The sequence below is a fragment of the Lepidochelys kempii genome, chromosome 8, assembly GCF_965140285.1.
Source record: "Lepidochelys kempii isolate rLepKem1 chromosome 8, rLepKem1.hap1, whole genome shotgun sequence".
In the NCBI taxonomy this organism is placed as follows: Eukaryota; Metazoa; Chordata; order Testudines; family Cheloniidae; genus Lepidochelys; species Lepidochelys kempii.
The window spans coordinates 87,860,832-87,921,779 of record NC_136387.1 but is presented as its reverse complement, the minus strand read 5'-3'; the positions used below and the strand labels follow the sequence as shown (position 1 = coordinate 87,921,779).

The following is a 60,948-nucleotide window of genomic DNA, read 5'->3' as shown; positions in this document are numbered from 1 at the left end:
GCCATCCCACGTTGATGTTGGTGAAATGTCCCTTGTGATCCACCAGAGCTTGCAGCACTACTGAAAAGTACCCCTTGCAGTTTATGTACTCGCCGGCTTGGTGCTCCGGTGCCAAGATAGGGATATGGGTTCCGCCTATGGCCCCACCACAGTTAGGGAATCCCATTGCAGCAAAGCCATCCACTATGACCTGCACATTTCCCAGGGTCACTACCCTTGATATCAGCAGATCTTTGATTGCGTGGGCTACTTGCATCACAGCAGCCCCAACAGTAGATTTGCCCACTCCAAATTGATTCCCAACTGACCGGTAGCTGTCTAGCGTTGCAAGCTTCCACAGGGCTATCGCCACTCGCTTCTTGACTGTGAGGGCTGCTCTCATCTTGGTATTCATGCGCCTCAGGGCAGGGGAAAGCAAGTCACAAAGTTCCATGAAAGTGCCCTTACGCATGCGAAAGTTTCACAGCCACTGGGAATCGTCCCAGACCTGCAACACTATGCGGTCCCACCAGTCTGTGCTTGTTTCCCGAGCCCAGAATCGGCGTTCCACAGCATGAACCTGCCCCATTAGCACCATGATGCATGCATTGGCAGGGCCCATGCTTTCAGAGAAATCTGTGTCCATGTCCTGATCACTCATGTGACCGCGCTGACGTCGCCTCCTCGCCCGATATCGCTTTGCCAGGTTCTGGTGCTGCATATACTGCTGGATAATGCGTGTGGTGTTTAATGTGCTCCTAATTGCCAAAGTGAGCTGAGCGGCCTCCATGCTTGCCTTGGTATGGCGTCCGCACAGAAAAAAGGCGTGGAACGATTGTCTGCCGTTGCTCTGACAGAGGGAGGGGCGACTGACGACACGGCTTACAGGGTTGGCTTCAGGGAGCTAAAATCAACAAAGGGGGTGTCTTTACATCAAGGAGTATTTCAGGCAGGACTTCACGGAGGGTTCCAATAAGAAATGGTGCACCTAAGTTATTGTCCTTATTGGAACAAGGAGGTTAGCCTGGCCTCTGATTGATACATGGCTAGATTTACCTCGCTGCACCTTCTCTGTGAGTGACTGCAGTGTGACCTAGAGGAAGCAAATGAGTACAAAACAAATCTGGTCTATTTCTTGTTCTGACCCACTCCATCTATCTTTTACATCTTTGGCTGGCAGCAGACGGTGCAGAAAGACTGCATGCCATCCACATATCATGGCTGCTCAGCAGAAGATGGTACAGTACAACTGCTAGCCATCCTCATCTATTGCCTGCCCGGCAGAAGATGGTACAGTACGACTGCTAGCCATCCTCATCTCTTGCCTGCCCGGCAGAAGATGGTACAGTACGACTGCTAGCAATCCATATCGCCTGCCTGCTCACCATAAGACGGTTCAATAGGACTGACTGCAGGACTAAAGAGAATGACCTGGTCAAGTCACTCCAAATTTAGTCCCTGCGCCCATGTCTGCCCAGGCGCTCCCAGCCGACGTGGCCAGGAGCATCTCGGACATGACGATGACGGCTACCAGTCGTATTGTACCGTCTGCTGCCAATGGGTTGCTGCTACTGTGTAGCAATGCCATACCGCGTTTGCCAGCACCCAGGAGACACATGGTGACGGTTACCTGAGCGGGCTCCATGCTTGCCGTGGTATGGCGTCTGCACAGGTAACTCAGGAAAAAAGGCGCGAAACAATTGTCTGCCCTTGCTTTCACGGAGGGAGGGAGGGAACAGGGGCCTGACGATATGTACCCAGAACCACCTGTGACAATGTTTTAGCCCCATCAGACATTCGGATCTCAACCCAGAATTCCAATGGGCAGCGGAGACTACGGGAACTGTGGGATAGCTATCCACAGTGCAACGCTCCGGAAGTCGACTCTAGCCTCGGTACTGTGGAAGCACTCCGCCGAGTTAATGCACTTAGAGCATTTTCTGTGGGGACGCACACACTCGAATATATAAAACCGACTTCTAAAAAACCGACTTCTATAAATTCGACCTTATTCCGTAGTGTAGACATACCCCTAGAGCTTTTGGCTCAAAGCCTTTATAGAGCCAGCTGGGCCCTGATTGGGGTATGGCCCCCAGCTGCCGCCACTTCCCCCAATCAGCATTTAAAATTAGGAAACTAATTAACAATTCTATTAACAATGCATGAACCAGAATAGAATCCAGCTCCCTTTCTCATAGCTCTGCAGGGCTAACAGGGGTAAAAAGTTATAAAAACATGCTTTTGTCAGTGAGCAGATGTGACACTGGGTACACAGAGGCACCTAATATTCTGAGTCAGAAGGAGCCATTTTTACATGATTACTTTTTTCCCACAGCCAAATTAATTATCTATGCTTTTGTAAGCCCTTTGTGATGGGAGCAGATACCAGATCCAGCAGACGAGAAGTTGATCCCCTGCTCAAGGCTCTGGTGGCTCACAGCTATACCGGTGGAATGCAGGGCTCCTGACAGAACAGACTCTAGCCACGTGCTGAGCCACACAGGACTTTTTCAGGAGCCCCTTCTGTTCAGTACTCTCTTTCAAAACACACACACACACACACACACACACACACACAAAATGGCCTTTTGAGACATTTCAGAGTAACAGCCATGTTAGTCTGTATTCGCAAAAAGAAAAGGAATACTTGTGGCACCTTAGAGACTAACCAATTTATTTGAGCATAAGCTTTCATGAGCTACATCCGATGAAGTGAGCTGTAGCTCACGAAAGCTTATGCTCAAATAAATTGGTTAGTCTCTAAAGTGCCACAAGTACTCCTTTTCTTTTTGAGACATTGTTTCACCTCCCCATCAGGAAAGATGAACTACAAGATTCCAAACCCTCTCTCAGTTGCTTAACACCAGTTCCTGATATAGATCTAGCTGATATAAACATTCTGGCCTCTCATCCACCCACCTCCCTCAGTTTTGGCAAACTCTTTATATGTAAGAAATATTATTTTATTCTTCCCCGCATCTAGCAACTCACTTTTCCACACCACTGTGATGCTGGTAAACCAAGTGTAAGCTCTGGCCAAGGCTGTAGGCATTAGCTAAGAACTGACAAATTCATAGTTGGAAACCAAACCAGCTCACCTGTATGTTAGTTTTGTTCAAAAAAAGCTATTAGTCTTATAAGAATGTATTTAGTGTTTAGACTCTATGAAATGCTTGCTGCATGCACTGATCTCACTTGTAATGTCTGAATTCCATAGTATAAGGAAATATGTAAGTTTTTCTTTATAACCTGGAAAATGTTTGCTATGAACTTGTGAACCCAGGCACGGGAATCATCCTCCCCCTCCCCATCCAAGAGGACTATCAATAGTTAAGTGGGCCATTGTAAGACAAAAGCCTTTTTAATTGCCCCATCCACCCAGGGAGAAGTACCTGCAGAAGGTCTCCTCCCATTGGTCTGAATGCTGGAAGAGGGAAATAAATATATTGGGGTGGCCAAACTGGCTCAGGAGCTGCATGAGGCTCTTTTACAGTTAAAGTGCCACTCAAGGAGCTCTCCACAGCCATCCCTCCCACCTAACAGACAGGGGGGAGGGAGCTTGGTGCTTCTGCCCTGCTGGTGGGGTTTGGGGCTTCTGCCAGAGATGACTGGTGCCTGCTGAGCGTGTGTGTGGGGGGGCACAATTTAAAGGTTGCTCGCTAACAGCTTGAGTCACTCCCCCCCAGCATGCCCCCCACTTACACTCAGCAGCCCCTCCCTGCAGCTCCCAGGTGTTAGTTCCGCATAAAGAGGCAAAAGCAGGGGCTCTCCCTGCAGCTCCCAGCTGTTTGCTGCAGTCTCTCCCCACAGCCAGTCCCAGGTGGCTGGCTCCGGCAGCTGTTGTGCGGGGAGGGGCCCTATGGCACCATGTGACTGAGCAGGGCCAGCAAACCCTGGCAAAAATATGGGGAGGGGGCACGTGACCCCATGCGCTTCCCCACGCATCGCCTATGGCTTTTGCCTACTGTGGAGTTTCAGCCCCATGGGGCACACCTGTTGGGGCTCGGGGCTACAGCAGAAGCGGAGCTGAAGCCCAGAGACCCCTCTTCCCCACAGCCAGAGGGCTCCCACAGGGCTGAAGCCTCGAGACACCCCTCTCCACAGGGCTGAAGCCCCAAGCCTCAGCAGGTGTGTCCTGGCTCTCAAATTTCTCAAGACTGTCATATGTGGCTCGAAGGGCTGCAAGTTTGGCCACCCCTGAAATATATAGTGGACATGAAGATTTTTCATATCTTTGCTGTTTGAACTCACACAGAGGGCCAGAGACACTAAACTGAAGCCAGAGATCCCCTTCCCTGGGTTTGTCCTGAAATACACTTTGAATTAACAGGTGTCTTCAACTCTGTCACTCTTAAGATTTAGATTGCAACTCATTGTGTACATATATTAGCTTGCTTTAATCTGTAAATAACTTTCTTATTTATGTTTCCTAGTTAATAAATCTTTAGCTAGTTTGTTGCAATACTGGCTACAGGCGTTGACTTTGGTGTAAGATTTACAGTACCAATTGATCTGGGGTAAGTGACTGACACTGGAAGCAACCTGAATATTTTGTGATTTTTGGTGTAAATGATCTTTTATCACTAAGTCCAGCTTGGAGAGTCTAAGGGGACTGTCTGTGACTCCATGGTAAGACAGTTATAGTGATCCATGAGTTCACATTGGTCACTGGCTTGGTGAAATCTAATTATAGAATTTACCACTAGGTTGGGGTATCTGCCCTGGTTTTGAAAGTCTGCCCTGAGTTAGGCACTCAAGGTCATGAGCCACTCCAGACAGCGTGACAACCACATTCCAACAATGAAAGACAGTGTCTTTCTCATGATGAGACCAACTCTTCCTCTATGTTTCTGTGACAACTGAGATCATGTGAGGCACCTGAGCTAACAGTCCCCTCCTGATACAAGCAGGAGATGAGGGTTAGTGACAGGCACTCTCAGTGAGAGGCCCTTGGCTATCCAATTTGCTCCCTCTCCTGCCTAGAGCCCAGATCCACCTGTTTGCCCATGCTTTTTCTGGAGAGGGATGGGACGATTAGGTGCTGACTGAGGGGCAGTGGAGACCGGGTTGGGAGAAGTCAACTAGAGGTTGGAAGATATTGTAGTAGTTCTGTGGTTTTTCTCTTGTATGATTTACAGGCCGGGTTGAGTGCCCCATGTTAATATTTTATTGGAAATGTTTTATACAAATGTTGTAATGTGCCTAGAGCCCAGGATAGATGCAGTAAAAAAAATATGAATAAAAAATAAATCATGCACAGCCCATTCAAATATCACATCCTCCAATTCTTAGATGGTTTGTGGACATGGCCTGACAACTCACATCTTATTTCACAAAGGGCTCCACAAAATCTAGAGCCAGTCTGGGCTAAGGAACATGTGATATGGTACCAGATCCTCACATGGTATAAACCACGATAGCTCAATTGACTCCAATATCACATTACATCAAATTACACCAGCTAAGGATCTGGCTTTTAATTACTCTCATATCTTTTTAGGCGAATTCAGTGAACTCCCTATGTTCTCTCATATCTTTTGACATCTACAATAAGCTTTCTAGCATCTCTTATCAATTCCATTCACTTCGATGAGCTCCCCTGGCATGTCTCAAACCTTTAGCTTCCTTTGCTCTTCTCTCAGCATTTATGTGGTCAAAAGCAAATATTTTTGCCAAATTTGTCCGGAATTGGTTGAGCCTGATCTGGAATTACAGAAGCCCCCAAAAATGCTGTGGTTTTGGATCAGCCTTGTAGCTCTTTTAAGTAAACAAACAAAACCCCACTTTAATTTAGATACACAATTTCCAGGCCATTATTGTCAGAATGCAGATAAAAGGCTTTGGGGTATTAAAAAAAAATCTAAATAAGCAGCAGCAGAATTCAGTGGAATTAAGAGTGGGGCTCTGCCTGCCTTTGATATGACATTCCAATAGAGTATTCTGGTTTTTCCCAGCGTCCAGCGCACGTGAGCAGGTTTCTAAATAAAGTGGAGAAAAAATTCCACTCATCAGTCTGACTGTTCTTTAAATGGCAACGGGGGGAGGGGGTTTAAAGTCGATGAGCAAATTTGAAATCCATGTTAAAGTGCAATTGCATAAAACTCTTCCTCAGTGCCGGTACAGTTCATTGCGCATAGTTTCATATCACTAGGCCATCTGTTCTAAATTAAGAAAGTAAAGATAGAAAGTTTTCAAAATAAATGGCTTAGAGTAACAAATGCAAACTCTGTATCCTTCCAGAAAATCTGTTTATTCTTGCTTCCTTTCAGTATTCATTAAGGTAAGGATGCTCTACGCTAATTCAACAATAAATACAGAAAGTCTAGACTTCAGCTGAAGGAGTAAAATAAATCCACTTGAATCTACTTGCTCTTAATTAACATATTTGCCATCCACACCTCGTTGCCTTTTGGAACAGTAAATTAATAACTGATGTTTATCAAGAGAATACAAACATTCCTTTAAACACGTCCTCTTCGCCTTTGTTGTACTTTATCTTTCACAAGATAGTTATTTATCCTTTGGTTTGAACCCCTGTATTCAGTTTTCAGCAGAGTAATACCAGCCTAACATTAATGTAAGCATGTGGAAAAGTAATCTATATTAATGGACTATATTCTCATTGTGAATATGAACCCCATCTAGTGGTCAAAATATATTTATATAAAATAAGGCAGGCCAGTGCCCACGACAATACTAAAAAGAATACTCAAAAACTAAATCTCAGCAGCCTCTAAACTTAAACAGAACAATTCACCAGTGAAATCAAATGCCATGTTAGAATTTTACAGATAGCGTGTCTTTCAAAAAGGAAGCCTAAGGCTTAATTATGGAGGATGAAAAGTGATTTTTGTATGTGAATTATGATACAGTACTCAATACAGGCAAATGCAAAAATACATCAGGACAAATTAAAGTACTATAGATCTTATATTTATAGGAAAGGGATGTTGGCCAAGATTTCAAAAAAAGATTTCAAACCTAATATTTGGCTCCTAAATACATATTTAGGGCTTATCTACATTACCTGCTGGATCCACGGGCAGTGATTGATCCAGTGGGGGTCTATTTATCGCGTCTAGTCTAGACGCGATAAATCGACCGCCAAGTACTCTCCTGTCGACTCCAGTACTCCACCAGGGCGAGAGGCGCAGGTGGAGTCGATGGGAGAGCATCAGCTGTCAACTTACCACAGTGAAGACACCACGCGCAGTAAGTAGATCTAAGTACATTGACTTCAGCTACATTATTCACGTAGCTGAAGTTGCGTAACTTAGATCAACGCCGCCCCCCGCCCAGTGTAGACCAGGCCTTAGTCACCTAAATCAGTTGCCTGATTTTCAAAAGTGCTGAGCACCCAGGAACTCCCACTGACTTCAAGGCATTTTTGTGCTTTTAGTCTCCTCAAATACATTCTGCTCACTTAGAGTGAATTTCTGTCACTGCTCCTTCCCACCCTCCATCATCTGTGCAGTTCCCCTGTGCAGTGACCCAGGAAATGGAGAGGCCATACCAGGGGCTACAGAGCATGTTGTATACACCATGGAGCTGAGTGCCATAGCAGTCTACTCTATCCTAACACATGTGAAGGAGAAAGGGTTGTGGCTGGACCGGGGAGAAGTGAATAGCAGGTCTGCAAAATGCCCACAAATACTAACCACAAACCCTGGATGGAGGATGCAACCCCATGGGCTGGACTAGTGATCCTGCAGTGGCTATATGGATGTCCAATACCTTGCCACCAAATTGGGTAAGAGAATTTCATCCCACAGTTCATACAGTGGTAATATATAAACATCACTTGCATTGGTGTGGATGGCCTAATTCTTGGGACTCTGGGACAGTCCATGCCAGCGTGGGAATTCTGCTACCCTTTTGCAGAATGCAGTTTGCACTGCCCAGGACTTCTGGCTGGTGCAGAAAGTCCCCCACCCTTCTCCTGGCCCTCCAGCTCTGAGGAGTCACTACCCCTACAGTGCCAAACTCTCCTAGTCCTTTCACTCAGGATACATCTACACCGCAAATGAAAGTGTGATTGTAGGACAGGTAGGCATCCCTGGGCAAGCTTTAATCTAGCTGGCGTGGATAACAGTGGTAGTGAGGACATGGCAGCACAGGTCATCCAGTCCAATACAAGCCCACTGTGGACTCTGGTATGTACTCAGGTTGCTGGCCCTCAGCAGGATCTGTGATCCTATGTTGTCACTGCTACTGTTAGCTATGCTTACTAGGTTAAACTAGTATGACTATGTTAACGTGCGCTGCAATCACACCTCCAATTTGCAGAGTAGATGTACCCATGGGAAGCACAAATGTAACAACTACTCCTTCAGCTGTTGGTGGGAATAAAACCTCACACCTTCAGCATAGGTTTCTACATCTTGAGCTATTTGCTGGTGGTAGAAGCAGGATTTTATACTCTATGTGGGCCAGCCAGTAGAGGGAGATATAATCTCATATATTTAGATGAGGATTGTAGCAGGATCCTTCACATTGCCACTAGGATGATTTCAAAAGCTTCCACAAGCATTTCTCCTCTTAATAAATTAAAAAACAATAGCACAGACTATTGCATGCATTTCCAATGTAAAACAGAGTCTATAGAGCTATAATAATTTAAAATAATGAGTTTTCAAAATGATTGTTATTGCTAATAATTTTTTAATATTATATAAAAATTATTTTACTCTCAAACTGTTTCTTCCACCTATTCTGGGAAAGTTATATTCAGCAATGTATTAGTCATTGCTTAATTATCCTTAAGAAGTCTTATTAATATGTATGTATGAAGATCTATCTGGCAGGAAAGCATTTTAATGATGTCGCTGAAAGGCAACAAGCTATAATTTCGATAAGAGTGTTATGTCATGACTAAACAATAGCAAACTCATTAAAGCAGCCCAGAAATAGTGTGCTGGGTGGAAGTAAAAATTCAAATCCATTTTAATATTTTAATTACAATCTTAATTAGAAAATGTTTAGACATCTTGCCTGCATAGTTAGAGAATCAAATGATTTAGAAATATCCCTGCTGGTAAAAGTATTTAAAAATGTAGTCTACAGCTTCCAGTCGCATTATTGGCAGCCAGTGTAAAACCCAAATATGAAAGGAACAGTTGGAAACTAAACATTTTGTGGTCCGTTAATTAGTCTCAATCAAACTTAGAATTTTTAAGTAATTAAAACATGAGGCCTACAATCTCAGCAGAATATAACTAGAGGCTCCAGTGCATAGGCTGTAATGTTCCATGTCAGTAAATAACAGTCTACACTTTAAAATCAAGGACATGATTGATAAATAGTAGTGGTTTTCAACCTTTTTTCATTTACGAACCCCAAAAAATGTTGAATGGAGGTGCAAACTCTATGGAAATCTTAGACATAGTCTGTGGACCCCCAGAGGTCCACAGACCACAGGATGAAAACCACTTATATACATCATATGTAATGGCATATATTTTTTGTACCCAATATGGGTGCTTTACCTTTTATGTAGTATTTTGTGATGGATATCTGCTTCTTCTCCTTAAGGTAAATCATCAACACTTAACATAACCTTACCCAGTGCTTTCTGAATAACCCCACTAAACCTAAGGAGGCAACATGCCTAAATACAAACATAAAAGGGAAAGAAGAAAATAGAACAGCAAGAGAGCTAATGAAAGGAGAGAGGTCTGAGAGAGAATGAGAATGAAAGCAGGGAATGGAGAAAAGAGAGGCATACAAGACCAGGAGAGCAGAAAGCAAGAACCTGGGATTCACAGAGTGGGTACTTACCAAACTGTCAAGCTGAGACACTGTGAATAGTGGGGGGTATCACAGAAGCATGGATGAGAGTTCAAGCATGTCACTGAAACACATAGTGAAATCCTTCATGTAAGATTTAACTGCCTTGGACTGAATACAAAACTATGCAAAAAATAAGTGCAATTTGGCTGATCTGTACTTGAATTGGCAAGGGGTGAAATGGAAAAAGCTGACAGGGAAGGGCAGGGAGTAAAAATTAAAGAGGGAAAGGAGGGAAGAGGGAACTGATGGAGATGGCACAGTGAGAAATAATGTGACAAGGATTGGAAGTGGGATAATGGAAGAGAGGACAAAAGAAAATAAACACAGGAAGACAAAAGGAAATGAGAGGAGAACAGATAAAGAGTAAAAGCAGGTGGAGATGGAGGTAGAAACAAGAAAAAAAGAGAACGCATTTTAATAGCCCATGCAGAGACCTCTGCAGATCAGGCCAGGCAATAAGCAAAAGTGAAGGCTGGGTGGTTTCCTCTGTTGCCCGTGCTGAACATTTGGGAGAGACTGTCACACATCTGCCACCAGCTTTGCTGGGGTGAGGGGTCGGTTTGTGGCCCAGCAGGGGGAGATCAGAGGTAAAGGTTTGGGGGAGGGGGTTTTGCTCTCTGGGACTCTATGGATAGCATCGTGCTGCCTCTCCCAGCTGCGCTATCAGAGAGAGGCACAGCTCAGATCCTGCTGCTCGCGGCACAGGCCCCTGCAGGAGAATCTCCTCAGCTGGAAGGAGTACAGGGCCTACGCCCCACAGCTGACCAGATATGGCCCCACCCTCGGAGGACCCCGCGGGGGCGGGATCCTGGCAGTGACTGGCGTGGGCAGGCCCCGGAGCGGTGCTCAGCGGGCTGCTCGCCCAGCAGCTCTCCCCTGGCGCTGGCGGGGCGGGCAGCGCGGGCGAAGTCGCTCTCTGGGGCAGCAGTGTGGGGCTGCTGAGGTAGGAGGCCCAGGCGCGAGCCCCCGGCGGCGGCGGCGGCGGCGGGGGGAGGGGCCGCGCCCCAGGCCGGTGGGGGCCTCACTCCAGGCGTTCTGAGCGGGGGCGGGGCCTGGCGGGGGCGGGGCGGTAGGGCCCGCCCGGACCGGACTCTGTGACTTTCGCTGGGGGCGGGGTGAAGCGGCGCATGGTCGGGTCCTGCTGCCTCTCAGAGCCTGGCTCCGAGCTCGCTGCGCCGCTGGACCCAGGGTCCCGCGAGAGGGTCTGCGGGCTCCCCTCCCCCCCCGCCCGGTGCGTTCTCCGGCCGCCCCCTCACGGCGCCCCGCCCCGCCTCCCTTCCCCGGCGCGAAGGCTCTGCGCTGTTGGGGGAGAGCGGAGCAGGTGCCGCGGAGACGCGCCTGCTCCCGCGCCCTGAATTCAGGCCCGGCTTCTCCTGCGGCCGGTTCCCGGCGGCGCTGGGCCCCCGGCAGAGCCGCTGTGGGTGCGGGCGGGAGAAGGGGGCGGGTTGGTCGGTCCAGGCTGGTTCAATTCCCTGCATTGCTCAGATTTCCTGTGTGGTGGGGCAGCTCCCAGCTGTGCAGTGGGGCTAGGCCAGTGCCCTGGCAGGGTTGTGAAGGCCTCAGCTCTGTGGGGTGGGAGCCACCTAGGAGCGGCCGTAGGGGGTCAGACCAATGGTCCATCTAGCCCCCTGCCCTGTCTCTGGAAGGGGCTAGTGTCAGGTGCTCCACAGGGAAGGATCAGAACAGGCAATAAAGTATGTAGAAGACATCCGGAAAAGCAGGCCCCTAGTGCGGAGCGGGACTAGCTAGCACCCTGTGGTTACTGGTGTGTAAACAATGTAGCTTTCACACCTACCCACTTCTGAATAACTGAAGGCTGCTTCACACCTGGGGGTGAACGTTTGCAGTCGCTTGGGGGGGTGCCTGCTCTGCCACAGATCATTCGTGCCGTTCTTGGAGCCTGATTTTCAGAGGTGCCCAACACCTGCAGTTTCAACTGTAGTTTTTAGGAGCTAGGGATGCTCTGTAATTCTAAAAATAGTCTACTATTCAGTGAGCGTTTAGTTCACTGGTAAATGTTAAATAGATCAAAAATAACTTGAATTTAGACTTTCAAGACTCCGCATTTGACAATTGTGTCATGTAATGTGGTCTGCCTCTTAGTTTTTACCCTTTCAATCGAGAGATCTGTGAATTTGGATTCATTCTGGAAATAAAAAGCTATTTCTCCTTCTTTAATTCTTAGGGCCATGTGGAACAATATCACTGCATGCTCAGTCTGGAGACCCTCTCCTAGCTTCATGTCTTCAAGAATCCAAACCTTAACTCCTTTATTCATAAGAAATTATAAGGACTTCTGCAAAGACAGACAAACAATATGGACGCTACAAAATAGTCTCTGCCAGGTTATGAAAAAGACTGTCCCCACATTGAAATATAATATGTTTCCCCATTGTTTTGTAAGTAACAAAGCAAGATACGGACAGTATACAAAAACCTTCCCTGTTTTAGATGGACGTATCCCTTCTGTATGTGAACATGTGTTTGAAGAAAACTTAAGGAATAGTGAGGCTTGTATTCAAAGGTAATTGACCATTTTTGTAATCGTTTGGCAACATTAGTATGTATAGAAACTTGACTATCCATGTAGTAGCCTATAGATAGCTAATTAAAAAAAGAATCTAGACATTAAGATTTGTAGCAGGTTTTTTACTACCTGAAAATTGTAAATGGTTCTTTTGCTGGGGCTTATGGACACAACCTCTTTGCAAGGTGTTTGCTCAGCGTTTCCAAATGTCAACCCACTTATGTAGTTGCCTAAATATCAATTGAGGTGTCCAGTGTTAGGCACCCAAATTTAAAACATTTAGCCATGCTGTATTATTTTGCATATATTACTAAAAAGTAATTTTGTAGAACTTCATAAAATTTGCCATGTTTAGTTTTGAATGCAAAGGTGGTGGTGGTGACTCATATGTTTTCAAACCTCCAGTGAAATAGTAGGTTTCAGAGTAACAGCCGTGTTAGTCTGTATTCGCAAAAAGAAAAGGAGTACTTGTGGCACCTTAGAGACTAACCAATTTATTTGAGCATGAGCTTTCGTGAGCTACAGCATCCGATGAAGTGAGCTGTAGCTCACGAAAGCTCATGCTCAAATAAATTGGTTAGTCTCTAAGGTGCCACAAGTACTCCTTTTCTTTTAGTGAAATAGTAGATGACAGTTACCTCAATTAGTTGAGATTTACTCATAAAAGGAGGAAAGTGATTCATTTATTTTATGTATTTGTCCTTAAGGATCATATGGCAACAATTCAAAGGTCTTTACTCGGAAATATGCTCTGTAAGCAAAACTATGTAAAAGATATGGTGCCCCCTTGTGGTGGTATTTAAATAGTTACTTACAATTCTTCGGTTTTTCTCATGAGACGTTTTAACATACACAGCGGTACTTACCCTGCAGGAAACCACAGTAGAAATACTGAATGATATACAGAATAATTCGTATATTGTTTGGTTAAACAATGCTTTTGGTTAAAAGTGACACTTGCAGTTGAAAAATATATATTTTAAAAAGGTTTTACTTAACTTTTAAACAGATGATTTCAAAAAGCAAATTTACTGTTCACCATTTATTCTGTTTCTTATTTACACTGTTCTTCTCAGACAGAATTAGGCTAGTCAGATTTAGTTTTGTGAAAGTACAATGCTGAAATGTTCACTTGGTGTAAAACGTTCTTTCTGCAATGGAGTTGGACATTAGTTTTTTCCTATCTGTGCCAATGGATAAGCTGTTTTCAGCACTTGTTGAGGGGAGCCAGGGAAGAAGCCAATGAATGGTTCCTTTTTCTAGAGTAGCAGAACTCTAAAAGTAAGGCTTGACAAAAACTGAATTAAGGCTGGTAAACTGTGATAATCAATATTTGCTCTGCAGTGAAAATTCTAATCTGCAAGTGCTCGACATCTCTCAGGATCAGATGCTTCAGCTGTGACAATCAGTAACTGCTCAGTCACTTTTTAATTCTCCATAGATCGAGCTGTCTATACCGCTGATAATTTGATCCCATAAGTAGTTTAAAACATTTAACATTGCATGTATATGGCAATACCAAGGAAAAGACTATAGCTATTTTTAATTAAATTAAGCTTTGTTTTTGAAATCAGATATTCAGAGTTGCTTTGCAAGGTCAGTAAAGGAGGTGGAGAGAATGCAATCTTGCGCCATACTCAAAGGAACAAGAAGCTGCTTGTTCGTGAACGCCTAAGAATGCTCCTCGATGACGAAACTTTTCTTGAGCTGTCCCCTTTTGCAGGCGTTGATTTGCCATACGGTGATGTCCCTGCAGCTGGATGCCTCACTGGTAAGATTTGTGGCCTCTATAGTTGATGTAATGGGCTGCCTAAAACTTAAAATTTATCGTTATTGTATTAATCATATTTCTATAGCCTTTTTCATCTGGAGGGTTTAAAGTACTTTGCAAACAATAATAAGTTAAGAGGTAGTATTATCTCTATTTTATAGATGGGGAAACTGAGGAAAGAGAACTTAAATCTAAAGTGGCAGAGCTAGTCCCTTTGCACCATGGATGGGCAAGAGAGTGAAATGCCCCAAAGTGTAGGGTTTTCATTGGAGTAAGAGGCTCAGATTGGCCATAATCCATCACTGTAGACGATGAAAATTATTTCCCAGTAATAAATCATGATAATGATGCTAATATTCTTGGAGAACAGCTTAGTAAAATCTCACTTTTTTGCTGATTTTAATTTGTTTATCAAGCAAAAAAATTAATCTTAATATTTTAAGAGTTAAATTGAAGAGCATTATTATTTTGTATCACCCGTTAAGTTTTATAACTAATGCCAAATAAAAGTTGCTGACTTTTAACTAGAGGCTGCCCAGTCAAATTAAGGGAGCTTGAGCCACTGAGTGATTAACACAGGAACTGTGGCTTTCATTAGTGAGTTGTTCTCAAACTACCAACTTGATATTTGGGTTCTTTCCAGTAGGTATTCAGAATGCATGACCAATTACGCCTGTGTATCACTATTTAACTCTGGCATCTCTTTGCTGTTGCTATGGCCATCCAAAAAGTGTCAGAACATATTCATGTTCTATAAATAAGTATTCACTTACAGTGAAATTCACCCAATTCAGAGGGCCCTCACAAGCCCTTGTGTACACAAGCCCTTTGTTTAGTGCTGTTACAGGGAAACCTTGTCACAGGCACCCTACTTATAGCCATCTTCATGAGTACAGACACAACCTGCTCAGGTTTCCCTCCATCCACCCATGGATCTCTCAGTGGCACATTCAAACCCTTTCATTCATGTAAAGTGCCACAGCTCAGAGACCCCTCATAGTGAAAACCCTGAAGTAAAACAAGGTAGCAACTCTTCAGTCCTGTTCAAAAGTCAATATTCCCAGCTCACCCCCTAAGAGTCATTAGGCTCTCTGTCATAGTTCCTTTTGCCCCTGTACCAGGTCTCCACTCTCCAGGTCACGCACTTGTGTGCGCCAAGAATTGCTTCACTCACTTTTCACACCAACTAAGCTGGTTCTTACCCTTGTTCGTAGGGGCCTGTGCACAAGCTTTCCTATATCTTGGCAGGATTTCCCAGCTCTAGTCGGTTCTCCTCAGTACACATCACAAGCAGAAAAAAGTTACTGCTGTCTTTCAGGTCTTCAGCAGCTTTTCCTCAGGTTGTTCCTGCCATCTGTTCTCAGGCAATTCTTACCTGCCCTTTCTGTCTCTCCCTAGGCTGCAGGTGCCTTCTCTCAAGTCTAGTGGTGTGGCAGCTGACTAGTCACAGGTGCATTGGACCCTGCTCCCCCTTAAAGGATCCAGTCATCGTGTACTTAGGGTATTATGTGGGCCTCTCCACTGGGGAATTTTTTCTGTAAAACTTAAATGACCCACATTTGGAAGGGTGGTGAGCTAGCACATACTCTTTTACATGAAAAGGGAGTGAAATGAGACGAATGCTTGGGGATCATCAGTTCAGGGCTTAGTGAATGCCATCTGATAAAATAATTTGCCTTGTTGCATTTGAAAGTGCAGTTCTGTGGTGAAAAGCAGCTGGAAGAATGGTATAATGAGGTTCCATATTTATTGTCTCACTGATTCTTTATCAGATTTTCTCAGTTTTTACACAGATTTTTTCCCCCTAATTGCCTGTCCTGCAAACTCATCTGGAGAGCTGGGCTCACTCTTCATGTAATGTCAGTAGCAAAGATGTTTCAGGTCACATTGTTTTCATCTGTACAATGCCATTAGCCTTCACATTGTAATGCTACAGAGTAGGAGGTGTATTCTCCATACAATATCTGTGGCTTCACTGGCATAGGGGTAAATACTGTAGAAAGCCTTACTGACATGCTGCTGCTACTGAAAAGAGTAACATGCACGTTGACTTCCTTGTTTAGTGTATGGAACTGTTGCAAAATGTCTACACTTGGGTTATCACAGAGCCCTTGATAAATGTCTGTGGGCTCTGTTTCAGGAATTGGAAAGATCTGTGGAATCTGGTGCGTCTTTATGGCAAATGACGCAACAATTAAAGGTGGGACCATTTATCCCATTTCGGTGAAGAAACAGCTAAGAGCTCAACAAATAGCAATTCAAAACAGACTTTTATCAGTATATCTAGTTGACAGCGGGGGAGCCTTCTTACCACTACAGGTAATAATGGAAATGGCACATTGTATGAAAATAGCCATTTTTTATCTGCATCAGATTACAGGCAGTCCTCAACTTTATGACGTTCGACTTACGACGTTTCTGAATTGACACTCAGATTCAACTTACGACAATTGGTTTTGACTTTATGATGCTCTGTCCCACAATGGAGTGGATTTCGGTTCCAAGTTATGATGTTTCGACTAATGACGCAGTTGTAAATCCGAGGACTTCCTGTAATTTTTAGAAGTGAATCTCATTGTTATCCTTTTTTGGCTGGCTGACTTTAACTTTTGTCCAAATCACACTCCACTTGAACTCTGCAATCAAATCAGAGTCTAGGAGATGTTTCTAACATCTAGGACAGTGGAAGTCATTCTGACTGACCTTGCATCTAAGCGAAGCCAACATGATCAACACTTAGAAACTCAAGTGTCTACATGGGAACAAATTGTGGACTCAGCAAACACTGGGAGCTCAAGTGAAGATCCCCTGGGTCTTCAGTGTGTTTGAGTTTGTATTTTCAGTACGAAAAAGTTTTGCAAAGACAAAGTATTTTTAATATAAAGTTTGTATTAATAATGCAGGGAAAATTGATGATAAATAGACCCCTTAGTCTCCATTTTATTTTTTTCTCCTTGCTGTAATATGAGGAAGAAGGTTTGCAGAGGTCGTTTTCACTGCATAGAATTCAGGTTTCTTCAAAGAATATGAGTACTCTTAGTACACATGACTTCTGCTGAAAAGCTAAAGCTGCACCACCTGAAACATAAAGCAAAGCTTTGTAGACGGTAACCATCACTGAGCCAATTACTGAGTCAGCAGGAGCCCCTATATGATTAAAGCCGCATCTAGTTTAATTCTGAATCCAGAAATTGCATTGAAAACAAAGGACAAAAAAGAAACTCTGTTGAATTCATTTCAGAAATATACAATGAACATGAAATCTCCTATTCCCTGGTTTTAAGTCTGTGCCCATGTATCTAATGAGAAATGGCTTCTGTGCCCCAGATGTCCTTGAATTTGAATAGATTGCCCTTTCACAGAACCAAGATCTGTGACTTCTCTCTGCCTTGTGCAGCACAGAAGGCCTAGTCATTTTTGTTGAATTAAGTTTCAGGTGGGCAGTACATACAATAGAGAATAAAAAAGTATCTGAAAGTTATATATGATTGTAACAGTGGTCCTCTATGAATCAGATATACTGTGCAACTTGTTTGCCTTTATGTTTGTCAAAACTAAAGGCAAAGTGTTGGCATTTTAAAATAATGTTGAAACTCTCTGGTAAAAACATTGTCTTTTCTCTGCATTGTTAGGCAGAACTCTTTCCTGACCAGTCTCATGGTGGCCGAATATTCTACAATGAGGCAATAATGTCTGCTATGAAAATCCCTCAGGTACAATGTCATATTGGATCTGTATAAAGATGGCATAGTTGTTTCAAAGCTGAGAGTTAAACTATGAAGTTCTTGAGGGAAGTGGCGGTGATTAAGTATGGATTAGTGGGGATGATCTAAGGCTAAAGAGGACCTAGGTCAACCAAAATATGGGGTCCCAAATCTGTGTGTTGACAGCAGATTGAGGCTTGGGATTCTAATCACTGGGAGTATGTAAGTGAGTTGGAAGCGCTTGTGGGGTATGTGAATAGTATGGCAGGTGAAGGACAGGGAGTGCTGAGAGGATTTGGCAGCTAGTAGGAGGTAGTTAGGGCTTTTCTGCACCAAGGAAACAGCTGGTGCCCTATTCTTAAAGATGGGGTTCTGGAACTTCTTCCTAGTTAGCTAGATGATGGGGAAACATCTGACTCGCAATTCATTTTTAGGTGCCAAGAGACTTTCAAGGATGGCTGCCTAAAACTTAAAATTTATCGTTATTGTATTAATCATATTTCTATAGCCTTTTCCATCTGGAGGGTTTAAAGTACTTTGCAAACAATAATAAGTTAAGAGGTGGTATTATCTCTATTTTATAGATGGGGAAACTGAGGAAAGAGAACTTAAATCTAAAGTGGCAGAGCTAGTCCCTTTGCACCAAGGATGGGCAAGAGAGTGAAATGCCCCAAAGTGTAGGGTTTTCATTGGAGTAAGAGGCTCAGATTGGCCATAATCCATCACTGTAGACGATGAAAATTATTTCCCAGTAATAAATCATGATAATGATGCTAATATTCTTGGAGAACAGCTTAGTAAAATCTCACTTTTTTGCTGATTTTAATTTGTTTATCAAGCAAAAAAATTAATCTTAATATTTTAAGAGTTAAATTGAAGAACATTATTATTTTGTATCACCCGTTAACTTTTATAACTAATGCCAAATAAAAGTTGCCGACCCCAAACACTCTGCAGCCCCGCTGTGACAGCAGAGCTGCAGAATGCTTCCTGCGCAGCCTCAGGCTGGTGACACCTGATCCCTGCAGGCACGAGGGCGGGGGGGTGAGTGGGAGGAGGCTGTGCTTGTTATTGTTGAAGATGAGCATTTTTTTCCCCTTGATTTCATTGTAAGCTGAAATTGACATTTATTGACATGTGTCAGTTTAATCAAATCCTGCCAAACCTACACATAATCTGTAAGATTCAGCAACAATACTATTGCAGAGAGAGCCAGTGTTACACTCATTAGAACCTCCTGTTCATGTACATTCTTTGTGTATTTCCCGGTGCACACACCTAACCTTCTACAGTTAAAAACAAATCTACCACTGGGGAATAATGAATGAACATGTTTAAAATAAAATATATAAAAATATTGGTAATACAAGGTTTTGGGCCAGGATACAGTCATATATTCATAGATATTAAGGTCAGAAGGAACCATTATGATCATCTGGTTTGACCTCCTGCACAATGCAGGCCACAGAATCTCACCCACCTACTCTTGCAATAAACTTCTCACCTATGTCTGAGCTATTGGAGTCCTCAAATCATGGTTTAAAGACTTCAAGCTTCAGAGAATCCTCCAGCAAGTGACCTGTGCCCCATGCTGCAGAGGAAGGCGAAAACCCCCCAGGGCATCTTCCAATCTGCCCTGGAGGAAAATTCCTTCCTGACCGCAAATATGGCCATCAGCTGAACCCTGAGCATGTGGGCAAGATTCACCTGCCAGATACCCAGGAAAGAATTCTCTGTAACTCAGATCCCACCCCATCTACCATCCCATCACAGGCCACTGGGCCTATTTACCATAAATAGTTAAAGATCAATTAATTGCCAAAATCATGTTATCCCATCATACCATCTCCTCCATAAATTTATAGAGTTTAATGTTGAAACCAGATAGGTCTTTTGCCCCCACTGCTTTCCTTGGAAGGCTGTTCCAGAACTTCACTCTTCTGATGGTTAGAAACCTTCGTCTAATTTCAAGTCTAAACTTCCTGATGGCCAGTTTATATCCATTTGTTCTTGTGACCACATTGGTACTGCACTTCAATAATTCCTCTCCCTCTCTGATATTTATCCCTCTGATATATTTATAGAGAGCAATCATATCTCCCCTCAACCTTCTTTTGGTTAGGCTAAACAAGCCAAGCTCCTTGAGTCTCCTTTCATAAGACAGGTTTTCCATTCCTTGGATCATCCTAGTAGCCCTTCTCTGTACCTGTTCCAGTTTGAATTCATCCTTCTTAAATGTGGGAGACCAGAACTGCACACAGTATTCCAGGTGAGGTCTCACCAGTGCTCTTGTATAACGGTACTAAAACCTCCTTATCTCTACTGGAAATACCTCGCCTGATGCATCCCAAGATCGCATTAGCTTTTTTCACGGCCATATCACATTGGTGACTCATAGTCATCCTGTGGTCAACCAATACTCCGAGGTCCTCCTCCTCCTCCGTTACTTCTAATTGATGCATCCCCAGTTTATAACTAAAATTCTTGTTGTTAATCCCTAAATGCATGACCTTACACTTCTCACTATTAAATTTCATCCTATTACTATTACTCCAGTTTACAAGGTCATCCAGATCCTCCTGTATGATATCCCGGTCCTTCTCTAAATTGGCAATATCTCCCAGCTTTGTATCATCTGCAAACTTTATTAGCACACTCCCACATTTTGTGCCGAGGTCAGTAATAAAAAGATTAAATAAGATTGGTCCCAAACAAGTCCCTAAAGTTACTTGAGAAAAAGCTTTTGTTTTGTGATTGCTAATCACCTAACTAATAATGCTCCCTTTTAATGTTCTTTCATTACATTAGAATTTAGCAGCCAGCTAATTTAATACAATTTTAAAATAAGACTTGTTTAGAAAGTTTTGGGGGATGTTTAGTTTGGTGCATAAAGATCATAAATCTCAAAAGTGCCTAAACTAGCTTACTCCTACATTATTACAATAGTGTCCCTGCCCAAGCATTCTCCTTACTCAAATGTCTTGCTTTGTCCCCCAGGTGGCAGTGGTGTGTGGTTCTTGTACAGCTGGGGGTGCCTATCTTCCTACCATGGCAGAGGAAACTGTGATTGTAGACAAAATTGGTACTATGTTTCTTGCTGGACCCCCTTTGGTTAAAGCTGCCACAGGAGAAGATATCTCTTCTGAGGACCTAGGAGGAGCCAGTATGCACTCTAAGTAGGTACAGTGTTTATAAAAAATGGGGCTCAAATAATATGTTTAGTAACAAAAGATATGCCAGATGTCTGCAGTGACAGCACACTGTCTGATCCTAAAGATAGGAAGTATGTCTTGAAAACACATGAGAAATTATACATAAGTGACTTTTTATAGAGCCTTTTTGCGCATACATGGGAGTGCGATAGTGCTAGAGATACATTCATTTAAAAAGAACCCACCAAATATATAATGTAACGTAAGTGTATAACAGCTAAGTATTGTTATAATTCTTTTAATTTCGTATTTTACTATTTCTGCTCAAACAATCTCTCCATTTCAGGGCCTGCTCCTCAGATCTTACACACTTGACTTCATTAGGAATTCAATAGGAACTCCAGGATCAGGCCCATAATTGCAACTTACCCTCACACAGTATCTGAGGAGGAAGAAAGCTATTGATTTATTTACATTAGCAGAGAGGAAGGATGGTCCAGTGGTTAGGCTGCTAAACCGGGACTAGGGAAACCAGGGTTCACTTCCCTGCTCTGCCACAGACTTCCTGTGTGATCTTGTGCAAATCAGTTAATCTCTGTGCCTCAGTTCTCCATCTTGCAGGGGTGTTGTGAGGATAAATGCATTTAAAATTTGTGAGGCACTGAGATACTAGGGTAATGGGGGCCAGATACATACCTAATTTGGAGGCATTAAAGTATTTCGCTGCAAGAAAGAAGCTGGATGCTTGTAAAAACAGCTGGAAACAAGGAGCCAGCTTTTCTGCCTCTACTAGTAATCTTTGCTTCCTGAGAGGAAATGTGAGCTGAACTCAGAAGGGACTAGAGCATCTAGCAGGACAGTTTCAAGTATCTAAACACTTCCTTATTATTTTTCCATGTAAGAAATTGCTGTTGTTGCCAAAAGAATGTTTTTGCAGCTCCAGATAGGAGGGAAGGTGGGTTCTGTCTTCACTGTGCTCTGCATTGTAGACCTCTCCACTGCTCCCTGGGCTTGGCAGACTCAGAAACTCTGCCCCAGAGCCCGCTGGGTTGGATGCTGTGAATGAGCAAAGATTAATCTGAAGGTTTTGGGTATCTCCTTGCCATTCAGATAAATGGGACCGTGCAGTATATGAAAAGTTGGTTTCTTTATTTCCAGTCCTGAAATTCTGCTGGTGTAAAAAAGAGAAAAATAATTTTTGCAACTTCATCATTTCAAATATTGTATCCAAAATATATGGAAGATGAGTACAAAAGCTTTTTCCGTTAATATAGCTAACCATCAAAGTAGTAAAGGGAGAAATTCTCTCCTCCCCTCTCCACTGTGGATCTTTTGTTGTTTAGACTGCAGTTGTTCCAGGCACAGCACTTCCATTCACTTACATGAGAGATCTGCACCTCAAGCAAGAACAAAAATGCACAAAGTCCTCAGTGAGTCTGGAAATCCACAATGCAAATGATAGAAGTGGTTTTTTTCCTCTTTAATCTTTAGCATCAGTCCTTAATTTTTCATTAATGTAGTCTGATGTCCTGAACTTTCATTTTTATTATGTATTTCTAAAATGTCATTGTCCTTCAGAGTCAGTGGCTGTGTTGACCATTTTGCATCTTCAGAAAAGGAAGCGTATGAATGTGTTAGAAATATTATCTTGACGCTAAATTATGAACTTCCACCAGAGGAAACTTTGGAGTATGATGATCCTCTGTACAGTGCTGAAGAGCTCCTGGGGCTTGCACCACGAGGTTATAGCTATACTCTACATATAAAACTGGTAAGGAGGACAAATGCTACAGTAGTTCACAATTTTTAGGTGTCTGCTTAATCCAATATCTGCATATTAAAAGAAAGCATGCTACATGAAATACTCAGGTTTCAGAGTGGTAGCCATGTTAGTCTGTATCAGCAAAAACGAGGAGTTCTTGTGGCATCTTAGAGACTAACAAATTTATTTGGGCATAATCTTTTGTGGGCTAGAACCCACTTCATCAGATACATGGAGTGGAAAATACAGGAGCAGGTGTATGTCAGATTTGTGTCCATTTATTCTTGTCTCACATATCTGACATCAGGAATCAAAAACCAGTAGGAGAACACTTCAGTCTCCTTGGTCACTCAATAACAGACCTAAAAGTGGCAATCTTCAACAAAATAACTTCAAAAACAGACTCCAGCGTGAAACTGTAGAACTGGAATTAATTTGCAAACTGGGAGTGGTTGGGTCATTATAAAAACCTAAACCTAATTTCCCCAATACTAATTTCTCCCTACTGTAACTCACTTTCTTGCCAACTGTCTGAAATGGGCCACTCTCATTACCACTTCAAAAGTTATCTTTCTTCTCTTGGTATCCTACTGTCAATTGAATTATCTTTTTAGACTAACCTTCCACTTGATAAGGCAGTTTGCATCTTTTCATGTATTTTTACCTGCTCCTGTATTTTCCACTCCATGCATCTGATGAAGTGGGTTCTAGCCCACGAAAGCTTATGCCCAAATAAATTTGTTAGTGTCTAAGGTGCCACAAGGACTCCTCATTGTCTATGAAATACTCAGTGTTGCATATTATTGTTGCCAAGGATCTGACTGCTATGTCAGCTCCTCTTTCTGTCTTGAATATATTTCAGAGTGTAATGGCAAAGGTTCCTCGTGGGTGTGTAAAAAAACAAAAAGTTAAACACTTTGTAGAGAGTAGAGTAACTGCACCAAATGATTCTGGAAGTACTACTCCTCCCACATGCCTGGGCATGTAGAAGCTTGGAGTGCTTCAGAATCCGTGTGCTTTGTATCTTTGTGGCTGATTTAAGGAACTGCAAATCGTTGGAAAATGGTTTTGATGCTTGTTGTCCATTTCCCAGTAGACAAAGCTACACATCACAGAAACCACTCCTACAGTTGGCAATAACTTGTACCCTTGCTGGTAGTCTCAGTTGAGAGGTCAAGGAATGAGTGAATTAAGGAGTCTGACTCCCTCCCATCCTCTGGTGGTCCCTCCAGATCAGACACATTAGTGGGGCAGTGTGGGGAAACTTGGACTGTCACTCTTCATGTTACAGGTGGTCTGTGGATATACAGAGGATTTTGGTCTCCAGGGATATTAGTCCAGCATCTTTTGCCAGCAATAAATTCTAACAATTCAGGGGTCTTGGCTTGATTTCGAAATGGTCCTCTTAGAATACACCTGAAAAATTTATGCGCATGTGTGGTTTAGTGCAGTGTTACTTGTGCACACAAACCAGGTAATTGCACTCAAAAGAGCCTTTTTTTGCTTGTACAAATGTGGGTTTTTGGTCATGTGAATGACTGCTCACCTTTTAGAGGCCAAGTTTAAAGTTTGTTTCCAGGTAGCAGGTAATCAAGTACTAACAAAAGTTTGTTTTCATGCTCATTGCATATTTTTAGATTTAATAGATTTTTAAAGCCTGAAGGACTATTATGATCTACTCTGAGCTTCTGAATAGCACTGGCTGTAATTTCTGGTTGGACAGAGCGTAAGTTTAGAAAGACATCCAATCTTGATTTAAGTTTCTGATGAAAACAAGTAATTTCCTTGTAGATTTTGAGCCGTCTGATAGATGGAAGCAGGTTCCAGGAATTCAAAGCTGAATATGGAACAACATTAGTAACGGGATTTGGTCATATGGAAGGGTAAGACTGCAAGAGTATATTATAAAAAATTCAGACTCTGTTGGTAAAGAAGCTTTTGTATCATTATTTGGTCTTTTAGTATGTCCAATTAAAAAACAAACACCTTAAGTTAGAGTTCTGGATGGTTCAAGTGACTGATAATAAGATAGCTCTAGTTAGCCTAACATTTTACCTCTGGATTCTGAATTTAGACTTGGCCAGGTCAGTAGTGGCTGAGAGCTATTACAAGATGATGGCTGGTCTGTGGCCTATATGAAATGAGTTGGTGATTCAGCCCAGTGTCTAGGTGGACAGGTGTCCACATCCCAGCTGGTACTTTGCTGACAATCTCAGCAGATTCATTAAGCAATGAAAAGGCTTGGACACTGAACCTCTCAAAGTGGCCCCGTAGATCAGGGCTCAGGTATATAGGTGAGGCAGTGTGAGTGACCTTGTATTGCCAGTTCCTGTACCGTGCCACTTCAGTGGATAAGAAATTACTTCATCCTCTAAGGCTGTTACTCTGGCACATTTTACTAGCACTGAATTCACTCACAATCTTTAAAATATCAAAATAAATATTTTAGGCCCATTTTGTGAGTCAGAGTAACCTGGTAGCCCCTTTCTCTTTAATAAATGTTAAGTTTATCACTAAACAGTGCTAGAAGGTAAATCATTTTGCTAAAATTAATATAGCATGCTACTCTGCTTAACAGTCAGGTTAGTTGATTTTCCTCTGAGACAAGCTGAATATTTGAGACACACATTCCATTATGCTGAAAAGACAGATTATACAGCTGAGTATATTGGGCAAGTATATTTTGCTTGCTGCCATTAGCAGTTTGAGAGTTTGTCAAGCTGAGACCATTCATAAGCAGCCATCTTTAGAGTTACTAGTATTTACTGGCCTTGTGTGTCCTGCTGAATTTCTTATTCAGACTCCCTGCTCTAAACAAATCACAGCTTTGACAAGCGTAATCTTCATAATAAACTAGAAATCTAGTTTAAGCTTAGACTTACAGCTGTTGAGTGTATAACATAGTACAGAATGTCCATTATCACTGCAGAAGGTACAGAATGCATTGTAAAGCATGTTTGTTTTTGTTTTAGCTGCACAGTTTATCCTTCAGAATCTGAGTAGGATTTGCTCATGAATAAACTAGAAAGAAATAATAATCACAGCCTAATCTTTTTTCTGGCAACAGGAATTGAAGCTTTGCCATTCAAACTGGTCCAGCCTGCCCTTCCTTTTTTTTTTTTTTTTTTTTTAAACCATGTAGAGCCCCAAAGTCCTAACCCCATTAAGCAGCATTTTTGGACTAGCATTTAGGACATTTAATGAAGCAAGTCATTGTTAACTAAACAATATAAGTTGGATGTGGGGAAGGAGAAAGTGGTAGTAAATGAATTTCTAATCTATTTTCAAGCGTTTCCAAAGCGACCAGTGCTGCATGAAAACAGGGCTTTCAGTTAGAGCACCAAGAGTGACCTCTTTTATGTTAGACTCTGTGTGATCTGGTGCTTAAATGCTCAGTATGTGCTAAAACAGACCATGTTAAGTTATCAGATACATTCAGTGCATACTTACCTTGAGATCTTGTTTATTCAGAAGCACAAACATACATGGCAGGCTTCTGTAAAGTTGAACCTTAGAACCAACACAAATGTTGATCCTGATTAAAATGTGTGGTTTTGAATGACATTTTATAGAGGAGGAATATTTGACATGTTTTGTTTGACATAAACATTGTTTGTTTTTAAAGAAACTGTTCAGAAATGAAAAGGCTTTTCAAAAACACATTTGGTTTCAAATGTAAATAGGGGATAGTGGATGTTAACTAGACACACATTGTATGTCACACTAAGTGATGAGGAAGAGAGTCAGGACTCCTGGGTTGCATTCATAACTCTGCCCACTATCTCACTGTGACCTTGAGGAAGTCACTTAACACTTCTGTACTTCATCTAAGTTTATTTATCTGTTAAATAAGTACGACACTACCCTGCTCCACAGGCATGTTGCAAACTCAGTGTTAATAAAGCACTTAGAGATCCTTGAATGAAGGCAGCATGCAAGTGCAATTTGTGTATTATTTTGAGTGTCTCTTGAAGCTGCTCCTCTAGAACTGATGCTAGTAAAGCCGAATATTATTTTTGTTTACTACAGGCAACACTCTTACCAATCTCAATCTACAAAAATGAAAGTGTTCCTATGTTTGTTTTGTTAGACACCTAGTTGGGATAGTGGCTAACAACGGTGAGCTGACTCATGATGCTTCTCTAAAGGGCAGCCACTTTGTACAGCTGTGTAGTCAGCGATGCGTTCCTATCCTGTTTCTCCAGAATACTGCTCCACATACACCAGAGCCAACAAGTCTCTCACAGGTATGGCACCGTAATTCAAGAATGAGAATGTAGTTCCCAGTTCGTCCTGACTCATTTTTCACATTGACAAAGTCTCTATTCATTTTGTTAAGAATCACAATCTTTGTTTCAAACTTACTCATTTTGATGATAAAACCAACTAGGTTCTTAGGCATTTCATTCTTAGACCTAGACTCGAGTCACCATTTTCCCCCTAGTATTACACTCATCCACATTCTCTTGCTTTAGCAATGCTATCCATTAACCTGGGTTGGCAGGGTGTCCAGCCTTCACTGCTCGTAGTAAAAGTTAGCACTCAGCACTTTTCATCTCAAAACGTTAACTAGTCAGTTCTCACAACAGCCTTATCAAGGAGGTAATGAAGTATTATCTCTATTGTACAGATGGAGAAACCAAGGCAGAGAGTTAAAAGTTACTTGTCCAAGGCCACAGAGCGCATCAGGATAGGTTTAGCCCTAGGTTCTATGAGCAGAGAACTCCTCTCTCTATGCACCCATTTCTTTCCTAGCCCTACTCTTCCTGTATGCCCCTAGCATTTGGGATCAAGCCTGGTACAGCCGCAATGCATCTGAGCTTTACTAGCCTAGACAGAGACAAAGTCACTCCAGGATCCAGGGCTTATGTAGCAAAGCAGTGCTCCACTACCAACATAGGTTATAATTATTTCACTGATTTATAGTTTTATGGCCTATGCTATAATACTCACTTTTATGCTGTGCTCTTCCTGATTTATTTGTTCTGAAAACATTGATCACTTAGAATTTTATGCAAAGAAATCTTCAGATGCTTTATAAGTTTGATTAGGATGAGGGGCATCTAGAAAAAATATTTAAGAACTAAACTGTCTTCATCTGTATTTTAATTTCAGGCAGAGGATCACACCAATAAATTAAAGGCACAGGCCTCCATGATGGCTGCAGTTGCTTGTGCTGCTGTGCCCAAGATAACCCTTGTAATTGGTGGCTGTTACGGGAATGAAAGTTATGCCATGGTATGGTTAATATGTTGGGTAATATTTGACTTGTCACAGGTTTCCATCTGTTTCAGCCAGCCATTGGAACACACGTGTAATTCCATTCATTATTGTAATTTTAAAATAGGAGCTGCTTTATAAAGTAACTCTAAGTTTGGTCCCTATCTGTGAAAGCTGGGTGTCCACTGTGAAAGTTAATTCTCTGAAACTGCTCACACTAAGGATCAAATGCTGCCCTTGTTCCTCAGCTGAAGTTTATTAGTCTCAGTGATCAAGGGTCATATGTTTCTTAGTGAATTGGAAATTAGAAGTATAAGAAAATATCATAGGCAGTGGGGACTACTCAGACACTTAAAGTTAAGCATGTGTATAAACACAGTTACACACTGATCGGTCAACTCACATCCTGTAAGGTGCTGAATGACCAGAACTCTAATTGAACCCAATGAGAGTTTAAGTTGTTCAACACCACCTTGAGCCAGGTCCTTTAGCATGACTTTAACATTTATAACATGGATACATGCATTTGTTTCAGTTAGGCTCAACAGACTAAGTTAATAGTCACTATTAGTTATTTAGGCCAGAAATTTTATATATATGTAAAAATATTGTTAATGCCTTTTTATATGTAGATATAAACAAAGACATTTTAAAAAATGCAACAGAAAAATTAAGCAGACACAGCTCATGCTAAAACTTGTAATTTTGGTTCATACCTCTAAAGTCGCACATTATTGCAGGGAATGTGATTAATTCAGTTTAATATGTTGAAGTGTTTTAATTGATCCCTATAAAGACTTGAAAGAATTGGTTTAAGTCTGATAGGGATCATGTGCCGAAGGAGAATATACACACCTTAAAAACCATTAAATTTTGTTCTTCAGGGACCTGATTGAATCATCCTATGTGAATGGCTCATTTTAAGCTCCTGGAGATTGAATAGTTTGTCTCTCTTTCTTTCTTTAAGTGTGGGAGGTCATTTGATCCAAACTTCCTGTTCCTGTGGCCTAATGCAAGAGTTGCCCTTGTGGATTCAAGACATATTTCCACATTCCCACAAGCTAGGGATGATGACTGCATAGGAGATGACTCAGAGTTAAAGCATCTAAAAGAAAAGTAAGTATTGAAAATAACCCCCTTAATTATGGTTATGATTAAATTATTATTATTTTTTTTTTAGTTTTATCTTCCAGACCAACACACCTACTAAATATCTCACCAACCAAAGCAGCTCTACCTTGCATATTTCCTTTGCATGTGGAATTACTTAGGGATCAAATTCTGTCTGTAGATATATACTGGACACCCACTGATTTCTATGGTGGCGTCACACATGCATCCCAGAGTAGGATTTGTGCCCTATTCACTTTTGCTTCTGTTTCTCTGCTTTGACTTGTCGAGTGAATTTCCTATTCTGGAGTTTTAAAACTTCTGAAATACTCTCTTATCTAGGCTAGACGAAGAAAGCAGTGCATTTCACTCCTCTGCTCGACTCTGGGATGATGGCATAATACTGCCACAGAATTCTAGGAAGGTAGGCTTTTTCCTTACATTAAATGCACATGTCCACATAAATCATTCAGGTTCTTCTCACCTTTTCTCTCCATGCCAATCTATCCAAAATGCTCCTGTTGCAGTCCTCTTCCATTCTGGTTGCTTTGATCATGGAACCGCCTTGAATTCCTTAATTGGCTTTAATCTCCTTGACGTTTCCTTTAAGGCCCTATATAATCTAGTCTTCACCTACATCTCCACTTTTTAGGGATTGAGGAATTTAAAAAAAAAATTCTTCCTAATCCTCTTTCCTTGTGCTGCATTTTTCTTTCTTCTACTCTTGGCTTCTAATTTGCCCCTTATTCTTGGAATGGTCTTTCTGTCTTACCTGCTGTGCATCCACTTATTCAGATCTTTCCTTAAAACCCTCTGCTTCCCTTTGTGCCGCCTCATTATCTAGATTTCCTGGATACATGTCCTCTGTCTTGTCGTCTTATTTATTAATAAATATTTAAGAGCCTAGTGTTCTCTATACTTTGACACAGTAAGCTCTTTAGGGCAAGGATCTTGTCCCACTGATGTATATTTATGGTACTATATAAGTGATTTTTAATATTTTCTTTAGCATTTTGTGGAAACTGTTTATGGGAGACTGATGTATCTTTCACATATTTGAGCTCACAGACGCATTTAAATACATCTGTCTAGAAATTAAATTTGGAAAGAAAAATGCACAGTAATCGGGGAGCTATCCATACCTGCCTTCCCAAGCAATTCCATTGGGACACCAAAGTTCATTTTCCTTGCAATTCTGAGCAGTCTTTTTACTATACTATGTTGCCTCTTACCCCAGTTCTCACTCTGAGTTGCAGATATCCACCTAAATGGAGAAATGTGTGCTCACATCTAAGCCTGACTAATAGGCCTTTCTGTGGTAATATGCTCTATTAGTGGTGGGGTGTTTACTATTAAAGCAGGAACAAAAAAACCCCTTAATTTCAATAAACAAGAGAAATATATGTAGTGAACTTGGGGAAAAGTGTCTTTCTATATCAAACTGTGCCAAACATGATCTGAGTCTCTTGAAATCAGTATATTTAGAAAAATCAATCACATTCTAATATAGAAATTGTAATTTCCTTACTTTAAAATTGAACAAATGAAAGGATCATATTTTTCAAGACAAAAACTGGACAAGGTATTGATCCATGGGAGACCAAAAAAAATTATTTTCTAAAAGATTAAGTCTTGAGAAAAGGAGCAGGATAGTCAGTTCTTCTGTGCAATTGGGAATACCAGTAGTGCAGAGTTGTAATGACATTTGGATTGGATGATCAGTCTATCACTCCAGGGAAATGTGTGTTGGTCAAACAAAAGGGGTAGGGCAAGATAGTTTAATAATCAAAAATGTACACTTTTGTCATTAGTTACTTGAAATTAATAATCTTTCTTCAGTTGCCTAAAGTAGAGTGACATCTGTTTGCTCCACACGTTCTGTTGAGCTCCCAAGGACATTTCTCAGTCTTCCTTCCCCCAGCAAAATATTGCTCTATTTTTCTTCTACGTGTGCATATGTTAGTTTTTGACAATTAATCATTTTTAAGCATCAGTTCTATGAAAGAGATAAAAACAAAAGCATTATCTGAGTTTCTAAATATAATGTAACTTCTAGTATTCACAGTTTCTGGAAGATTAATTGCTTATCCAGTTTTCTCTTTCATCAGGTGATTGCACAGTGCTTAACAATTATGAAACAGCAGAAGTACCAGACTGTATCTCTGCAACGATACCCCGTTATCAGACTGTAATCAAACTGCCATTGGCAAATAATTGGATTTTTAAGAATGCCAAAATACAATTTTTTAAATGGAAGTGATTTTCTAACAGTTTGATACCTTTAGTATAACTTGAATTAGTTCTAGAAACTGTCAGTATACAAAAAGGAAGCTCAGATTTCAGGTTTGTATATTGATCCTTGTTGCGCTAGCAAATTTGAAAATTATACTGTATGAAAAGAACAAGGAAAATGCAATTAATAAACTTTTGGATCTTGACACTTGTTCTGTGTAATGAAACAAACTCCTTTGTGCAAAAACTATTCTTGGGTTATTAACATTCACACTTCGTATATGAAATGTAAGAGCAAGCTGTAGTTTCTCAGTCTACAATAACAAAACAATTTAAAAGTAATAAATTGAGTGGAAGCTGATACTAAAAATAAAGGCTTTACTCTTCCCTGCATATTTGCTTTAAAGTCACTATACCAAGAGTGGGCAAACTATGGCCCAGGGGCCGCATCCAGCCCTTCATACATTTTAATCCGGCTTTTGAGCTCCTGCTGGGGAGCAGGGTCCAGAGCTTGCCCTGCTCTGGGGTTCCAGCTGGGAGCAGGGTCGAGGGTTCCACGCAACTCCTGGAAGCAGCAGCATGTCCCCCCTCCAGCTTCTAAACATAGGGGCAGCCAGGGGGGCTCCACACGTTGGCCCAGCCCCAAGCACCACCTCCACAGCTCCCATTGGCTGGGAACTGTGGCCGATGGGAGCTGCCTAGCTGCATCTCCATGTAGGAACCAGAGGGGGTTGAGGTAAGTACCAACCAGAGCCTGACCCCCTCCCATACCCCAACCCCCTGCTCCAGCCCTGATCGCCCTCCAAACCCCTCAGTCTCAGCCCAGAGCGCTCTCCTGCACCCCCAACCCCTCATCCCCAACCACACACTCCTCTGTATCCCAGCCCGGAGCCCCCTCCTGCACCCTGAACTCCTCATTTCTAGCCCTGCCCCAGAACCTGCATGCCCAGCTGGATACCTCACCCCCTCCCACACCCCAACCCCCAGTTTTGTGAGCATTCATGGCCTGCCATACAATTTCCATACCCAGTTGTGACCCTTGCGTGCACTATACTGTCAAACTTCTTAGCATTCATTAGTGTAAACAGGGGCTGAAGGGATCCATCTTGCTTCTGAACTAGTTTGTTGTGGAATTCTTTTATGATATACTATAAATCTGCATCACTGTGAGGCTGATCCAGGGCCCTCTAAATGTAACAGGGGTCTTTCCATTGACTTTTAATAGGCCTTGGATCAGACCAAACATTCAGAGATCTAGTCTCTCCATACTGTTGGTAACATTTAGCCAGTACTAGGTGTTCAGTTAGTTAAAAGAGACACAGTGAGTCAGCAAATAGGGTACTGACCTGGGAGACAGGAGCCCTGGGTTCTGTTTCCAGCTCTCCTGCCTATGTGGCAAGTCATTTCACCTCTCTGTACCTCAGTTTCCTCATCTGGATAGTCATGATAATGATGTACTCCTTTGTAAAGTGTTTTGAGATCTATGGCTGCAAAAGTATTCTATGATCTGACCCAAGTACTGTTACAATCTGAAGGCTGTTTGGCCTATGTGAAATGAATCAATGTTGAAAGAGACCTCATAAAAACTAGTCCTGGAATTGGCACTTTTGTCTCCATTCAGTAAAGGTCAAGAATCCATTTGGTATCTGAAAACTTTAGATTCAGTCTTTCCTCATAGGATGTGAGGTACCTTAGCAGGGCAATGTGGGGCAACTTAACTAGCCCCCCTGACCTGAGAATTGGACCTATTCTGCAAATAGAAAAATTCAAGTTCTAGTTGTATCAATCTGAAATCATTCACCAGCAGAAGTAAGTTTGTTGGAGTAGAAGACAGTGAGGACAAAAACCTTTTCTTTGCATTTTTTGCATGTGCTAAGAAAACAGGAGCTAAATGCATCTCACATGGGAGTTTTGATAGTGACAAATTACTGTAACAAGTTCTGGGATAACAAAGCTTTAACAGACAATATTACTTCAGCTCAGGGTCTGAAAAAGTAATATTAAAGCTGGAATATTAACAGCAAAATAAAATTTAAACAATGTTTAAATAACAAGAATACTATTAATTATGTAACATAACTGTCTTGTCAGCTCTGGCATAGAATTCCATGAATTCAGTGTCAAATAATGCCATTTTACCCAGAGGCTGGCTGCTAGTAAGTCTGTCAGTTATGAACTGTAACAGCTTTATTCTTCATATAGCCTTCTGGATCTTTGCATCAAATACAAACACTGAGCTTAGCTGACTGGGCACATCATTATTTTAAATTTGGATTTGGAGGCTGGCAGGACTTTTGAGAGTCATAAGAGTACTTTCACCCTGGCAAGCAAGTGGTCAATATTTAAGTCCAAACTTCCTTTAAGTTTGGATTTTGATCTTGGTCACTTATGCAAACATCCTGCTACATGCAGTATTTGGAAGGTTCTGCTCCCTAAATTCGGAGAAAAGCTGAGAGGGGGGGGATTTTCTTTCATATTTAACTGCTTCTGGCTGCTATATGTTTGGAAAGGGGACTTGCTCCTTAACTGAAGGGTGCAGTTGGGACATGAACTGTTACTTTGTTGGCTGCATCTTGCAAAATTTCTTTGGAGTGAGTGTGTCATCAATGGAGAAAATGGTGTCTCTCAAAGCCATGGACTTACTGTCTCATAGATGGATCCTGGTTCTCAAAAACAGCCCCAGGAAGGATAGTAGTCAACTTGAATGAGTTTATGGTGGCCCCACTCAAACATTGGGTTTTAAAAAGCTAATACAGTGAACTGGAATTGAGTCAAATCAATACATTTTTATACAGGATAAAATAGCCTCCTCAAAGTCATTAGAAGACACTCCAGCTTGTTCCACTGATGTTTAGACTCTACAACACACTGAATTTCACATAGTACTGTTGCAAGTGCATCTCTGCCCCAAAGTTTAAAGAAAGGTTCTTTACAGAGTTAGTTTTAAAATGCTCAATGCTGCTTGTTTTAAAATCCTGTTGATGATTTTGCAAGGCTGAAAAATCTGATGAGAGAATACTTAAGTGACCATCAAGAAAAGTGAGAGACTGGGAGGTAATATCTTTTATTGGACCAACTTCTGTTGGTAGAGACAAGTTTTCAAGCTGCACAGTACTTCTTTAGGTCCGAGACACTCAGAGCACCTTTCCCAGACCTAAAGAGTGCTGTGCAGCTTGAAAGCTTGTCTCTTTCGCTGACAGAAGATGTCCAGTGAAGGATATTATATAGTCCACCATGTCTCTCTAAATTCTGGGACCAACACAGCTAGAAAACAATACCGCAAACATCAAGAAAAATGAAATGCTCAGTCTTAATGAGTTTTACAAATCAAAGACACTGAAGGAACATAGAATATTTGAGTTTTTGTAACTAGAAATGTATCTTTTCAAAGTCAAAAAAGCAAATTACAATAAGTACACTGAAGAGAATAGTCACAATCTTATGAACGTTCCATGGAAGGTAACAGGAATATTCATCTCCACTTCAGCTCTGGCAACTTCACTCATATCCTTTGCATTCAGTATCAGTAGATAGGCAGGCTTCTGTCCTGCTCCAGGGTTAACAATCACACTCAGAACGACACCTAGCAAGCAGAAGTAAATATGATTTATATCAACAAAAAGCACATGGCCTTCAAGGTAACTCACTAGGCTCTCACTTGGACACCCACTAACCTCCAAGTGGCAGAACTATCAGTTACTTCCAGAATCCTGGCAGAGCACAGCTATTACTAAAAGCATGGAGGCCATGAAACTGCTATTGAAAGGAAAAGGCTTTTCCTCTTCAGAAAGCATTCTGGATTTTTACTTGCTTTTCCAATAACCCAGTGCTTTTTGGATTTCTGAGGCAGGTTCGCTATAGCATGGCAGCTCCAGCCCAGTGTATAAAATGTTTTAAAAGCAGGGCTTTATTCTAAAGATGACCATAAAAATGATATTGCAAGATCCTGTGACAACTGACCCTCAGAGTTCATATCACATTAGAAGTAGAAAGGGAAAATTATTTGCCCTAGAAGTAAGGCTAAGATTTCTGTCACACATATTTTTAGTAAGTCACGGCCAGGTCATGGGCAATAAAGAAAAATTCACAGAAGACAGTGACCTATCTGTGACTTTTACTAAAAATATGCATGACAAAATGCATGCCACTGGTAACTCCAAGCTCAGGGGACTCCCGCCACCTGCAGTGGCTCTGGCTCGGAGCTCCAGGGCACCTCTGTTGGCTGTGGTGCTCCATGATCCCAGGCACCCCCACCACCTGCAGGACCGGGAGCTGCACAGCACTCCTGCCACCCGCAGTGACTGGGAGCTGCGGGGCACGCCTGCTGCCCTCTGCTGCTGGGAGCTTGGGCCTGAAGTTTCCAGTCACCAAGGTTGGCGGGGACCCTGCAGCTCCCAGGCGCCGGGGGCTCAAGTCATGGAGGTCTCTGGAAGTCATGGATTCCGTGACTTCCATGATCTCCGTTACAAAGTCATAGCCCTACTTTAATTCTACTTTTCTGATCTTCACTTCTGGGCTGACGTGTGAGATGGGCAGAACTCCCCTACCTCTTAAGATTTTTTTTTTTTTAGCAGCCACTCAAAGTAGGGTAGAGCATGAGACAGGAGAGGGCCCTATTCCCTTCTGCCTATCACTCCGTTGAGTCCAACTAGCCCTCTTCACTGATTTTCAATCTGCCTCCATACAAGTGGCAGGAACTGCTGACAGTGTCCTTAAACTCAGGCACTGGTACATTAAGCCCACATGCTGACAGCAGAGTGCCACAGGAGTGCTGGAACATGAGAAACAAGCACCTGGTGCAAAGAAAAAAAAATCTGAAAAAATTGAATCTGAAAAAAAAAACATGGAAAACAGAGTCACTAAGGTACCAAAAAATGATCAGTGACTCGTGAGGGCAGAGACAGTTGCTGCAGCATCAAAGAACAATGTCAAAAGTCTTGGGACAAAGACTGTAAAAATGTAAGCACTGAACCAGAGTCAATGTTCACCTAATGCCAGAAAGCATGCAAGAGTGTGCTTAAGTTCCATTTAAGTAAATAGCAGTTAAGGATATGCGTAAGTGCTTTTGTGAATTGAGCACATAAATGGAATCAAAATTTCACCCACTAAGTCAATGGGAGGTTTAGCTGTTGACTTCAGGGGGGTCAGGATTTCACCCAATGTCTTTTAACCATATTTTGGGAGACAGGATGATACAGGAAACCATTGGGATAGCTCCTTACCTTTACGCGTGCTGCTGCTCACGCTCAGTATTGGTGCACAAGAGTGCAGCTGCCCAGAGCCAGCTTGCACTATGCTTTGTGCAAACTGGTGCTCTTCATCCTACACTGACGCAACCACGAAATTCACTCCTCCCCCAACATTAAGACTAAACCAACATTTGTTCTTACGTTTATGCTTTCATAAAACTCTATTGGAATTGCGTCTAATATTGTAATGCCTGATAGAAATGCTCAAGAGGAGGGACAAATTCACAATACCCTCAAACTCTTGCTTCGTCAGTCTTGGCCTCTGTTCTATATTCAGAAAGTCCTCCCAATTGTTTTAGACAGTTCTGCTTCACAGTAATGAAAACCACTCTCACTTGGCAATTTATTGCCTGTCCATCTAAAGGACTTGGCATTCAAGATAGCTCTGGGTCCCTGGGTCAGTGGATTCAAACTTATAAAAGAATCTAATTGAGCAAAAGTAAACATAACCTAAGATCGTTTACCATCGTCCTCTTCCAGGGCGTCTGGATGTGAAACAAAGATAGGCTCTGATGGGTATGAATCTGGTTCCTGCCACACCCAAGTCTCTTTCGTTTTAACATTCAGCTTACAAAGCTGCAAAGGGGAGAAAAATCATCTCAGTACGGCTCCTTGTTAATTTTGTCTTAAGATAACATGCCTTAAATCAAACATGTCCTCATTAGAATATCAATAGTTACCCTGTCTGGAACAAAGTGATTCAATCCAAGGCCATACGTATATGTATAGGGTTTTCCAGCATATTTCTTATAATTGATTTGTGGAAACTCAAAGGCTAGAAAATGAGAGCACACATTTTCTGGGATTAGTGGGTTTCGGATTTAGTAAACTCCTTTTGCTGCCTATGGCTGAGGTTCAGATTTAACATCTTACCTTGGCGAGCCCCAGAGAAAAGAATCTCTGGTTCCAGCCAGATTGTTTCATCACTGTGCAGAGTTGCAGTTGCTGTTGTGTAGGGCAAGGTGACCAAATTCTTACCTGTGTCGGCCTAGAACAAAGAGAAGCAACCACTTTTGAGGAACAAAGGAACAACTGCAATTCCAAACTCTGTTTATTTTCTGTACTTTTGCACCACACCCTGTCTAATATTTATTTTCTTTGAACACCAGCAATGCAGTTAGTGATGTACAGCAGAACCTTGCTAAGCAGCAAAATTTATAATTCACCTACACAAAATGGCTGTCTCTTCCCATTTCTCAGTTAACACTTAACGGCAAGGTGCTTTGATGAGAGCTCATCTCCACAAGATTTTGTTAGTTTTACAAAACATATAGCTGTATGTTTCCCAGCATACTATGAAGTCTCAGGACATAATTGAAACTAAGATATAGTTCCCAAAACAAATAAGCAAAGTACAACCTGCAGTTCAGTATCCTTGACTTTTCAATTGGGATTTACTGGCTCATTTTCACAACTCGCAAATTTACATGGGTTTCCCATTAGCTAGTGTAAATTTGGGAGGCTCTGCTGCACTATATCTGATCATGAGCAAAATCCACATTTTGTTTTCCTTAAAAGAATGAAAACAAAGAGAGAAACCTGGGGCCAAATTTTGGTCTGTTAATTAAGTGTGAATCAGGAACCAATGGATTTACATTGGCATGAGATCAGAATCAGGCCGCTGGTCCTTAGGGAAGAGGTTTAACAAAGAGAAGTTAGGTACCCAATGTTCACTGAAAGGCAATGGAACACGGGCCTAATTCTTCTTGAAAATATTCCCTAAAGTTATCCTGAGGTAATTAACTGCTAACATATGTACATGTATATTTTAATTAAATTATATGAGGTGTATGATATATAGTGCCACTGAAATTCGCTGCTTTTAGGCCAATTTACTTCGTTGGAAGTGTCACCCCGGTCTGTTCTCAACACAGGCAGGATTGAGAGCAAAGATTAGTTTTAAAAATCATCTAGAACTATAAGGGTGAAATGTAAGGGCCCCTGCTTTACAAAATCTAAGTAGGGTGGGGGCCACAGGAGGAGCAGATGCACAATGGACCTCGGCACTCTGTTTGCCAGGGAAATTAGCTCTGCAGCCGTAGGTGCTGGAACTTAGGGTGCAGCTGCAACCCCTGGCTTAAAGTGGTTTCCATTAGATTCAAGATTTACAGTTTGGTTAAAAGGTTCTCAGCACCCCCCCACTATAAAAATTGTTCCAGCACCTCTCTGCTGCTTCTCTGAATATAGTAGCTTAGAAGGGAGCAGTAGGATAAACTTGTTCAACACAGGCTGCTTGGTCTGTAAATTCAGAGGCCACAAACCTTGTGTTGAGGCTGGTCATGTGTCAGAATCCCAACACCAGACCAGGGGCAGGGAATGGATTTCATCCAGAAAGTTCACTCCAGCCGTGTCTGCTCTCTGCAAATGCGCTAGCAAACAAGATGGCTGACAAATTATTCACCCACCTCCAATCAACACACTACAGCTCCTGGAAACCACCCTATCATAGAAGAACTGCACTTACACCTTGCACTTCTCTATCTTGGAAAGCAATACATGGGAACTTTCTGTGGGACAGACACTGTTAGAAAGTTATGGGTGGTTTTCTATTTCTATGAAGACAGATTTTTAAGGGGTTTTTCCTTCAAAAGAAATTTAAACTAAGTTACACGGGAAACAGTCTGCAACAGATTTGCAGGAGCCATGCAGGCTGTAGCATTTCAGAGAACTGAATGTAGTTAAACTTCCAGATGTGCATAGCCTAGTCAAACTGTTACCTTGTCAATGTTTAAGGGAAGGACATATCTGCGAGCTTCAGGCTGAGGAGCTTTTTCTGCATGTTTCTTCACTTCTTCCCAATTGGACCGCAAATTGGCTAAGTACAGATAATTGTAAACAAACTCAAACCTGCACAAAGACAGAATCAGAAATAAGAACCAGAACAATTGTGTGTCATTTTAGAGAGAAGAGTTCAAAATGCATCTGTTCATTCCCACACCTGCAACAAGTGAATAGGAAGGTCTGATAGGGCTCCTGATGCAGTGTTCTTTGGGGGAAGAGTTGTGTGTGCACAACACTGCCCTCTACTGGACGGAATTAAGAACTGTTCAGCTGCATGTCACAGGCTCCATACAGTTAGCTGATTTTGGAGCAGGAGAATCCCACTTTTGCACTTGGTGTCACCATGAAGTTTTGAGTGTCCATGGTGCAGAATCACTGCTGGAAAGTTAAAGTCTATGCTGACAGATTTATTTCTGTATTTCTGTGACTATTGCCTATCACCCTAAGAAAATTAATCCAGACTTGTGCCCATCGGACTAGCAGTAGCAGAGGTATTTCAACAATTAATACCATTTACTAAAGCTAACAATGAACTGAAAGCGTTGGTAAATCAGTTATTAAAACTTCACAAAATCCTCCACACACACTAGTAACTGAATATCTGTGTAAACCAAAAGTGATCAGTATGAACATTCTGAAAGCAGATAGTTGAAAATCAGGTCCTGCTTTAAACCCTGACCCTAGAAGCTGATTCCCCACAGACATATCCCATTTCCACTTGAGGGTCAGCTTGGGGGATCAGAGCCTTACTTCACTGCTAATAGCTGAGTGCCGGGGCTGTGTTTCCCCTGCAGGAACAGATGTCAAAAAAGAAAGATTTTTTACGTATTGTAAGGAAACAGTCACATAGCCACAACATTCTAATTACTTTCAGGAAAATAATATTTTGCTTTTAAAAATTAACATTTTCCCTGAAACCAAGTTATTTTTTAGTTTGAACAAAAATAAATAAATAAATAAATACATTAAAAAAAAAAATTAAGAGTCTGCCAACTTATTTCCCTTAACCAGATCACAGCATGGCAGTACTTTATGAGCAGATGTCACTTTAGCTTTGTGCTTTAAAACTGATTACAGTTAGATACTTCCAGGTCAAAATTATTAAGGGCTGGTCTACACTACACAGTTAGGATGACATAAGGCAGCTGGGGCTTCAGACCTCCCTGCCTGCTGGGAGTCAGGCAGCCTTGTCAATTTCATGGCTAGATGAGCCATGAAATTGACAAGCCTGCCCTGCTCCTGGTGGGAAGCCAGTGGGGGGCATGGGAAGCCCAAAAAGCCAGGGCAGCTAGACCCCACTCCTTGGGGGCAAGAAGCCTGGGGCAGCTTCCAGCAGGGAACAGGGAGGGGAAAAGCACTGGGCAGCTCTCCCCGCTCCCAACTGGGACCAGACGGGGGGTAGGGGAGGGGAAGGCAGCCTTCCAGGAGCCCGGGAGCCTGTGGGGCAGCTGGGCTCCTGGCAGGGCTCTCAGCTCCTCACACTGCCCTTCTTAGGTCGGTGGAAATGCTCGTTGTGAGGACGTGCACCACCAACCCAAGGAAGGTAGTGTGGATATGCACTACCACAATAATTACTGCAGTGGCTTTAACTCTACTTAATATAGGTTGACTTGCATTTCCAGTGTAGACATACCCTTAGTGTAGTGGTTATCCCTGGTTCCTTAGAAAACAAACTTGCTGCTGGATTATCCAGACCAGCCAGGTATTTTTTCAGTCAGAATGGATTTATAGCCTTGGATGACAAAATCATCCATCCATTCCTGGGGTACAATCGTACTCTGATTGAAGACAATGACAAAAATCTCACTAATGTCAATCACAGAGAGTCAGGCCCAGAATCATAGCAATTAGATATAGGAAAGACCCACTAGGTTGCCCATCCCATTGCCTTCTCAATACACGATTTCTCTCAGCACATTTCTAGACTGTATTTACAAATAGCCCTGTGGGCAATCACTCGAGCGCTCTCACATACCCCTTCCAGGTGCAGAGATCCACAATAAGAAATCCATTGTCTTCATAGGTGTTAATGTGATGGAAGAGGTTAAAGGCCGAGGTCCTATATTTGATATTGAGGTACTTTCCTTTTTTTTTATCTGCTACATGAAGCCAGACCTGGAAAACAAAGAAGCATTTTGCTTTTCGTACATGAGAAATAGTGAAGGTATATTTACCATGACACAACCTCTCATTTAGAAGCCCAGTATGTAACAGTGCAATGCAATTTCACTTACCCCCATGGTTTCATTAGACTCAAAGCAATCCATGTAGTTGGCTCCCCACAGACTCCAAGAAGAAAGGAATTTGAGCAGGTTAATTTTCACTGGTGTTTCCACAAACACTATATAGTTTGGAGTCAGCCCAAAGCTGTTCAGAAATACAGTAGGAGCTTGTAAGTTTGTTTGTGGTGATTTCTGACAAAAGTATGTTTATACACAGAATGGTGGCTTGTCAAATAGTGGCTGCTGCATTTAAAAGTCAGTTTAATGTTATTGGAACATAATCCTCCTGATTTCTGCAGATTCTTAATGTTAGCTGGTGTTTACTGCATGCTTAGCAGTTTTGCTTCCCATGTATAAAACAGAAAGAATGTTTGAATAAACCAGTTTAAAAAAAAACAATCAAACATTGTGCAAACTATATCTGTCCACATTACAGGACAGTTGTACCTTTTGTGTTATTTGTATAAATGACAGTGGGTTCTCTGCTAGAAATGGCTGTTTTCAAATGTGGCTCAAAGGTATGAAATACAGGTTTCACAGCAAGAAAAAGTCTCACTTTTCTGCATACAGAACTGGTTTATATATTTCACTGTGCTGTTGAAAGAAATGGCCTACAATTTACCTGTGCACATACGAGGGTTTAAATCTATCGCTGCAAGGAAACTGCACAACCACATTGGACTTGTTCATTGGATCTTTCTTGTCTGAAATAAAAATAGTATTTAAATGATTATGGAAGCAGCCCCAAGAATGGCTCAGTAACCCAATGCAACAAAATGTTAGCTAGGAAGGTTTTTGGCCTTTAACACAAGAAGTATTCTTTTCTGAAAATAACATGTACTGTCTTTTTAAAGAACAACATCTGTAAAAAGTTTCTTATAAAAATTTTTAGTTAGATAAGGAAGGGACAGAAAAGAAAAAAAATCAAATAAAAAAATCATCTGAATACTGAAAAATGATGCAACGTTCAAAGGTGACAGATTAATTCGGCACCTGAAGGGATTTCTACAGCATGAATGTCTGAAGGGCACAGACATTGCTTTTAAGCAATACATAAACTAACCTGCTTGCAGTGGAGGGATCCTTACAATATTGTAGGCAATTGCAAAATTTTTTCCAAAGCAGTTGCCGATGTTATAAACCGTCCCATCATTTTCAATATGGGGGTGAGCAGTCAAGCCATTGATTGAAACATATTTGCAAAGGTCCACCTGAAGAATGAGAGAGAGAGAGGTGACTTGGGGTGAATCACAAGCTTTTCTGGAGGAGGTATTTACTTATCATTATGAATGTAATGAAATACTTGGCTTGGGAGTGTCCTGTTATTTTAGGTAAGGAATGTTCTCGTTTCACACCTCTAGGTAAATTACCTACAAATATTTAGAGAAATAGCAGCAATGGCATGCACACAACTCCCATTTAAGTCAAGAGGAACTCTGTATGTAGAACTGTTGGGTCCAAAGGGAAAGAGTTTAAAATAAAAAACAGCTTGGATGTCTCACGGGCAAGCTGTTGAAGGTGGCATTCAGGTTAGAGACAGTTCTGCATTCCTCCACTTGGGGGATCAGAATCCTTCCCAAAACCTCTAGCTCTGATCAAAGAAACAACACACTAGATTCAATTTTTCGGCCTTGACATAGAAATGTGAATTGTACCCTGCTGTAGTCCCTTTATGAGCTAAATTGGGGATTGGGTAGAATGGAGTGCCAGAAGAGAGTGAAAATGGAGGTGTGCTCATACTTCCATGCTGCAGTGGTATAAATGGTTGTGAGGGTACCTGATTGTAATGTCAAAGATTAAAGCAGCTCCCTTCACCTTGAACTCTGGTGCTACTTTCCAGAGTCTGCAAAGTCTGCATCAGCTCATGCACTCAGATTTTCAGGAGGCTGCACAGGAATATTGTTCTTTTGACAGCCATTACAAAAACCAAGTATCCTGGCAAAATAGACAGCAAGCCAATAAGCACAATGATGGCTCCACTTGGGGGGCCAGAGACAGGCAGTGCAATTGTGTGTCCAGTGAACATTTTGCCCTGTTACCAGACCACTGGGACACCATTAGCACATGGCTCCATGGCAGTCACTGGCTCATACTAAGGAATGCTCACTAGCTATGTCTTCATTGCCATGCTACTCAAATAGGTCCTATAGGGAGGCTCAGGGCCGGCTCTACGTTTTCTGGCGTCCCAAGCAGCCAAAAAAAAAAAAAACCTGACGAATACACCGCCGCTGGAGAGAACAGGAACATCGGAGGGAGCTGTCGGCAAATTGCTGCTGACGGCGAGACGGGAGTCAGAAGAGTCGCCGCCGAATTGCCGATGCGGGAAACAACGGAGAGGTGCTGCCACTGAATTGCCACCAGGGCTGCTGCCAGAGTACCACCCCAAGAACAGTTGGAGTGCCGCCCCTTCAGCAGCACCGCCCCAGGCACCAGCTTGCTTAGCTGGTGCCTAGAGCCGGCCCTGGGGAGGTTGGCCTTGGGATAAAGGCACTGAACTGGGACATCTACCCCAGACTTCCTGAGTGGACAAATCACCGAAGGGAGGACGGCACCCAACACCCACTGAATGTCATTGGATTTTGAGCACTCAACTCTGAGAATCCTTTGAAAATTGCCAGCCTCAGTCTGTGTGTGTCTCAGTTTCCCATCTCCAAAAAGAGGATAATAGAACAGGTCCAGTTTTTTTTACCCCATGAACATTTTTGACACAAACAAAAAATATTAATTTTAGGCAAAATGTCCATGGAAAAGCTTTAAGTTTTTGGTGAAAACTGGAAACCAAAAGATGCTGGCTGCAAATGTGGGTTGTAGTATGTCATGGGAGCTATGCACCTCATATCCCTATTCTCCTGTTTGGGCTGGAACCCCAAACTGGACTACATCTCCCATAACGCCTCAGAGTCTCACTTTTTTGTGAGGAGAACTGTGGAACATGGAGTGCCTGGCTATGGTGCATTATGAGAGATATAGTTCAACTGGGGATCCCAGCCCCTAGAAGAAATGGGACCACGAAGAGCAAACTACAGCTTCTATGAGGTACCACAATGCTCATTTGTAGCCAAACTCTTTCAGTTTTCAGCTGAAAACTTTAGGTTTTGGGCCAGAATATTTTGACATAAAATGACATTTTCCATGAGAGCAGACACATTTTTATGAAACAAGTAATTTTGTGGTGAAAACCCAATTTTCCATTGAAAAACAATTTCAATTGAAAATTTTAAGCCAGCCATAATAATAAATAATTAATAATAATAATAAAGAGGTGCGGTAAATTCATTGCTATTTGAGGTGCTTAGCGAATACAGTGTATAAGTACTTAGACAGATCGATAGCAGATGCACCTAACTTAGGGCCCAGTCTTGCAAATATGATTGGCATATTGCTTTCTGCTGTGAATAGACCCATGGACATCGCTGTTATCTGTAGAGTTGGGCTTTCAATTCTCATCAGCCATGGTCATGGATCCCAGTCACACTCCTCACCTGCACAAGTGTCTACTTTGTACATGAAGATGCACTTTGGTCATAGTTTGTAAGGCAGGATTTTAATAGAATCCTTTGATTTCAAGGGAGGAATTAATAATAGGAGCAGACAGAACTCTTTAAAACAAAGATGCTATTTTCATCTGCAAGCATGCTGTAAGCAGCATGCTGTAAAGAGAACATTGTCCCATTTTTCATGAAGCCTCAGAACCACTTTAATAAATGAATGATCAAGCTAGTTGATATCTTTTTTAAAACTGCCCATTCCAGGTAATACCTTGGATCTTACCCTCTGTAATGTGCTACTGATAGAGTTTAAAAATGTGGAGGAATTACAAATAAAATGAAGACTAAGTATAAATATCTACCTGCTTGATTGTCTCCAAAGTCTCTGGGTTAATCTTGGTGATAAAGTTGGTCTCCGTGCAGGCATAGTAATCTTCACCCACTGGGTACACATTGACCAGAGCATTATCAGTCACCTCCACACCTCTGAAGTATGAAAAAAACCTGGGCCAACAAAGTCAACAAATGATCAATGATATCCTAGCAGTGGGGCTTTCAGACCATAACACCGAAAACATGTCACTCTTTTACAACATGCAACTCTCAGTCACCTGGAAAATATGTTCTTGCATGGATCAGGGTAAGCACAGGTGCCAAATTCAGTTATCACGATTCTTTTCTCAGTCATTGCTCTTACATAAGCATCAGTCCGAATGAACCTAGAGAAAGCCAAGAAATAGAAGGGATGTAATGGACATGACGACAAAAGTGGCTACAGTGTTATACAATGAAACAACAACTAATCCCTAAAATATTTAAATGAAACTCGATGTGAAGTTTAAAAGAGCTGAGTTTCATAACATATTTCTGCAATCAAGAGGGTCATGTCACATCTCGAGAGTATATAACTCTGAAACCTGCTTCTCTCTCTCCCCAAATGCTCAGACATGGGAAACACCTGGGAAGTTGATGACCAGGTAAAGCTGGAACCCCTCTTAGATTTTGACTTCAATGGGAATTTTGCCTAAGGACTGCAGACTTGAGACTTTTCTTAGTGGTTTTCTGGAATGGCATCAGTTATGTCTTCCTTGGAAGCTCACATGTCCTATTCAGGATTGGACAGATGTTTTTTCCTTGGAAAATCTCAACATTTCATCAAAAAACAAACCCCCAAACTGAATTCTTTTTTAAAATAAAAAAGATTTGAACTTTTTTGGTTTTTGGCAGATTTTGCCTGACCAAAATCCATAGAATGTTCAGTTTTTGGTTTTCTCTCTCTCACACACACACACACACACACACACACACACACACACACACACACACACACACACACACACACACACACTTTTCAAGGAAAACAGACTCTCTCCACTAAAAATGCCTACTGTTGAAAAATCTTTCAATGGAAAATTTTCAACCAGCCCTAATCATCTTGTATCTTAGATTGATCAGCTTGGATGCCAGTCAAGTATCTGGACCTTCAATATGAAACAAATGTTGATCCTACCAAATTGAAACAGATACTTATATACTTTGTTGAATATAAAGTGGCAGTACATTTTGGGTGCAAGCACAGAACCCCAAGAACTACAAGAGTGTTCTACATTAATGGTCCAAAACTCTGCACTAACAAGAGGCTAAACTACAGGGTTTTGACCATTGCTGTAGGACACTGCAACAACTTTCATAAAGGACTTTAGTTAACTAAAGGAAAGCAGAGTTGTCTAGTGATTAAAACCTGGGACTGGGAATCATGAGTCCTAGCTCTGTCACTTGAGGAAGCTTGAGGAAGTTACTTAACCTCCTTCTGTACCCGTTCTCTTATATGTAAAATGACCCAGTTGAAAAATGCATGCATTCTGTAATCTTTAAATGGAAAGTGTTATGTTAGTGCTAAGCATAAATATGATGTTACCATTATTAACAATTTATAATAATCCCAGCATTAGAGATTTTACAATCAGCTAATTGACTTGAAGTCAAGGTGAATCCTGCAGGCATCAGAGGGCAGAATATGGCCCTAACATTTTGTATTTTATCTCTTTATATTTGCTTTGATGTTTTGCACTTACCTGCGATGATATGTGACATGCCCCTCCTTAAAGTCAAATTTATGAAGAAGTGCTTGGCCATCAAACAGATGATAAAATGGTTCTGAACCAACTTCAAACAAACCAGGCCCACATCTAAGCAGACTGCCTGTAAGCCATATGGGAATCCTGCCTATAAGAAAGGTAATCAAGAGGTAATTTTGTGAGTGCTAATTCCAAGATAAAACAGGTTTTTCTTAAGGGTCATGTGAGAAGAATAAACATTCCAAGTGCACCATTCCTCTTTCAATATGAGTTTTCCCTATGTTTATTAATCTCTTATTTTCACAAGGAAAACTGGGCTCTCACAATCTCTGAGATCAGTTTTTTCTTATTCTGCAGACTTAATATCTAGAATATAGCCAAGTATGGAGCAAAATAAATCAGCAAATTGTTATTATGCAAAGGAGCAGATTTTGTTTTTTAATGTAGAAGATTTTTTTTTTTTAACATCTATTGAATTCCAATCTCTTTCCACCTCCTCTTCAAGATTTAAAAATGAAAGGAACTTAGAATTTAGTAGAAGAGTGAGCTATGAATCTGAATTCTCAATTAAAATTATAATGATCTTCCATTATACAGGATTCCAAGTCACCTTACAAACCTAACCAGTCTGATGTACAACTTTATATAGGGATTACTTTGTCCACCACTGAAACCCAGCCTCCTCCAAGGTGAAACACAGCAACTACTTAAGATTGCATAGTAATACCACCAGAGGTGAAAGTAAGCCGGTACACCCCGGTACGGCATACCGGTAAGAGCCGGTGCGCCGTACCAGGACCGGTTTTTAGAGAGGACAATTTAAAGCCCCGGGGTAGCGGCGGCGGGGCTGCGGGGCTGCAGCCGGGATTTAAAGGGCCCCGGGAGCTCCAGCCGCTGCTATCCCCTGCCCCGGGGCCCTTTAAATCCCGGCTTGAGCCCTGCTGCCTGAGCCCTGGAGTAGGGGTGGGGTGGGGCTCTGGCGGGAATTTAAAGGGCCCCGGAGCTCCAGCCACCGCTACTGCCCCGGGGCCCTTTAAATCCCCGTCTGAGTCCTGCTGCCTGAGCCCTGGGGTAGCGGCGATGGGGCTCTGGCGGGGATTTAAAGGGCTGGGGCGGTAGTGGCGGCTGGAGCCCTGGGGCCCTTTAAATCCCCAATGGAGCCCGGCCACCACTACCCCAAGGCTCGGGCAGCAGGGCTCCAGCGGGGATTTAAAGGGCTCGGGTCTCCGGCAGCTGCTACCACAGCGGAGCCCCAGGCCCTTTAAAGCTCTGCCAGAGCCCAGAGCCCTGGGGTAACGGTGGCAGCTGGGAGCCCAGGGCTCCTCAGTGATTTAAAGGGCCCGGGGCTCCACTGCGGTAGTGGCAGCTGGAGCCCTGGGCCCTTTAAATTGCCCCCGAGCCCCGGGGCTCCCAGCCGCCTCTGCAGCTGGTAGCTCAGAGGTGATTTAAAGGGCCCCAGGCTCCCAGCCACCACTACCGCAGCCGGAGCCCTGGCCCTTTAAATCAAGATTTAAAGGGCCCGGGGATTTAAGGCCCTGCCTCTTCCGGTTGAGGCCATGCTCCCTGCACATACCGGTAGGTCCTCTAACTTACTTTCACCCCTGAATACCACACAATAATTCTGGACAGAAGATGAAGAAGTATACTGCACACATGTTAAGATGCAAGAGGAATTTATAGGCAAAATGCCAATTTTAGGAAGATCATTGCTTTCAAAGCTGGAGTTTGACACCAGAGTTACCATCCCTGTTCTTACAAAAATGCCGTGGGATCTTTAATGACCACAAGAAGTCAGGTTTTATGTCTCCAAAAGATGTTACCTCCAGTGCTTCCTAAGAACATACTTGGCCATGTATTATTTCAGTATTGACTCTCAGAAAAGAGTGCGACCTATGGAACTGTCAGTTCTATTTCTTCAGCTGTTAGGTGTTCCTACAGGTCTGTCCTGGTAAAGACTCAGCTTGATTAAAAGATCTGATGGGATCACAGCACAGGGTATAAAAGGAATTTGGGCTTGTCCAGAAGCACCTGCTTCCACTACCCTGAGATGTACAGACCACTGTGCTTCCTGCCCCTGTGACACGTTTAACCCATTTATCTCACAGTGCAGCACCCTGGGATCAGATGAGCAGCATTCATTGACCCTGGGGAGAAGTGCTGGATTCCGAGGAATTGTGAAAAGAAAGCATTAGAAATGTACAAACCTGTGACATGAGCAGTTACTGGTGCAGCCAATTCCTCCGCAGTCTCAAAAAGCTTCTTGTATCCACCAGCTGGGTGCTCAATTCTGAAAGGTTTTAAGAGAGCTTACATAAGAGCTCTGGAAATGTGTCAGAGTTACAGGGCTTTGTTTCTAGATGGGATCATTTCTGACTCACACTAACTCTTAACAAAGCTGCACGATCAGCTTGAGGAGAAGCAGTGGCCCTCAGAAGAATGAAGGTTTGAATGGACCTGAGGGGAAGCCTGATGAGCTGCATTAACTGATTAAAAATAACACAGAGACTTTGAAGAAAGAGAGTGAGCATCATCATGTGCCTTCACTGCTGGGCATCAGAACTGAACTAACGTTTCTGAATGCCTCAGGCCCCGGTGGCTGCTCTACAACAGGGCAAAGCCGTAATACTATTGGCAACGGGTAGAGAAACCCTGAGGTCAGGGAAGTGGGCTGTGATTTTAGTGCCAAGAGTCACAAGTTCCATTTCCCAGGCCTCAGGTAAATTGCTGCCAACTGTAATGTGTGTGTATGGCTAAAAATCATACACTTGATTCTCCTCCTGCCAAGTACAGACTACAATGTCCAACGCACTCTAAATATAGACTATACTCTGCACTGCACTACCCTGCCCTCTCATCCAGAGGTACAGACCATCCTCCTGCCCCCCCAACTGTAACCCCCCAGAACAGTATGCACACCCGAACTAGCATACAGAACATACTGCACCCCTAAACACAGACTGAAATTCCTCCCTGACTCTGGTGCAGCCTGCTGTCTAGGACCTGGTCACCCTCTCTCATTGCTACTGTAACGTTCCCCCTCTGTGCCTGATCCACAAAGTATGCACGTCTGTTACAGCCAACTGCTAGAGTGTGGCTCTTTAGCACATGTTGCGGACTTTCAGCTTTCAGCTCTGGAGGTCCCCTGTCAGTCCCTGCTTATGACAACCATCACATTGCTCCTTGGAGAGCAGAGTGCTGCATTATTCCCATATACTGCAACTTCTGAAGTGGGTTTCCATTTCTGAGAATATAACAGGCTGCAATAAGATGCTATGTGCAATAATCTCGGTAGGTAAATTCAGGTATCTAGTAAATCCAGCAGATCCAGCTGTAGCATGGAGGAGGGAGGAAAGAGCCAGACAGTGTAACTCCTTCCCCCAATACTCCCCATAGGAGGGGAGAGCTGATATCAGGCTTCATATGGCCCCCGCCCCCACTTCAACCATGTGAATTTGGGGAAGAAAATCTCCTGGGAGGAGCCAGTCAGTAGGAGCAGAGATAAGCAGCTGTAGCCAGCACCTTCAGAAGTTGGTGGCATCATCAGCACTCAATGGATTTCACTGTGAAAACTCTCTCCCCTGTGCTGACTGGCTATTTGCTTCCCCCTTTCCCCACAGTCTCTTCCCTTCAGCCTCCCTCCATGCTTCCCTTCCCTTAGTACCATCTCCCTTCCTTTGTCTGTCTGGTTAGCTAATTCCCTCCCAGCAAAACTCCACCAAATAAGTTTAAAACAAGCAATCAAAGAATTGTGGCACTAACTTGATATTTGCATCCTATTACATTGCTCCCTCCGCTCATGTGCTTTATCTTCCTTGCCTTCCTTCCCCCCCAGCATGTCTGTGTCCTCTCCTCTACTTAGAAAGTAAGCTATTCAGGGCATGAACGATCTGCTACTCTGGTTGTACTGTGCCTCGCACAAAAAGGGACCCTGCCTGAGAACGGAGCCTCCAGGGGGCTATTGTAATACAATTACTACATTAATAATAAGCACCAAGTCTCTAGTCCAGAGAAAAGCCTGTAGGGATACTCACTGGCTGGACATTTTCTCCCTGATCAAGGATTTGAGCTTTCCAGAGCCAACTGCGGAGTGTGGAAGTCAGAGCTGTGTGCTGGGTATTTATATGAGTGGTAAGTCCCACTGAAGGGAGTTATAGCCTCAAGGAAATCATCCCAACCAATTAGCTTGTACCAGGGAACAGAAGTTGCTTTCACCACTGAAATCCTCCTGACCCTTTATTTATTTGTATTGCTGTTCACACAACAAAGTCTTTGAATGTTTTCCAGAGACTTAATTCCTTCCCAAGCAGAAATGGATTACAAAGAAATAAGAAGGGAAAGAGAGTGCATTTGAATCACACAGTCTGTAATGTGCTCTGCCCTTCACTACCACCACCACTAAGACTGGCTCTGTGCATGGCGCTGCTGGATCTGAGCAGCAAGGAAACAGTCTCCCAATGCACACCTGAGGGACAAAGAATTCTCTCTCTCTCTCTCTCCTCCAGGGAGTCTGTGTATCAGGCACTAGACCAGGCATCAGGAGATCATGAATTCTCTTCCCAGCTTTGCCACTGACCTGCTGTGTGTGACCTTGGGGAAGTCCCTTCATTTCTCTGCATCTGTGACCCTGTCTGTAAAAGAAGGATAACTTCACTTTATCCTTAAATGTGAAGCCATTTAATATCTATAGATAAAAAGTGCAATATCCGTGTGTAACCCTTCTGCCCGTCAGAGTTGGCAGCAACAAGGGCCGGGTTCAGTATCTAGGGGATCCATTCTAATAACACAATGCAAAATCAGCTCAAGCCCCCACCCAGTGACCTGGGACAAATATATACCACCCCCGCTGGGCGCCTCCAAGAGGCAATACTTCCCCTCTCGCAAGCACAGAGTCTGAGTGTAGCAAAAGCCTTTTAATAACAGAGAGAAACAATATGGCATTATGTTGGGGAAACACCACCAACAGGATTCATAACACAACCCATGAGCAAATTGGGGCGTGTCCTTTCCCTTTGGTTCTTGAGTCCAGCAACCCAAAGTCATCCAAAGTCCCAAAAGTCCAACAACCCAAAAGTCTCTGTCCCTGGTCAGTGTAGCTCCAGAGTTCAAAAGTTTATCTGCAGAGTTTTACCTCCCAACCTGGTTGGAGATTGGGGGGGGGGAGTGTTAAGGGGCACCTTACATGGTCCAAAGCTGAGTGCTCCAACTCTCCATGGGGCTCTGCTCCGCTCCACCAGCAGTCCCACAAACTGCTCTGCTCCACCAGCTGCTCTGCTCTGCCAGCCGTCCCACGAACTGCTCCACCATATATCTTCAGGCCCCCCCACTACTTAACACAACACTCAGTGATTTCAGCTCTTAGTCAGTTTAGCTCTTTTGTGATTTCAGCTTGTAGTAGGGGAGCCTCAGTGCTGGTGCACCATTGGCCCAAAGTGAATTCAGCTCAGCAGCCTGTAACTAGACTCCTAATGGAATCAAAATTAGCTCTGTTTCAGAGTAACAGCCGTGTTAGTCTGTATTCGCAAAAAGAAAAGGAGTACTTGTGGCACCTTAGAGACTAACCAATTTATTTGAGCATAAGCTTTCTTGATCTACAGCTCACTTCATCGTATGCATTAGCTCTGATATTCCACAGTGGAGAGAGGAGGAAGTACAATTAGCATGTAAGGCCCTCACCAGGGGGCCCATACCACCAGGTATTAATACCTGTCCCCAGCCTCTCTCCATTCACTAAGTTTTGGAACCCATGTCCCTGGCCTAGCGAGTGCTACTTAGTTGATGTCGAGTCCCTCCATCATAACGAAAGGCCAAGTACAGTTCCACTGTCCTTGATTCACATAATCAGGATAATAAGAATTTACTCTTCCTGCCCCAATAACAGAGAAACTGGGGATCCCACAGCAGCCAAAGTGACCATTTGGGCAGCTATGGGTTCATGCTAGGCGGGGTGGGTGTGCCTATGCAAATGAGATCAGCCCCTGAAGTTCTTTTCCACAACTTGCCACAACTCACCACCAGATGTCAGGGTGGAGCTCATCCTGATTCTGCTTACAAGTGTTTAGATAATAATCTTATGTAGCTATTCCGATGGTCCAGGGACATCTACATCGAACACATCACCGGCCACTGACAGTACCAGGAGGTGTGAGCCGGTACAACATCATGCATCAACTATGGGAAAGGGACTGAGAGACTTTTTCCATTGGACCATATAAACTGGAACCATAAACTCTCTGAACATTAAATCCCACCAAATGAGGGTAAATCCATCCTCATCATCGTATCCACTCATTATACTCCACACCTGAACATAGCCATTATATGAACAACATACCCCCATATCTCAATGTCTGTACTTTGACCTTTTAAACTTTTACCCCCAATCGGGGAAGATTGCAGATTATGTATTCCTTACGCCACCTGTTCCTAAACAGAATTTCACACCCCTTGATAATCTGTACCTTATTCCCTGATAACCAGAAACTTCTATGCTTGAACTCTATACCGTTTTCTTTTTACTTCAACATCATCTTAATAAAATTATTAATTCCTAGTGAGTCTGCAACTTTGCTACTGATCCACTTCCCATCCCATTCTGATTTAGCATTGACCACTTCCCATATCTGTCTGCTACTAATTCCATTCCCCAACCTTGTGCCATGAATGATGTCTCTTCCTAGCCTCAATGTACCACACTACGCATCTGTTACCATCTGCTTCCCTCCCCGCCACCCCATGTTGGGCCTGCCACTGATTGCTGTACTGTGACTGGCCTTAAAAACTTGCTACACTGCAGTAGATAATACCTTAAACAAACCATGTTATCTAAGCCCATGCAGTACTCCCTATAATAAGAATAAGGTAGTTCAGGTACTGTGGGACAGGGATTGTCTATACCTTTTGTCTTGTACAGCACCAAGCACACTGCCAGTGTGTAACAAAAATCCATGCATAATAATACTGAGGTAACTGTATCTATTTATCGGATACAAAGTTTGATAGCTTTTAAGGGGACAGCAACTTGTAAGCAGCAAATTTTAAGCCTGATCAATGTTGGCTCTCAATAGCTATCAGTCTCTGCTATGCAGACATCCACATCTCTGCAGGAACCCTGGGGCTCTCCTTGCATAAGGCCCATCTAATGTGGGAGGAGCTATTGCAAATGCATCTCACCTATCAGTTGAGCAGGAGTTGAGATTCAAGAGGTTTCTGGTTCATTGAAAGTGCCAACTTAGTATTTCAGTTAAAAAAATTACGAGGCCAGATCCTCAGCTAGTGTAAAGCAGCACACCTCCATTGGACTTCAATGCAGCTACATCAGTTTACATCAAGTGAGGATCTGGCCCTCAGCGTTTCATTTTTAGTGGGCATCATATTAACAATGACAAGATATTTGCTAGGATTCTCGTGGTTTGTCATTGCTTGACATGAAGTGCTTAGCCTGATTTAATGGTGTAATATCTAGCTAAACAACTTAGCCCTAGAATAAAAATGGCATATCCTCTTAACCACAGGCATGCAAACTCAGAACACACTGCTGCTTCATTACTCCAGACTGGGAATTGTGTCTTAGCAAACATATTCCATGCACATGGCCTGTTGCCTGCCTGCACACGTATCTGTTAGAACGGACCGATGATGATCATACATTGACCAAACTCCTACATGGCTCAACACTACAACAGACATCTTTCTATTGGAAAACCATCTTTAGTGACTATGTTGTCACACTGGCACCAAGTCTTCTTAAACAGGATGGAACATACTGATACATCTTTGCCACAGAATGATTACGGGCTAGTTTATACAACCATTCATGCTGAGTAGCACCTTATCCCATTGAGGTCAATGGGCTATTACCTCATGAATAGTCCCTTGTGAGTTATGACATCTCAGTCTGGCCCTATGTAAACAATTCAGGAAAGAGAGGCCTGGAGTTCATTTACAGGTACTTCTGACAGATTGTCCACTGCACTAGGTATCAGGCATCTTTCTGTCAATTAAAAATTTAACAATCTCTTTTCAAAGCAATATACAGTTACTAGTTAATTAATAATCCTCAAAACCCCTGACAAGTATTAATGTTCTCACTTTGCAGATCAAGGAACTGAGAGACAGATGCTGTGAAGAAATGGATTAAGCTAAACTGTGCTAAAATCACTCAGACCAAAATAAGAGTTCTACACAAACTTACACCACATCAATTTAAAAACACATCTTTAGTTAAACCAGTGCAAGTCTATGTGTAGACCAGTGTGTGTGACAGGGCTGAGATTAGACCTCAGGAACAAGCTCCTAGTTCTTTGTCCAATCCACTACGTCATGTCGCTGCAGCATGTAGAGATGGTTTAATATTCAGGGAGAGAGAACTGGATTCTATCTGGCTCATCCATTATAATAATAATAATCAGGGGCTGGGGAATGCCATTTAAAGTAAGAGGCCCATAGATTTGCTTCCCTCCTTCTCCTCTCAGGCCCCTCTACTACCTCACTATCCTTACCCCCGTAGGCCATGAGCCCCTCCGCCCTCCACAGCGGGGCCAAATATGAGTTGAGTGAATGGCACTGCAACTTGACACATGGGGTTGTAGTGCCACTCGGGTTTGGCCTGGCCAAAAAATAGTCAGGCCATGGCCCTCGTGCCCACACTCACCCCACCCAAGGCTCCCTGTGCTACAATTATAATTGTTAACTAAATCCCCAGTACAGAATCTTTACTGTCAGTGATGCATGAATCAGGGGAAAAAAAACAAACAAGTTTAACTTTTAAATCCCAGACTAAGTTTGTAGAGCTGGGTACTAAACCCCATCTTTTCACGTGTAGAATGAAGAAATTAGTTCTCGGTTCACTGAGACACAAACATGGAACCCCACGATGCAAATTTTACAGAGTCAGTTTTCAGAACAGAAATATACTTTAAGAACAGAGAACACTATTACTATATTGTACACAACTCTGATAGGCTACAGGAAACTGAATGAACTCAACTGATAAATTAATTGGTCCTCCTGGCTAATTTTAACTTTGCACCATGGTACTTAAAATGAATACTGCCCAGTTTGAAGTAGATTTTTTAGAATGAGTCAGAAAGAAAACTGACAACTCCATAGCGGTTTAGTTTAAAATGAAACAAAGAATGAACATTTTTATAACGTGTCAGCCATTTAAAGGTGTTAACTGTCATGTTGTTAGTCAGATTTGTAACTTAGTTAGCTATTACTTTAGTTTATGTCAAGACCTTGGACTACACATTAAATAACATGGATCAGGAACTCTGAATAATTGGGGCAGCCCTCTGAAAACTAAATCCTAAGAAATGTCAGCCTCTCTCCTAATAAGTTGCTTACATGGAACTTGTAAGTAAGTAAAGTATTAACACAGAACAGAATAATATGGAAGTCATTACAGTGTGTAAGGTTAGGCAGGTACTGGGGTTTGCAATGCTTTATAAGCACTGTTTGCTCCAGACTGCATATAGGTGACATACATCTTACTAGCAACAGCATCAATGCAAAACAATTTCTACAAACAAAAGAGCCATTGATTACATTACCAATATCAGCCAGTTTACACTGGATCCCTCCCCTCCCATCATAAAACAACAGCTCACCACCCTAAACACTAGATTATAGCAGGAAAGCACACATTAATGTTCCAAGACATATCCTGGCTATTAGAAGATAACCTGCTGCACCAAAGAAAGGAGACAAAAACTCATACTACAGCTAGTGAGCATTTTTCTCTCTCCCCAAGAACCGCTTGTGCTGCATCACAGATGGTGCCTTTTGTAATTTCCACAAGCAGAGGCAAAACCAATTGCTTTGCCTGGAAAACTGAGTAAATTATGCTAGAACAGAGCTCCAAGACCAGATGTTTCCCTCCTAGATCCCTACCTGGAGGCTCTTTGCATGGATTTTCCCCTTTCCATATAGAGGAGAGGCTCAGCTGCCTACTTATCCCCCATACTCATCCCTCCAGATTTTGCTGATGCTTCCCCATGTGGTCCAGCAGGTTCATGCTAGGTCAGGAGATGGGGGGTAGCTGGCAAGAGAACAAGACCATGGGACCCCCAAATTCCCTCATGTCCCCTGTCCTAAAGAAGACCCTTGGATAAGATAAGTCAGTTCCACCGCACCCCCTGCTCCTGGAAAAAATCCATGATCGTGCTCATCCACAAAAAAGGCGAATGAGATGACCCCAGCAACTGGAGGCCCATCTCCCTCTGCTCCACCATCTACAAGCTGTATGCCAGCTGCCTCAAGGCAAGGAGCACGGACTGGTCAGTGTGAGGGGGCGCCGTCAGCTCAGCGCAGAAGGGCTTTATGTCCTGCGAGGGATGCTACGAGCAAAACTTCCTTCTTCAGATGGCCATCCAGGCAGCCAGGAGATCCAGGAGGCAGTGCGCCATAGCATGGTTCGACCTGACCAACGCCTTTGGGTCCATACCCACCATCACATCTTCACCACCCTGGGAGAGTTCGGGATGCCAGAGACCTTCATCCAGATCTTCTGGGACCTCTACAAGGACTGCACCACCACCATCTGCACCACGGAAGGAGAGACGGATGCCATCCCCATCCGCTGTGACATGAAACAGGGCTGCCCTCTCAGCCCCATCATCTTCAATCTGGCCATGGAACCACTCATCCGAGCCATCTCCAGCGGCCCGAGCAGCTTCGACCTGCATGGCAAGACAATCAGCATCCTGGCCTACGTGGACGATCTGCCCTTGGTCGCTGACAGTTCGGAAAGCCTCCAGCGGATGCTCAACAGCCGCCAGCTGAGCCGCTGAGTGGATGGGCCTCCGCTTCAACTCCAAAAAGCGCGCCTCCCTTAAAGTCGAAGGCGGCGCCAGGGCTCTAGTCCTGGTGACACGGTTCCTGATCCAGGGCGAGCCCATGGCCTCCCTTGAAGAGGGAGAGGTATACCAACACGTGGGCACACCCACAGGAGTCTGCCTCCGACAGATCCTCCCCGAACACATTATTGAAGAGATCCTGTGGGACGCGGCCCAAATCAACTCCTCTCTGCTTGCCCCCTGGCAAAAGATCAATGCCCTCAATACCTTCCTGATCCCCTGCATCTCCTTTGTCCTCAGGGGATTGCCTGTAGACAAGGTGCCCCTGAACAAGGCCGATAGGACAATCAGGCAGCTGGTGAAGAAACAGCTCTACCTTCCCCAGAGGGCCAGCACCGACATCATCTATATCTCCCACAGGCAGGGTGGCACCTAACATACCTCGGATTGGCGACCTGTGCGACGTGGCAGTGATCACCCATGTCTTCGGCCTCCTGATGTGCCCGGACCAGATGGTGAGGAGCATCGTGGAAGAAACCGTATGGGACGTAGTCAGGAAATGCATCATCAGGTCCCCCTCCGAGCAGGACGTCGCCACTTACCGCAGCAACTCCCTGGAAGCTGAATTAGGGAGAGAGGGGGGAGACCTGTCCTCTCTCTGGTCCCGAGCCCGCAATGCCTCGAGCTGCCTAGAAAAGAGAATCGGCTGCCGCTGGAAGTGGTGCGAGGAGCGCCGGGAGCTGGGAATACTGGTGCCATGCATAAAAACCCCGGACCACACCATCATCATCCCGACCGCCAGAATGATGCTGGAAAGAACCCTGAAAGATGCCATGTGCTGCTACTGTGCCGAGAACCTCAAGCGGAAGCCGGACCAGGGCAAGGTGTTTGAGGTGTCCAGCAAGTGGGATGCCAGCAACCACTTCCTCCCTGGGGGTAGCTTCACTGACTGGCGGTTTGTCCACCAGGCCTGACTCAACTGCGTTCCCCTCAATGGAGCCATCTGCCACGGCAACCGGGACAAGAGCTGCAGGAAGTGTGGCTACGCCAACGAGACCCTGCACCATGTCCTGTGTGGATGCAAACAGCACTCCGGAGCCTGGCAGCACCGCTACATTGCCATCCAGAACCAGCTGGTGAAAGTCATCCCGCCATCCCTGGGGAAGATCAGTCGACTCTGCTATCCCCGGGACAGACAGCTGACTGCGACCCGACATTGTCGTGACTGACGCAGAAAAGAAGAAGGTCCTCATGGTAGACGTCACAGTGCCATTTGAAAACAGATCACAGGCCTTCCACGAGGCCTGAGCATGGAAGGCATTGAAGTACACTCTGCTGGCTGACACTCTGAGAGCCCAGGGCTACGAGGTCCAGATCCACGCCCTGGTCGTGGGAGCGCTGGGTGCATGGGACCCCACAACGAGCTGGTACTGAGACCGTGTGGAGTCGGTTGACGCTATGCCCGGCTCACGAGACAGCTCATGGTAACCCAAGCCCGACCCCATATGTACAGTACCTTCCCTCTTAACTTGTGTAAATTTGATTTTAAACATTAATAACATTTTTAAATCTGTTTTTTCCATGGAGGCAGATGTGGTTGAGAAAGACCTTGCAGCCAAGGTGACAGGAAGACGAGGGTGAGTAGCCACTGCGTCCACAGCCTGTATACAGATGACCATGACCTTCTGAGGTCCTGCAGTACTGCTGACAGGCCCTCATAGGAGCAAACTCCATCTCCTTGACGGAATAATGGGGAGGGACGTCTCTGTGAGAATGTCCATGTGGAGATTTCCTCACTCTGAGAGCCTCCATGCAGGGTTATCTATTTATTTTTTAAAAAACACTTGAGGGCAAGATTCTATTGCTGTTACATGCACAGAAATCCTACAGAAATCAAAAGGAGCACAGCAGGACACAGAATCAAGACCTTAATCTTTTTAGGAAAAACACTGCAATTCCAGATGGCACAATTCAAAGGAATGAGGATTATCAGCCACATGATTGTGAAAGATGCATTATTTAGCTTTTTTAAAGGGAAAATAGAAGTTCTTTATTTTGCTGTTAAGTTTTTCTTAGTTGACAAAGATTTGTATCAGTCTTTCTTAGAGATTGACCATTGCTTAGGAAATGCCAGTCAGTCACCTGGACAAGGAACAGGAATTTATTTCACTTGCAGAACGTAAGAGGCATTTCTAGCCCCCCATTTCCCCAAGCAATAGGGTATTTTGAGGAAAGAACATGGGTGCAGTTTCATTGCTCTAGAAAAGAGCTACTTGATGCTTAAATATAGACTAAGATGATAGAAATAGAAATGACCATCCTCAGGCAAACTCTGCATGAGTTATGCTGGCAAAAGCATATTTATCCCAGAATGAGAATTCAGGTACAAAGTTACTGGGAAATCTCCCCATGAAATATTGGATAAAAAAGCTCTAGGAAAAAAGACTAACTAAAAGCCTAGAGGATTCTTGGTTGCCTGGAAATCAGTACTAATTTGCTTTCATTTTAGTTTGGATGTATTTGGCTTTGTGGCAGTTCTAATGTAACTTCATAGGCCATTGGACTCTTACCACACCGAATTCAACTTCTTGTCCTCTCTTCAAGATCTGCTTATCTCTCTGGTCTCATTTTCTCTTACTCCTCCACCCTGTCCCTGTGTTTCTCCCAATCTGCTCACCTTACTGCTCCCTTTGGCTTTTCCCCAGTCTCTGTTTTGAACCTTTAATTGTATCTCTCCGGGTACGTCCCCACTGGAATAAAAGACCCGTGGCACAGATGCAGCTGGCCCAGGTAAACTGACTTGGACTTGTGAGGCTCGGGTTGAAGGACTAAAAAATTGCAGTGTAGATGTTAGGGCTTGGGCTGGAGCCTTGGATCTTGAACCCTCCCCCATCACAGGGTCCCAGAACTCAGACTCCAGCCCACGCATCTGTACTGCAATTTTTAGTCCCATAGCCTGAGCCCCATGAGCCCGAGTCAGCTGACCTGGGCCAGCTGTGAGTGTTTAATTGCTGTGTAGATGTACCTTCAAGGGCTATGATTTAGCCAAGCATCCCTACTCAGTAATGCACTTAAATATATTTAGTCT

At 43.1% G+C, this 60,948-nt stretch overlaps 2 protein-coding genes across 7 annotated transcripts; one reads left to right on the top strand and one right to left on the bottom strand.

Moving 5' to 3' along the window:
• Positions 1-10,457: 10,457 nt before the first annotated feature.
• On the top strand, positions 10,458-31,457 carry LOC140916178 (methylcrotonoyl-CoA carboxylase beta chain, mitochondrial). Of its 6 annotated transcripts, none has more exons than XM_073357374.2 (13): positions 10,458-10,711; positions 11,954-12,292; positions 13,870-14,066; positions 16,207-16,385; positions 17,699-17,779; positions 20,768-20,946; positions 22,501-22,693; positions 24,476-24,567; positions 26,775-26,931; positions 27,800-27,922; positions 28,872-29,020; positions 29,357-29,438; positions 31,123-31,457. In XM_073357374.2, exons 2-13 carry the CDS (start codon positions 11,958-11,960, stop codon positions 31,204-31,206), a joined length of 1,851 nt encoding a protein of 616 aa, XP_073213475.1. In that variant the 5' UTR covers positions 10,458-10,711; positions 11,954-11,957; the 3' UTR covers positions 31,207-31,457. The 6 variants fall into 6 exon arrangements, with proteins under 6 accessions (XP_073213475.1, XP_073213474.1, XP_073213478.1 ...); XM_073357373.1 differs by lacking the exon at positions 10,458-10,711 and adding an exon at positions 10,876-10,999; XM_073357375.1 differs by lacking the exon at positions 10,458-10,711 and adding an exon at positions 11,063-11,185.
• Positions 31,458-34,586: 3,129 nt separating this feature from the next.
• RPE65 (retinoid isomerohydrolase RPE65) lies at positions 34,587-49,347 on the bottom strand. The gene is made up of 13 exons (XM_073357371.1): positions 49,269-49,347; positions 47,062-47,212; positions 45,598-45,705; positions 45,349-45,490; positions 42,562-42,709; positions 42,121-42,202; positions 41,511-41,643; positions 41,252-41,391; positions 39,213-39,342; positions 37,369-37,483; positions 37,176-37,270; positions 36,960-37,071; positions 34,587-34,829 (listed from the first exon to the last, which is right to left on the bottom strand). The coding sequence occupies exons 3-13, from the start codon at positions 45,672-45,674 to the stop codon at positions 34,678-34,680; spliced, it is 1,326 nt and encodes a 441-aa protein (XP_073213472.1). The 5' UTR covers positions 45,675-45,705; positions 47,062-47,212; positions 49,269-49,347; the 3' UTR covers positions 34,587-34,677.
• Positions 49,348-60,948: the final 11,601 nt, after the last annotated feature.

Excerpts from the sequence above, each read along its gene's own strand:
- LOC140916178 (XM_073357373.1), top strand. The coding sequence starts at position 10,896 with ATGGTCGGGTCCTGCTGCCTCTCAGAGCCTGGCTCCGAGCTCGCTGCG. Across the intron at positions 12,293-13,869 it reads AGTGAGGCTTGTATTCAAAG|ATATTCAGAGTTGCTTTGCA; the intron begins GTAATTGACCAT and ends TTTTGAAATCAG. Across the intron at positions 29,021-29,356 it reads TTAAAGCATCTAAAAGAAAA|GCTAGACGAAGAAAGCAGTG; the intron begins GTAAGTATTGAA and ends TCTCTTATCTAG.
- RPE65 (XM_073357371.1), bottom strand. The coding sequence starts at position 45,674 with ATGACTGAGAAAAGAATCGTGATAACTGAATTTGGCACCTGTGCTTAC. Across the intron at positions 42,203-42,561 it reads GATCCCTCCACTGCAAGCAG|ACAAGAAAGATCCAATGAAC; the intron begins GTTAGTTTATGT and ends TTTTTATTTCAG. Across the intron at positions 41,392-41,510 it reads AGTCTAATGAAACCATGGGG|GTCTGGCTTCATGTAGCAGA; the intron begins GTAAGTGAAATT and ends TTTGTTTTCCAG.